Here is a 72,089-nt window from a genome sequence, read left to right on the forward strand (position 1 = left end):
GGTTATATTCTTGAATAAAAGCGCACGTGTTTATTTGATATTTGAACTAAAGTCTTCACACATTATACACTTCACGTCACTATTAGTATAACATGGAGTTTCTGCTCTAGGTATGTATTCAGCATTTCTCACATTTCCATTCATCCTACACTTCCCCAGATCTTTGTAGACATGGAACACTCATGAAATGCATGGATTCCCAATAACGATATGCTGTATTATTTATCCTCTACAACTCCAGGCACCTCACACATAGAGAAAGAGAATTCAGCTCCGTCAAGGTAGGTAGGTGATGGGACAGCAGGCGGCCTCAGTCCTGCTGAGCTGTTGTGGTACAAAGAAGTGTCCAATGAGCCACAGCAGCTTGTGGAGAGTTTGCTTCTGGAAGCACGGGGTGACATTCCTGCAGATCACCTCCACAAGCTGACAGTTCAAAGGTCTGTGAGGCTGAAATTGCAGCAAACGGAGGATTCTTGGATGAAAGAGAAGTCTGAAGCACACAATCGTTATTTCAAGCAGAAATCTTCATTTCGAACCTCGTCAAGGTATTGGTAGGCTTCCCATTCATTTTGCAACTTATTTGAAAAGTCAAATTGTGAGTCTTTCATGGTTAGGGTGAAGTTTTCTGATGGACTCCAAACAGTTGCGTGCAGCCCTTTACATGATGTATTAAACATTTAAAATGGCGGTAACTCCCGATGACAACACTCCGTCCAGCTGTCTGTCCATGTCCTCAGTGCAACAAGAGAAGGCTTGGTTAATGTCCTTTGTGTCAGGTTGCCTGGATTTACATTTATACACTCAGATGTTTTTATCCAAAGCGACTTCCAAAGAAGGTCAACATAAGTGAGGAAATGACAGTGTGAAGGACCCTTTGGAAACAACAAGTGTGACAGCACAAGGGTACAGAACTGATGGAGTGAAGAGCTGTAGACCAAACAGACAACACCGGACTTGTTCATCCGTCCTGAGCTACGAAGAGCCTCTCAAAGCCATTACTGCCTCTCCTGGTTTCCCTTCAAAATGGAGGACCCTCCTCCCTCAGTGAACCCTGACATCACTTCCTCCCCTATTTAATTAAATGATCATTATTATTATTACAATTATTAAATTATTATTATTCAAATTATTTAATTACATTTTTAAATTATTAAAATTTACATTAAATTAAATTGTTATTAAAATCATTTAAATTATTTGAGTTTGAAAAAAATAATTAAAATTAAATTAAATAATTATTAAATTACATTAAATTCAAATTTAATTATATTTTTAATTAAATTATTAGAGTTTGAAAAAATATTATTAAAATTATTATTATTAAAATTATTAAATTAAATTATTTAACTAAATTATTATTATTTGAGTTTGATTGGCTCCAGCAGACCCTGTGACCCTGTGTTCGGATTCAGCAGGTTGGAAAATGGATGGATGCATTTGAGTTTTAAAAAAAATTGTCATTATTATTATTCAAATTGTTATTATTATTGAAATCATTTAATTAAATTTAATGAAATCATTTCAATAATAATAATGATAATGTAATTAAATGATTTCAATAATACCGTCTTTTTCCGAAAATAAGACACTGTCTTACTTTCTTTTTTGGTCCAAAATACGCACTAGGGCTTATTTTCGGGGGAGGACAAAAATAAAAGTATATTTATATATTTTTATTTAATATTTATTTATTTTACACAGAATACAGAAATTAAAATTTATTCAATTACAGTCATGTCATCTTCTTCTGGAACATCGTCATAAATCAAATTCTGAATTCTGTTCTGATTTTCCTCCAAATCCATTTCCTGTTGAATCATTGGCCCGAATCTCTCATGTCTTGCAATATAGCTATCGTTAAATGAATACTTCTTGTCTAAGTAGCCTGTTCGTAGTGCATTGGAAACACAACTATCAGTTATTTTGTCCCATGAATTTTGTACCCAATTCACAACTTCCTGTAAGCCTGGTTTTACAAAATTACCTCGATGATTTCTCACCATTCTGTTTTCAATATATTCATTGATTTCCATCCGCAAATGATCCTTGAATGGCTTGTTTATTGCAATGTCAAGTGTCTGGAGGTAACCAGTCATTCCTGCCGGAACCATTATTTGATCAATCTTCCTCTCAGCAAGAAAGTTTTTCATGTCTTTAGCGCGGTGAGTACTGGCTGAATCCCAAACTAGTAAACCTCTATTTCGACCCCTCAACAGTGGTGGCAGCATAAAATCAACCCACTTTCTTATAACTGCTTGGGTGCACCAGGCTTTTTCACTTTCAATGACATAAATTCCTGAAACGCGTTGAATCTGGTCTTTTTTACCTTTAGTGATTAAAAATGGCGATACTTTCTTGCCATCTAGACGAATCGCCAAAATACAGGTAACACGTGCACTATCGTAACCGGTAGAAGGAACGTAAATTGACGAGGAAGCCTTGTGGTGAACCGTCGTTTGAGCTCCTTGGCCTAGGAATACCGCGGTCTCATCCATAGCAATCATGTTGGAGAGTTGGTATTTCGAAAAATCGATGCCATCAACAAAAAGCTTAAACGCAAGTGCACGTTTAACAACTTCATTGTCTTCCAGCTTAAACATTGTTGTTGATCTCCTTAGAGACAGTTCATGTCGTTGAAGAAAGTTGTCCAGCCAGTGTGACGATGCTTTAAATTCTTCTGTGGATATATCAAATTCAATTGCCGTTTCAAGGGCAAATTTTTGAATATCAGCCCTGCGCACAACCAAAGCCATTGCTCTCCTGTCGGCAATCCATTCCCAGATGCATTCTTCCAACTCAGAAAATAACGGCTGCCGACCTGATCCAACTCTGCGTTTTTTCTCATTTCCTTGGTCCACCAGTTGACACAGGTTATCGTAGTCTGCACGCCATTTACGAACCATACGGAGATCCAGCATCTTCTCTTTACAAAAGGCTACAAGATTTACACCCCTGGAGTCTTCCACAATTCCCTTTTTGTACTCGACGGAATAGCTCTTTCGTTTTGTACCGGTACTCATTTTAACTGCGGTTAAAAATTATTCACTTTATAAAAAATAAAATGAAATAATCAGACTTACAAGACTGAAATGAACAAACGTTGTATCTGCACTGTCGCTCAATGTAGACTGCTGCCTTAACGAACAATTATTTATAGTGTGCGCCAAAGACGCGTTCCGTCGCATTCCGCATATGCATGCCCCCCTCCCCACCTCATTCGACCATACTCTGCGATACGCGCGACGCAGTACAACACAGCAGAGCAGAGCGGACACAATATTTATGTATTCATGCTGCCTTATGTTGTATTTTTAAGATAAATTCCAAGAATTAATTTGAAACGAACTGTAGAGGTAAACAATGAATTTCTCGGAATATTTTATTTCAAACATTTCTCTGAAATACGAGTATTAGGGAAGCTAAACATACTTAATACATCAACAGCATTTTTTAACGAATTCTTTTTTTCACATTATTTTAACTAGGGCTTATTTTCGGGGGATGTCTTAATTTCGGAAAAAGACGGTAATAATAATAATTATTTGAGTTTGAATAACATGATTTGAGTTCCCGTTGCCCTTCTCTCAGCTCAGACCAGTCTGGCCAGTGTCCCCTGGAAGAGTTGAATTTTGAACCCTGGTCCATTGTGCACCCAGCATGTGCCCAAGTCTCATATCCTGCTGAGCTTATGCTTACAAGCTGATGCTGTTATTTTCTTATTCACTAGGACAAATGCATTTTTTGTTATTTTATATCACCCTTAAGACAGAATGTTCTCTTTTATGGTATAGTCATTGTTCTATTGTTATGCACCGTTTCCTGTCGATAGTCAACTTAGGAAACATGCGGTTCAGAACATAAAAATGAACGAGCACCCTGGTGTAGTTTTAACCCTCCAGAAAAGTTGCGCGCTCTTAAGGACTATAAGTCAGCCTGGTGAACGGGGCAGGTTGTAATTATTTAAAGTGCCAACATTTGTCACGTCCCGTTAGCAACTGAGTGTAACCAATCACGTTCACAGTTTTCTGATTATGTAATGAATTCCTCTTTTGAGTAGTGACCTGGATGTTGCTGTGTGTGGAAATCCCAACAGAACAGCAGTTTGTGACTCACTCAGACCTGCCCATCTGGCACCCCCAACCATGACTTCAGTCCCCTTTACTCCCCACTCTGACGCTCAGCAGGTCACATTGACAAGTTCTACAGGCCGCAGTGCACTGAGTTGCTGCCCTGTGATTGGCTGATTAGATATTTGCGTTAATGAGCAGATGAACAGCTGTACCTAATAAAGTGGCAATCATGCCTGCTACTCTAAAACCACTACAGGCCATCAAGTCGGAGTCCAGTGCTTCTCTCTGTCACATAGGCCCAATCTTTTGGTTGACAGGTGTTACAATTCTTCTTCTTTACTTCTTACTTCAAGGTGGTCCAAGTTCTTCATCATCAAGTCCAGCTGGATGGTCAAGGAGAACGAGCTTCTCTGAAACGCCTGTATCTCCTCACCCTTTTCCCTGTTTTGTCCTCTTCCTTCTGGTTTTCTGACCCTTCAGAGCATCCACTATTGAGTACGTTGTGGCAGTCATTGTCGAATTTCTATTTCCATCTGAGCCCCCCCCTGTTCCAGGTCCTGGGTCTTTAAGGCAGGGAGGTCTATGAATAAAAGCCTCAGCTCCTCTCTCAGCTGTGATTTCTATTAGAAATGCCACACAGCCGTGTGTTGTCCATCCATTGTTTCTATTCCGAGTTCATGAGAGATGCTCAGCGTGGATTTTTCCAGTTTTCACATGAGCTTCATTTTCCTTTTTGTTGCTGAAATTCAACAAGCTATGAAAACCGAGGTATGGGAAATCTACACTACTCAAAAAAATTAAAGGAACCCTTTTGAATCCGAGTATAGCATCAAGTCAGTGACACTTGTGGGCCATTGATCTGGTCAGTGAAGCAGCAGAGGGGCAACACTGAGATGGCCCCCCAAACAGGAATGAATGGTTTAACAGGTGGAGGGAGCCCACTGACATTTTTCCCCTCCTCATCTGTTTTGCCACTCGTTTTGCATTTGGCTATGGTCAGTGTCACTACTGGTGGCATGAGGCCATACCTGGACCCTACAGAGCTGGCACAGGTAGTCCAACTTCTCCAGGATGGCAGACACATCAATACATGGCATTGCCAGAAGCTTTGCTTTGTCTCTCAGCACAGTCTCAAGGGCATGGAGACAGGCAGTTACTCCAGAAGAGCTGGACAGGACCCCTCGTTGAAGGTCCTTAACCCATCAGTAGGACTGGAGGAACAGAATGAGCACTGGCAGAGCCTACAAAATGACCTCCAGCAGGCAGGCAGGCCACTGGTGTGAATGTCTCTGACCAAACAATCAGAAAACAGACTTCATGAGGGTGGCCTGAGGGCCCGACGTCCTCTAGTGGGCACCGTGGAGCTTGATTGCCATTTGCCATAGAATACCAGAACTGGCGCCCTGTGCTTTTCACAGATGAGAGCAGGTTCACCCCGAGCACATGTGACAGACGTGAAAGGGTCTAGGGTCTGGAGAAACCGTGGAGAACATTCTGCTGCCTGTCACTTCGTTCAGCATGACCAGTGTGGTGGGGGGGTCAGTGATGGTCAGTCTGGGGAGGCATATCTATGGAGGGACAGGCTAGACAATGGCACTACAGGACCGCCATTAGGTATTGGGATGAAATCCTTGGACCCATTGTCAGACCCTATGCTGGTTCCTCCTGGTGCACGACCATGCCTGGTGTCACGTGGCGAGAGGATTAAGGAATTGATACCATTGACTGCCTGCCCCCCCCCCCCCCAGGAGTAAAGATTCCTATGTCTCATTGCAGTGTAGTGTTGAAGGTGTGAAACGTTTGCTCTTACAGAAAGAGCTCCCTGTTTTGTTTTGAGCTGCCAGTCAACGATGAGGTGATGTTTTTGTAGCCCAAACCTCAGAATAACCTGAAGATCATTCCATGGATTCACTAAGAAACACGTTGGTTCCAAAAACTCAACTATTTTACAAAGTGATCGTAGGTGTTGTTGGTTCATTATTCCTATTCCTCTAGGGTTGCCATCAACTGATGTCATGTGTGGTTCCTATTCTGTGCTAATTGCAGGTCTGCTATTAATTTGGTAGAAACAAAAAATTCTGCTTCAGAATTCATTAATGCTGTAATTACATGATATATCATTAATTAAAAAAGAACAAATTGGTATTAGTGGGCTCCTTTCAAAAACGTTAGGGGGGGTGCGATTAAAACTGATGAAAACTCAGGTCGCAAATACTTAAAGGTTGAGAAACGCTGGCCCAGGACACCATCCATCATCTCATTAGGATGTGGGCTGGCATTGGGGTTGGGGGGGGGGGGGGGGGGGGGTGGGGCATACAAACTACTGAGTACAATTTGGAGTTGTGCAATGAGATTTTGGAAAAATGGACTTGCCTGCCTGCCCCATCATTTGTTCCCTTTCATTTTCGGCGTGTCCCTCTGTCGGTTGATCATTTTCATTTCCATCCTTTCGTTCTTCATACATCACCATACCAGTAGAGATGGCCAGCAGGAGTTTTTTTTTCCCCCATTGAGATCTGAGGTGTTCTCAAAAGTGGACCTTTAATTTTTTGAACAGTTTTTTGCTGACCGTCGCTAATGGCTCGATGAAGCCTGTGAGATTAGACGTGTTGTGTTCAGAGAGCAGTTTGATATGTTAGGGCAGATTAAAAAGTGACGAGACCGTCCCTGTTTCTGTGTCATGGAGGTAGACGTGGGAATGCTGTGCAGGTGTTTATGAACGGCTTACACTGATTTGTTGGCCCGCTGTGTTCGTCAGCATTCCGTCGCACCAAATGGAAGCATCTCATACGCGTTGTCATGGTGGATGAAGATGTTCATGTGAGAGTGCGGCAGAGGTGTGGGATTGGATTTTTCATTAAGCTTTGGAGAGCGGTAACGAAACTCCTGAAGTGTTACGGCAGGCATACAGGGATGAAACGATTGGCCGTACTGCTGTATGTCAGTGGTCGAAGCACTTTAATGTGGGCAAAACCCAAATGAAAGACGAAACACGTTCGGGGAGGTCATCCACCACATTTATGGATGTCAACACCACCAAGACTAACGAACTGTTCCAAAAAGACAGAATGTCTACTTTGACACCATCTGAAATCGGCTCAGAGTGCACTGGAAACACTCGCCATATTGCCCAGATTTAGCAACATGTGATTTCTGGGCATTCTAAATGCTGAAACAAATAAAAGGTAAAGTACCACTTCTGGTTAATGGAAATAGCACAAAAGTTATTAAAAAATGTTTTGTTCAAATTATCGTATTTGTAATAATAATAATAATAATAGTTCATTACATTTATATAGTGCTTTACCCAGTACTCAAAGTTGCACATACACACACACACAGACACACACATCATTTCAAAAATGGTATTTTCAGACTCGGGGAGGTCTAAAACGTTGAGAATCATCAAAATCTTGAAATGGAATTTTTGGAGGATTACGATACTTTCCTTATGCTTAAAATACGAGAAAGTCAGGGAGGTCTAAAATGTCAAGTTCATCAAAGTATCAAAGTGGAATTTTTGGAGGATTCCGATACTTTCCCTATACGAGAAAGTCAGGGAGGTCTAAAACATCGAGATTCAATAAAAATCTCGACATCGAATCTTTGGACGATTCCAATACTTTCCCTATACGAGAAAGTCAGGGAGGTCTAAAACATCGAGATTCAATAAAAATCTCGACATCGAATTTTTGGACGATTCCAATACTTTCCCCTATACAAGAAAGTCAGGAAGGTCTAAACCATCAAGATTCAATAAAAATCTCTACATCGAATCTTTGGATGATTCCAATACTTTCCCTATGCTTCAAATACGAGAAAATCCGGGAGGTCTAAAACGTCGAGATTCAATAAAAATCTTGAAATGGAATTTTTGGAGGATTACGATACTTTCCTTATGCTTAAAATATGAGAAAGTCAGGGAGGTCTAAAATGTCAAGTTCATCAAAGTATCAAAGTGGAATTTTTGGAGGATTCCAATACTTTCCCTATACGAGAAAGTCAAGGAGGTCTAAAACATCGAGATTCACCAAAATCTCGACATTGAATTTTTGGACGATTCCAATACTTTCCCTATACGAGAAAGTCAGGGAGGTCTAAAACATCGAGATTCAATAAAAATCTCGACAACGAATTTTTGGAGGATTCCAATACTTTCCCCTATACGAGAAAGTCAGGAAAGTCTAAACCATCAAGATTCAATAAAAATCTCTAAATCGAATCTTTGGATGATTCCAATACTTTCCCTATGCTTCAAATACGAGAAAATCCGGGAGGTCTAAAACGTCGAGATTCAATAAAAATCTTGAAATGGAATTTTTGAGGATTACGATACTTTCCTTATGCTTAAAATACGAGAAAGTCAGGGAGGTCTAAAATGTCAAGTTCATCAAAGTATCACAGTGGAATTTTTGGAGGATTCCAATACTTTCCCTATATGAGAAAGTCAGGGAGGTCTAAAACATCGAGATTCAATAAAAATCTCGACATCGAATTTTTGGATGATTCCAATACTTTCCCTATGCTTCAAATACGAGAAAATCCGGGAGGTCTAAAACATCGAGATTCAATAAAAATCTCAACATCGAATCTTTGGACGATTGCAATACTTTCCTCCCCATGCTTCGAATACGAGAAAGTCAGGGAGGTCTAAAACATCGAGATTCACCAAAATCTCGACATTGAATTTTTGGAGGATTCCAATACTTTCCCCTATACGAGAAAGTCAGGAAGGTCTAAACCATCAAGATTCAATAAAAATCTCTACATCGAATCTTTGGATGATTCCAATACTTTCCCTATGCTTCAAATATGAGAAAATCCGGGAGGTCTAAAACGTCAAGATTCAATAAAAATCTCGATATCGAATCTTTGGATGATTCCAATACTTTCCCTATACTTCATATACGAGAAAGTAAAAAACAAGTACAATATGCGGAAAGACGTTCTTCTTAAATGACAGTGAAAAACGTCACGGACACGTCGCTAAAAGTGATGTCTGCGACTTGTCTTTGAATTGATTATTGAAAGGTCGCAAGAAATGTATTCAGCATGAAGAATGCTACTACGAAAAAGAAAAATGTTCTGATCCGATTCTGACTGAAAAGTTTCGTTCATTTTTCAATCAGCCCTCACATTTGAGAATCGACCACCGCTGAGGAAATTTCTCTTCTGGCTGGTAATTGTTTTCTGATTGAGTTGTGATTGATATTTTTAGTTTCCTGTTGTTCCTTAGCCTGACTGCAGATGATTTGATGTTTTCATCAATGCCACCCCACCTGAGGTCTCTCCTCGGTGAGAAGTACCGACTGTGCACCTGGAAGCACTGTGGGTGTCCCTGGTCTTCTCCCCCCGACCCAGCACTTCCGGGTGTGGCAGAAGTGCTGAGGACCATGGCTCTCCAGACATCGGGGCACCCCCTGGCCCCTATAGGGTTGAGCTTCTAAGCTCTGTTCCTGTGATCCCCAAAGCCACCAGGGTGGTCGCCCCCTCGTGGTCTGGAGGAGGCGTTATCCCTCCTCTGGTCCTTCTGGGCATCCTGGCTGGGAGCCACGGCCAGCCGCTTGCCACACACTTTTGGTAGTATCCAAGTATGAGCGAAATAAATGAGCCTATCCAAATGGAATGTGAATAAGACCCCAATATGATGACCTCCATTGCAGAAAACATTGTGGGGTCAGCAGATTCAGTCGTTTTATTAAAGGGGGTTAGGGAATGTTACTGTGGTGGGTTGGCGCCCTGCCTGGGATTGGTTCCTGCCTTACACCCTGTCTTGGGCTGGGATTGGCTCCAGCTGACCCCCGTGACCCTGTGTCCGGATTCAGCAGGTTAGAAAATGGATGGATGGGGGGATGTTAATGAAATTTAGTCCTGCAGAGCGGGACAGACTTTTTTTGATTTGATATACTTTATTAATCCCTGAGGGGATGACGGGTGCTGAGCAGGCTGCTGCCAATCATGGAGAATCCACTGCATCCACTGAACAGGATCATCTCCAGACAGAGGAGCAGCTTCAGCGACAGACTGCTGTCACCGTCCTGCTCACTGACAGACTGAGAAGATCGTTCCTCCGCCACACTATGCGACTCTTCAATTCCACCCGGGGGGTAAACGTTAACATTATTCAAAGTTATTGTCTGTCTGTATACCTGCATTGTTACCACTCTTTAATTTAATATTGTTATTATCAGTATGCTGCTGCTGGAGTATGGGAATTTCCCCTTGGGATTAATAAAGTATCTAAGTAATAAGGTTTATTTCTTTGAGCACCCGGTGCAGCCGGAGGTTTGCCATTACTTCTGTGCTGCGAGGTTTATTAAGGGCCGAGGGTGAGAGCTCCCCCATATAGAAGGGAACTGTACGTAAAGTAAGGCATTCTTGGCTGATAAATGGCCTACAGTCAAGGATGCTGAGCCTCTAAATGTTTGAATTTCCCCTTGGGGATTAATAAAGTATCTATCGTCTTTGCTCTTATTATTGTGTGGAGCTTTGACAACAGTGGTGTATGGCCGGGAGGCCTCCACGCTGGAGGGAACATATCCAGAGCGTTACCTCCCCCGGAGTGCTAGGTGACAGCCCCCCGTGGGTTGCAGCGGTGCCTTGGACTCCTGCAGGGTTCCATGGGAGCTGGAGTCAGATACAGCCCTGATGGGGTCCATAGGCACGGAAACGGGGGCAGGCATTTCCCACGAGGGAAAGGAAAAAAAAAGTGTGCGTGCCTTGGACTTGTGTCGGGTTTGGGCGGTGGTCCACACTACACATATGTGAAGTAATAAATTGGGGTCCAAACAGAGACAATCTAGGCCAGTTAAGTAGTGGAGTGGCTGCTGACCAGATAGAACATTCTACTTTCAGTTCATAAATGGTCCCAATTTTAATCAGTACAGTAAGAAGTCAACTTCACGGCTCATATAAGTGTCATTACACTCCTAACCAGGGGTTGGCGCTGTTGCCGAATCCCTTTTCTCTTCCTCCCTCTCCTGAAGTAATGCTTGGCGATTGCATCTCTACTGACATCACCTAACTCACGTCTTTCTGTTTTCCCTGTTTTCTGCCACCATCTTAATAATAATAATTCTTTGCATTTACATAGCGCTTTTCTCACTACTCAAAGCACTCAGCAATTACAGGTTAAGGGGCCAACAGAGCAGAGTTCCTTTTGGCTTTTACGGGATTTGAACCGACAACCTTCCTATTGCCAGTGCAGATCCCTAACTTCAGAGCCACCACAATCTTAGAGCCAGTGGAAGATTGACTCACGCCTGAAAAGATGAAAACTTAACTTTTTGCTGCATTTTCCAATCTGCCAGTTATATGGGGGATCACCACGGTGTCCCATCTCTTTATCCATTTCGGTTTCCTGTAATTACAGCATTAATGAACTCGGAAGCAGAATTTTTTTGTTTCTACCACATTAATAGCAGACCTGCAATTAGCACAGAATAGGAACCACACATAATATCAGTTGATGGCAACCCAAGAGGAATAGGAATAATGAACCAACAACACCTACGATCACTTTGTAAAATAGTTGAGTTTTTGGAACCAACGTGTTTCTTAGTGAACCCATGGAAAGATCTTCAGGTTATTCTGAGGTTTGGGCTACGAAAACATCACCTCATCGTTGACTGGCAGCTCAAAACAAAACAGGGAGTTCTTTCCGTAAGAGTAAACGTTTCACACCTTCAATGCTACACTGCGATGAGACAGAGGAATCTTTACCTTCTTATTATCTCAATTTGAATAAACTAAAGATCTACACAACATCCCCCCTCACGTAGACCATAAGACTGTGCACTTCATTGACTCTCCGGCACACGTTAACCCAGCATTTCTCAACCTTTAAGTATTTGCGACCCGAGTTTTCTAACAGTTTTAATCGCGCCCCCCTACTGTTTTTTTGAAAGGAGCCCACTGATACCAGTTTGTTCTTTTTTAATTAATGATATATCATAGATGCATATTTTATTATACCTACTTAATTTTTATCAACATTTATCTAACTATATTTTTCTAGTATCAGAATGTAGTTTAAGTTAATTTGTTTTGGTTTCAATAGATGTATTTTTCATATTTTCGATTCTTGTTTTCTTTTTTTCACATCTTTGGCCCCCCCAGTTTGAGAACCACTGCATTAACCCAAAAGAGAAACGTGCATCCTTTGTCGTACAGAAAGTCCTGCCATGGCCGGAAATATCCAGGAAGTTTTAGAGACGGGCCTACTTCAACTGTCCAATCATCCTCTGGGGGCGGGGCTTATCTTTGTGGAGGGTTGTGCCTACGAGTGACTTACAGGCACTTAAATCAGATCACAATAACAAAACATTTATGACGAGCCATTTTTGCAGTCTTGAATTTAGTGAACGGGTCTGCTATTTTTTTTTTTTTTACCAAGTTGGAGGTTAATGGATGTGGTGGTGAGAGGACATGGAGGTGACGTATAGGAAAAGTATTCTGATCTGTTGGACAGTGTGATAGACAGCCAGCAACTCAATCCGGCCGGGACGTCCCTGCACTGGTAGAGTGGAGGAAGGCAGCCTTTCCAGGACGCTAGGTGGCAGCTCCCCTGGACAGTAGCTGTGCCCCAGATTCCCTCAGGGCATCCTGGGACATGGAGTCCATTTTCTCAGCCCTGTTGGGTTGCTGTGTGGGTGCTGCCGGGGGGGGGGGGGGGGGGACTCCTATTTTTCCTACAACCCGGAAGTACTTTGGAGTCAGGAGGACGGAAGCCCATGGTACTTCCAGGCTACTTGAGAACTGATGATGTGGCGTTTGACCCGGAAGAAGAGGAGGAGCACTTCCGGGTCAAGGAATATATAAAGGACTGTTCAAGACCTAACAAGCGTAGCTGCTGGCAGTGGAGGAGTATTGTATTATTGATTATTTGTATTGGTGAATTGTGGTGCTTTGTCCACTCATGATGGCTTCTTTGACTGTCACGGTCACACCTCTTGTCCTCATGTTGAACTCTGGCGACTACAGACTCCAAAAGGGTAGAAGCAAGCCAAGGTATCTTATGAAGTCATGAAACCCACCTGAGAAATCACAAAACACCCAAACATTATGGTGCCCTGAAACAGGGTGGGGGACCATGAAAGGTCTGCAAGCCCCCTTCAATGAAAGTCTGCAGTGTACACTTCAATCACGATGTCTGAAGTGTTTGATTTAATTATAATAATTCTTTACATTTATATAGCGCTTTTCTCACTACTCAAAGCACTCTCCACACAGGGCTTAATTTGACTCACGGGAAACCTCACCCGGCCCGGACACGGAGAGGATTGATTGATTGGATAGCTCTTTCTCGATTCTGTGGATGGGGGTGCATGACCGCTCTTAGTTGGTGGAGCGATTTGTCTGGTTAATTCCGATAACGAACGAGACTCCCTCCTGCTAAATAGTTACATGACCCCATAGCGGTCGGCATCCAACTTCTTAGAGGGACAAGTGGCTTTCAGCCACGTGAGATTGAGTGATAACAGGTCTGTGATGATTTGTTGTCATTTCAAACTGTGGAGCAGAGGGGGAGATCAAAGAGGAATGGGGCTTCGTGCCAAACATTATGGAGGGCACCGTATATGCAGTACTTCACTGGAGAAGACCACCCCGAAATCTGTTATTTGAACACAAGACATTCAGTGCTGTAATAATCAAATCACATTTAATCAAGCGGACATACAGATAACAATGCATCAGTATTTTAGAATACAGAAATAAAAACAAATTCAAAAGAAATTGCTAATAAAACTAAAAACCACACAGATCTACAAAAACAAGCCTGTGCTGGGGGTGATGCACTTTACATACAGCAGATTACTTTCTAAAGTAACAAAACACAAAACTTAATTTATTGAAGTAAGAGATACTTGTGTTGCTTAAAAATAATTAAAGCACAAGAGTACACGGTAACTACCAAAGCAGCGTAAAAGTAACGCACTGCTTACAAAGAATTCCATTTTCTAATAATCAACCATGTCACATTTTTAGTTACTTTTGTTTCTAAGTATGGAGTAAATGAATCAAATTACCTTTAAAAGTAAAAATTCCTCAACCCTGGGAAGGGCCAGCAATGTTGTCCCTCTTGACCGTCACTTCATAGGATGACAACTCTTTACCTGAAGACGCTGGACTGTTGCCATCACCTACTGTACCCGAGTGTCAAGGCAGAGGATGGGGTGAACTTTCTGATCGGCCCGTGCCCAGAATGAGTGACTTTTTCGGACTCTGTTCCCACTATAAGAGTCGGTTTGCCTTGAGGAGAGATCTTACACACATGAAGGTGACCTGAACTTTACTCCTTCACCTGGCGATTTCAGGACCTTCTCCTCCTTCATACAGTTTGATATTTTTTCTCTCGTTTCCTGCATGGATTACTTTTTAGCTCTGAAAACCACTCCGGTCAGAAAAATGCTTGCCACGTTCAGAGCAGTACTATGGCTTGACCCGTTTTTGATTTCTCCAAAACCCTCACTCGTTAATCTGGATCGGCCTGAAAGTTTCTCTTTATTGTTCCTGTTGCTCTCAGCACAAACAGGTAGAATTTCCATTTCTCATCCCACATTTGACAAATCTCAGATTGCATTTCTTGGTAATTTATTTTTTTGCATTTCCAGTCTTAGAATGGAGTAGTCACAAGGAACTGATACTTCTATTATCGGGACTTCCTTAAACGGTTTCTCTTTGATTACTAAATCTGTTTTCCTGGCATCTATTTTCCTCTCAACTAGTGTTGGTGTGTCCTACGTCACAATCAACTGCTCGTGCCGCACTCCGGTTTCTGCATTTTATTTGCAACATTCCATGATGGCTTTCTTCAGTAGTAGCTGGTCTTTAGTTCCATTGGACGTTCTTTTGTTGCCTTTTTATTCTACTGCCATTAAGGTACTCTGGTCTGGGTGTGAATAAATTCTGCATCTTTTGCTGTAAATAGTTTAGGTGGTAATATTTATTTTTTGAATATTTAATTGGTCAGATTTTGGGAGTAGGGAAGCTGTCCCTGTTTTAAAGACACGTTGGTGTTATCTCAGGTGTCTGCAGTATTGTACTTTTGCAGTTGGTCAAATCCTAAAAATTCCGTACAGAGTCTGGACCAGGTGCCGTCAAGTTAGCAGCAGTTCTTATCTCTTCCACTTCCCTCCATTTCTTTTGCATAGATGATTTTAGTTTCCATCTGTCGTTTGGTGATCCAGTTTCTTTGATGATTGGGTTCTTGATCATCTTTACAAATTTTTCTCCAAAATTCTTTTTTTTTTTTGTTGTTGGTTTTTCCCCTCTGGAGGTCAAGTTACTTTTAGGGAGTTCTCCTCACTTAACATTCTATAAAACTTGGTGTTTTCTTCTCTTCTGTCTGAACCATTTGATTGTTCAGGAGACTACTCTCATCATTGAATTGTTTGTCATGGTCAGAACTGCCAGGAGGCTTCTCTCCTGTGTGAACTCTTTGATGAATCTGAAGACTACGCTTGTAACAAAATTGTTTGCCACATTCAGAACAACAATAGGGCTTCTCTCCTGTGTGAAGTCCTTGGTGAACCTGAAGACTACGCTCGTAACAAAATCGTTTGCCACATTCAGAACAAGAATAGGGATTCTCTCCTGTGTGAATTCTTTGGTGAGCCTCAAGAGAACTTCTTTTGGTAAACCGTTTGTCACACACATTACAGCAATGCGGCTTCTCCCCTGTGTGAATTCTTGTGTGGCACTTGAGCTGGGCTTTTTGTGAAAACACTTTGCCACAGTCAGAACAACAATATGGCTTCTCTCCTGTGTGAATTCTTTGGTGAACTTGAAGACCACTTTTGTTTGTAAACTGTTTGCCACAATCAGAACAGCAATACGGCTTCTCTCCTGTGTGAATTCTTTGGTGAATAAGATAATGACTCTTGCAAGAGAATCCCTGGCCACATTCAGAACAACAATATTTCCAGTCTCTTGTGTGAATTCCTTGGTGAATCTTAAGACTACGCTTGTGACAAAATTGTTTGCCACATTCAGAACAACAATAGGGCTTCTCTCCTGTGTGAATTCTTGTGTGGCTCTTAAGTTGGTCTTCTTGTGAAAATAATTTGCCACAGTCAGAACAACTATATGACTTTATTCCTGTGTGAATTTTTTGGTGGATAAGAAGACGACTCTTGCAATAGAATCGCTTGCCACATTCAGAACAACAATATTGCCACTCTCCTGTGTGAATTCCTTGGTGAATCTGAAGACTACGCTTGTAACAAAATTGTTTGCCACATTCAGAACAACAATAGGGCTTCTCTCCTGTGTGAATTCCTTGGTGAACCTGAAGACTACGTTCGTAACAAAATTGTTTGCCACATTCAGAACAACAATAGGGATTCTCACCTGTGTGAATTCTTTGGTGAGCCTCAAGAGAACTTCTTTTGGTAAACCGTTTGTCACACTCATTACAGCAATGCAGCTTCTCTCCTGTGTGAATTCGTGTGTGGTTCTTAAGGAGGTATAATCGTGAAAACAATTTGCCACATTCAGGACAACAAAAGGACTTCTCACCTGTGTGAATTCTTTGGTGAGCCTCAAGAGACCTTTTTTTGGTAAACTGTTTGTCACACTCATTACAGCAATGCAGCTTTTCCCCTGTGTGAATTCGTGTGTGGTTCTTAAGGAGGTATAATCGTGAAAACAATTTGCCACATTCAGGACAACAATAGGGCTTCTCACCTGTGTGAATTCTCTGGTGGTTACGAAGACGACTCTTGTCATAGAATCTCTTGCCACATTCAGAACAACAATATAGCCGTTCTCCTGTGTGAATTCTTGTGTGGCTCTTTAGATGGCCTATTTGTGAAAACAATTTGCCACAATCGGAACAAGAATAGGGCTTCTCTCCTGTGTGAATTCTTTTGTGGCTCTCAAGATGGTCTTTTTGTAAATAATGTTTGCCACATTCAGAACAGCGATAAGGCGTCTCCCCAGTGTGAAGTCTTGTGTGGACCCGAAGATGACTCTTGTCGTAGAATTGTTTGCCACATTCAGAACAACAATATGGCTTCTCTCCTGTGTGAATTCTTTGGTGAACTTGAAGACTACTTTTTTGCGTAAACCGTTTGTCACAATCAGAACAGGAATACGGCTTCTCCCCCGTGTGAATTCTTGCATGTTTCTGAAGGATGTATAATTGTAAAAACGATTTGCCACATTCAGAACAGGAATACGGCATCTCTCCACTGTGAATGCGTTTGTGGATCTGAAGACTATACTTATGACTGTATTTTTTGCCACATTCAGAACAGCAATATGGCATCTCTCCACTGTGAATGCGTTTGTGGATCTGAAGACTAGAATTGTGAAGGTATCGTTTGCCACATTCAGAACATCCATATGGCTTCTCCCCAGTGTGAACCTTTCGACGGTTCTGAAGACTACTCTTGTCACTATCAGAACTGCAATGCGGCTTGTTGTCTGCGTGAATTTTTTGGTGAACCTGAAGACTACTTTTTTTTGTAAAGCGTTTGTCACAATCAGAACAGCAATATGGCTTCTCCCCCGTGTGAATCCTTGCGTGGTTCTTAAGGGTGCACAATTGTGAAAATGATTTGCCACAATCAGAACAGCAAAATGGCTTCACTCCACTGTGAATGCGTTTGTGGATGTAAAGATTAGACTGGTAAATGAATTGTTTGCCACATTCAGAACAGCGATATGGCATCGCTCCTCTGTGAATGCGTTTGTGGATGTAAAGATTAGACTTGTGAAGGTACCGTTTGCCACATTCAGAACAACCATATGGCTTCTCGCCAGTTTGATTTCTAATGTGGCTCTGAAGATTACTCATCTTATAGAATTGTTTGTCACATTCAGAATAGCTGTGAGATTTGCCTCCTGTATGTAAAAAACAAAAGAAAAAAAATTAGTATCAATAATAGGGTAATGGATTAAGTCATAATGTTAAATAAACGTGGAAAAAACACCAAACTTTTTCTTGTAACTTCTGTATTACAACTACTGTAGAAAAGAAGTTGAAATAGTAGACGTGATAGACACAATTGAAATAGTAATGGACACATTTTGTTAACTACTTTACAGAACTGTATTGTATTGTCATACTATTAAAATATGAATTAAAATTATATATGTTTTTGCTTAAAAAGTGATAAATCTCTAGTTATCATGATAGAGTTACATTTATAAATCAGAGTGCCCCTTTAATAAACAGAATTTCCCCCAACATTTTTGCACATTTGACAAACTACTGGACTGTAAAATGAGCATGAAAATTACTTATTCAAATCACAAAAGTAAAAACGAGGAATGAACAGAGGCATATTCATGCACAGGCCTACAAGAGGTGCAATGAGAGAAAAACTTAAAAGATGAGAAAAGATGGGATGAGAGCAGTTATTTGTGTCTGCACTGGAGCCAATACCCATCCCTTTTGTAACGATGGTGGAAAAATAAACAGACAAGAGAAATATGGTACAAAAAGAGATATACAGTCATATGAAAAAGTTTATGAACCCTTCTCAATTCTTTGGATTTTTGTTTCTCATTGGCTGAACTTCCTTTTAATATCTGACATGCCTTATGGTAACAGTAGGATTTCACCAGTGACATTACGTTTATTGGATTAACAGAAAATATGCAATATGCATCATAACAAACATGCAGGCTGAGAGGGGGTCCCAAACTTTTTCATATGACTGTATATATTTAAAAAGCTTTAAATGATAACTTCCATTCACATAATACAATGTACAGGGGTGCACAAAAGTAGGTTTACACTTGTGAGTTTGCTAGAATAATCATAACCTGCATGTTTTTTTTTTCCATACAAACAATTGTAAAGCTACTTTTTGCCCACCCCTCAGAGGGTAATGTCAACTCGGAGAAAGAGAGTCATGTAGCTGGGAAAGATGGGCAAAAGTAGGTTTACATCTGCCTCACATCCTACCATGACCCTCTGCTCCTGAGAAATTTTTCCAGCCCCTGTTGCAAACTACATGACCCTCTGCCTCCCAGCTGGCATGACCCGTTGCCCTCCCTGGTTACATGAACTCTGTTACTCCATTGGGCCCCATACCAGTCCTGCCTCTTTAAAGTTACATGACCCCCCCACACACACACACACCTTTTTGACTATTAAGCCCCACCACCACCTTTAATTCAGACTTCAGGGTCTTCACAGCCCTGGGCCAGAGGCAAATGGGCATTTGGTCATGTACCCACCAGGCCAGTTGTGTGAGCCAAGTCCCCGGGCCATCTACTGGGCATGAGGTGGAATTTTGGAGAGAAAGGGACAAAAGCTTAGCTCGAGGGCGGACCTTCAGTAGATCGCAGCGAGGGAGCTGCTCTGCTATATATGACACCTCGACCCAGAATCAGGTCATCTATGAATGATTTAGCACCGAGTTCCCCATCAACATGCGGAGCAGAAGTGGAGGAGAGAGCAGCTGCTCATCCAGGCTACTCCGCGGCCCCAACTTGAACAGCCCCCCCTTCGGCAGGGAGCAGCCTCAGGCTATCCATAGCCCTCCAAGAGTCTGAGGCGCTAGGGTATTGTTACATGTAGGAGGGATTCTGACTTGGAGGGATTCAGCCATAATCCCACAGATGGTATCTTCACACATACACCAAATCTCTAAACCTGTGGTTCCTATCTACTGAGCAAGATTGCTATTACAACAACACCATCATCAGTAGGATCAAACTAACTTGTCTCACGACGGTCTAAACCCAGCTCACATTCCCTATTAGTGGGTGAACAATCCAACGCTTGGTGCATTCTGCTTCACAATGATAGGAAGAGCCGACATCGAAGTATCAAACAGCGACGTCGCTATGAACGCTTGGCTGCCACAAGCTAGTTATACCTGTGGTGACTATTCTGACACCTCCTGCTTGAAACCCAAAATGCAAGAAGGATCATGAGGCCCCACTTTCATGGTCTGTACTCATACTGAAAATCAAGATCAAGCGAGCTTTGGCCCTTCTTCTCCATGGGAGGTTTCTGGCCGCCCCGAGCTCGACTTAGGACACCTTTGTTACGGTGGGACAGGTGTACGGCCCCAGTCAAATGCTCCACCTGCCACTATCTCTGAAGCGGGTCACGCCTGGGTGCCAGAAGGGAGAGCTCCCCCGTCCACCTCACCAGGTGAATGAAAAAATGGTAAGAGTAGTGGTATTTCACCAGCGGCCTCTCATGTCTCTTCACAGTGACAAACTAGAGTCAAGCTCAACAGGGTCTTGTTTCCGCACTTACTCTGAAAAGCCTGTTCCCTTGGCTAAGGTTTTGCTAGACAGTAGGTAGAGACAATGGGAATCCTCACAGGTGGTGCAGTGGTAGTGCTGCTGCTTTGCAGTAAGGAGATTGTGGGTTCGCTTCCCAGGTCCTCCCTGTGTGGAGAGCGCTTTGAGTAGTGAGAAAAGCGCTACATAAATGTAAAGAATTAAAAGAAAAAGAATTAGTTCATCCATTCTTATGTGTCACTTGTTAGATGACGAGGCATTTGGCTAGTTAAGAGCCCACCATCAGGCCTATTCAGAGTTTTAATGTTGCTCCTCAGGTCGGCTTTCTAGCACATCCACCTTGTCTGAATCATCATCCAAGTGATGCATTGCATGTGTTCTTACGGCCAAGACGGTAAACCACTGGCTTGTTATGACCTTGAGAGTCATAGTTGTTCTCGCGGTTTGCCCGTGCTTCATTGAACTTCCTCACTAAGGAAGAGCAACTGGACAGAAATCCCATTGTGTCAACACCACTCTCCGGCCCTCGCAATGCTTTGTTGCAATTAAACAGTCGGATTACCCTGGTTCCGCACCAGTTTTAAGCCAGTTGCTAGGTGCCAGCCGACGCCATGCACTGGCCCCCAGCCTCCGCCCCCAACGAGGAGATAGGTAGGGCGTCAGAGGCAGGCCAACATGCAACACAGTTAGGGCAATCCATGGGAAGGGCTCAACGTGCATCCAGAGGCCTCATTGTCACCACTGGGGGGACACCCCAGGACCTTGTCCAGTCACGGCTCGTGCCCAGCCCCACATTGTACCCCAGCTCGAATGACCCAAGCCTTAGAGCCAATCCTTATCTCCCCGAACTTACGGATCCGGCTTGCCTACTTCCCTTACCTATATTGTTCTAACATGCCAGAGGCTGTTAACCTTGGAGACCTGCTGTGGATATGGGTATGGCCTGGCGAGAGATTTACACCCTCTCCCCTGAACTTTCAAGGACATGTGAGGGATCTCCGGATGCTGGAAATGCAACATTTTCCAAGGTGTGGGCCTCTATCAAGATGAACCCATTCCAGGGCTCATATGAATATTTGCTACTACCACCAAGATCTGTACCTGTGACGGCCCTCGTACTCATCGCGGGTAATCCCTCGCAGCCACCAATGCATGGCCAGGTATGGGCCCGACGCTCATTACAATTACAGGGTCACGAACAGACCTGCATTGCTATTTTTTGTCACTACCTCCCCAAGTTGGGAGTGGGTATTCTGCATGCCTACTGACTTCCTTGGATGTGGTGGTAGCCACAGACATATATAGGTAGACGCCGCATTCACTGTGTTGCCCAGTCGACACAATACGTCAGTGCGTCCGCCATGTTGCGAGTGGCAAAAGTACCATTTAAACTAATACAGGTAGACGTGGAAACCAGGTTTTCTGATGAAAAAACAATAACGTTTAAAACAGTATCATTTACATACAACAAATTTTGGCAGATCGTTTAAATGCAATTATTTATATCCTTTTATACACTAATAATGGCAATTATTAAATAATAATAATCATTATTAAATAATTCCTCCCATATAAGTAACATTTCTCGGACTGCAATTGTCCATCTCCAAAACATTTTTAGACTTTGTCCTGTTCTTATGCAACACGGTACTGAAGTATTGGTTAATGCCCGAGTCACCTCACGTATAGATTACTGTAATGCTATTCTATCTGACATCCCACAAAAACGTATCCATCGCTTACAACTTCTCCAAAATTCTGCTGCCAGGATAATAACCTACTGTTCTAAATCCACTGAACATATTACACCGATTCTCTCTCAACTTCACTGGCTCCCTGTTAACTACCGATTACAATACTAAATACCGCTCTTAACATTTAAAGCTTTCCACAACCTCACTGATCTCCTCCAGACTTGCACTCCTCTCGCTCACTCAGATCCTCATCTGCAGCTCGACTTTCTGTACCACACATCAGACTCAGTGCTATGGGAGCTCGAGCGTCTCTCTTTGTGCTCCTCAACTCAGGAATTCTCTTCCCTCTCACATTCGTCAGCTCAATTCAATAACACATTTTAAAACTGCCCTCAAAACTTATCTTTTCAAACTGGCATACCAATTGTGAATTTTGCACCGTTACTGCCAGTTATCTTTGTCTGTCTTTCTTTTAACAGTGAAATGATCCACTCAATGACAAAAATAAACAATTTTATTGTATACAAATTGGCTTAATTTCTGAAAACATTTCACTCATTCCTCTCTCAATCTCTCTCTCACACACACACACACACAATGTGGTTACTTAAATATATACAGAATAGGATCTAAAATCCATGAAACAGAACTGTCTTCCATAGCTTTTTCCATGTGTTGCCAGTCTGTAATTTGAGAGTATTCACTCTGGCAATATGGTGCAGCCTTAGTTTGCGGAAGACAGACACGACCAAAGACATGAGCATATAATGATGGCTGTCAATTTCAAACTGTGTTTCCTCAATGTGCTCCTTGAGAAAAAACACATCATCTGAACCAATCTCAGCCTGAACAAACTGATTGATCAAAGATACACTGACAGCTTGTCCTAATGTCGACTGTCAGATAACACGCTCAGCTACTTTGACCACCTTGACTGGACCCTCAGAAGGAATCATCAAACCTCCTTTGTTTTTTAATGTGAGGGAGTGGTAGCTTTGATCATATGATGCCGGTACAGCATCTGTTACCAAACTAGCACGGCACACGTCACAGGACAGCTTTCTCAAAATCCCGTCTAAGGGCTACCTGACCTCCCACTGCTTCCTGAGGTGGATTTCTTTGGGAAACCTTCAAAGTCTGAGCAATGTTAACAGCTAACAACAATCTACAGAGTTAGTGACTAAATACGTTTAACCAAAACATTGTTTGGAGGCTCACTTGAGCACATTAATGTGTAGCTTTGCTAGCTTAACCTGGCGTAGCTAAAGATTATAAAACGGGATTTTCTAATGGTCAAATATAACCAAAACAATTGTTCAGTCTTACCTATGAAATGTAATCCCTGTGATGTGGTTTGGAGCGTACAGCGGTCTGTACAATCCCAAGCAGCACATGCGTGTGGCATCTTTATCCATTACTTCACTCCACAGCAGTGCCACTCGCAATATGGCAGTGACGATGACGTACGATGCTGCTGGTCATGAGGCATCTAGTATTTCTGTCTATGGTGGTAGCCATTATTCAGGGTCTCTCTCCGGAATTGAACTATGATTCCTCATTACCCATGGTCACCATAGTGGACACAGAAAGTACCATCGACAGTTGATAGAGCAGACATTCGAATGAGTTGCGCATGATCAGCACGAGGTTCTCTAGAGTCACCAAAGGTGATCGGGAGTTGGGTCCCGTGTGGGTTTTTGGTCTGATATATGCACACATCCTCCCTGGGGTGGGAGTCGGCGCTCATTTGCATGTATTAGATATAGAATAACCCGATACAGTTGTGCTTGAAAATTTGTGAACCCTTTAGAATATTTCTGCATAAATAGGACCTAAAACATCATCAGATTTTTACTCAAGTCCTAAAACTAGATAAAGAGAAACCAGTTAAACAAATGAGACAAAAATATTATACGTGGTCATTTATTTATTGAGGAAAATGATCGAATATTACATATTTGTGAGTGGCAAACGTATGTGAACCTCTAGGATTAGCAGTTAGTTTGAAAGTGAAATTTGAGTCCGGTGGGATGACAATCAGGTGTGAGTGGGCACCCTGTGTTATTTAAAGAACAGGATCTATCAAAGTCTGCTCTTCACAACACATGTTTGTGGAAGTGTATCATGGCATGAACAAAGGAGATTTCTGAGGACCTCAGAAAAAGAGTTGTTGATGCTCATCAGGCTGGGAAAGGTTACAAAACCATCTCTAAAGAGTTTGGACTCCACCGATCCACAGTCAGACAGACGGTGTACAAATGGAGAAAATTCAAGACCATTGTTACCCTCCCCAGGAGTGGTCGACCAACAAAGATCACTCCAAGAGCAAGGCGTGTAATAGTCGGCGAGGTCACAAAGGACCCCAGGGGAACTTCCAAGCAACTGAAGGTCACATTGGCTAATGTTCATGTTCATGAGTCCACCATCAGGAGAACACTCAACAACAATGGTGTGCATGGCAGGGTTGCAAGGAGAAAGCCATTGCTCTCCAAAAAAAACATTGCTGCTCATCTGCAGTTTGCTAAAGATCACGTGGACAAACCAGAAGACTATTGGAAGAATGTTTTGTGGACGGATGAGACCAAAATAGAACTTTTTGGTTTAAATGAAAAGCATTCTGTTTGGAGAAAGGAAAACACTGCATTCCAGCATAAGACCCTTATCCCATCTGTGACACATGGTGGTGGTAGTATCATGGTTTGGGCCTGTTTTGCTGCATCTGGGCCAGGATGGCTTGCCTTCATTGATGGAAAAAATGAATTCTGAATTATATCAGAGAATCCTAAAGGAAAATGTCAGGACATCTGTCAATGAACTGAATCTCAAGAGAAGGTGGGTCATGCAGCAAGACAAACGACCCTAAGCACACAAGTCGTTCTACCAAAGAATGGTTAAAGAAGAATAAAGTGAATGTTTTGGAATGGCCAAGTCAAAGTCCTGACCTTAATCCAATCGAAATGTTGTGGAAGGACCTGAAGCGAGCAGCTAATGTGAGGAAACCCACCAACATCCCAGAGTTGAAGCTGTTCTGTACGGAGGAATGGGCTCAAATTCAGGACTGATCAACAGTTACCGGAAATGTTTAGCTGCAGTTATTGCTGCAAAGGGGGGTCACACCAGTTCCTGAAAGCAAAGATTCACATACTTTTGCCAATCACATATATGTAATATTCAATCATTTTCCTTAATAAATAAATAACCAAGTATAATATTTTTGTCTCATTTGTTTAACTGGTTTCTCTTTATCTATTTTTAGGACTTGAGTGAAAATCTGATGATGTTTTAGGTCATATTTATGCAGAAATCTAGAAAATTCTAAAGGGTTCACAAACTTTCAAGCACAACTGTATCGAGTAATGTGGAGCGATCAAAGGGATCATAACTGATGTAATGAGCCATTTGCAGTTTCACTGTCACATCCATGTGCACTTAGACATGCATGGCTTAATCTTTGAGACAAGTACACGCTACTAGCAGGATCAACCAGGCAGACCTGTAGGTGGCTGGAACGCACCTCTACCTGATGGTGGTCTGGCTGGGATGTCTCGAGGTTGCCGTCATCCATCGTCGTCGGACAGCCCAGGTGGAAGGTTTCCGAGACCAGGCTTGTTGCTAGGAAAGGCAGCCCCCAGGCTCTCCGCAGGGAGAGGGCAGGATCTGCGCTCTCATCTCTGGGAGCAAGAGAAATCGTGTCTCCGGGGGCACCCGGGCCCGTGCAGGCAGAAGGGGTTCAGTTGACCCTCTCCCCAAGGCCGAGACCATTGGAGCATGGGAGAAATACCCACTGATCAGGGGACTGATTAGTCTTGCCCTCACGGAGAGGTAGGGACACCTTACCACCCCGGAAGATGGAGATGTGGAGGCTCACACAACTTTGTCCAAATGGTGGGAGGAACCATGGGGCCTAAACCACTGGCCTGTGCAAAGACCTCCCTCGGAAGATCGGACTCTCTACCATGGGGCCTAAACCACTGGCCTGTGCAAAGACCTCCCTCATCGGACTCTGGCTGGTGGGGGTTGAGAGGGGGTGCCCACGTCCCTCCGCGGAGCTGCCCATCATGACCCCAGATTTCACCGGGCTACTTGGCTCTCCCACAGGCATGGCCAGCCTGGCCTCTGCCCCTCCATAGCTCTGGCAGCTGCCCGAGGGAAGCACTGAAAACTTTTTTAAGTTCTGATCCTGAAGGTGCCTTCGGGAGAGGTGCTGAGAACGATGCAGAATTTGCCCGGCCTCCCTAGTTCTCGGCTGGGCTGTTCATGGCCCCTTAGGACTTCTGCTCTGCGTCCCAGGACGCCTGATGGCAATGAAACTAGTAATATGCAGAAACATAACATCTGCGATCAGACTTCAGAAAAAGGTGCTGGGGTACCCTTCTGACTTAGCAGACCAAGGTGAGCCAAAGGGCCTGCCGGCGCTCCCTTAGAAAAACGATTTAGACATAGAGCCATGTAGCTATTTTACATGACCCCATGTCTGCTTTCTGTATCTTAACATGCTGAGGCACACTGTTTGACCACAATTACAGAGACCACATAATAATGAAGATGACTTCTTTCAACAAGACGGAGCTCCACCACAGTATGCAGTAAAAGCGCGCGAGTTTCTTGATGAACAAATTACCCAACAGGTGGACAGGTCGACGAGGGCCAGTGGAATGGCCAGCACGACCACCAGACCTCACTCCAATTGAATTCTTCTGGGGTGTTGTCAAAGAGAACATCTTTTCATGACAACCACGTAATGTGGATGATGATTGGCTCCATAAGAGAAGCAGGAAATTGATGACAATACAGAACTCCGAGTGTAGCAAGTAGACTACCAGAATGTGTAAATAATCAAGGCCAACAATTTGAGCACTTACGAGATTGTACCTAATGGGAACTGTGCCACTGTGACATTATTTTCAGTTAACAAAGTTGATAAAGCTACGGTGTTAATAAAACTATGGGAATAATCATAACCCTGCAGGTCTTTTTCCATACGAACTGTAAACCTACTTTTGCCGACCCCCGTCAAGGGGATTTGTGAACCTGGAGAAAGAGGGTCATGTAGCTGGGACAGGTGGGCAAAATTAGGTTTACATCTGCCTCACATCCTATATGACCCTCTGCTCCTGAGGGGACTTACAAATTTTTCCAGACCCTGTTGCAAACAACATGACCCTACGCCTCCCAGCCAGCATGACCCTTTGTCTGCTCTGGGTACATCATCTCTGCCACTCCATTGGGCTCCATACCACTCCTCCCTCTTAAGTTACATGACCCTGTCTTTTTCCAGTATTAGGCCCCCGCCACCATTAAATCAGAGTTTAGGGTTCTCACGGCCCTGGGCCACTGGCGAATGGACATCTGGTCACATACTCCGCTGATGCAGGACGCACATGCAAAGTCCACGGTCGTCTTCTGGGCATGCGAGAGAAGATAGAGACAGAGAGGGGAGGGTTTTGGGGGTTAGGGAAGGAAGACAAAAATTTGGCTTGAGGGCTGACTTTCAATAGATCGCAGCGAGGGAGCTGCTCTGCCACGTACGACACACCCCGGGCACCGGGTTCTGCACGAACGTGCAGTGCGAAAGAGGAAGAGGGAGTGGTTGCTCCCCAGCCCCATCCTGAACAGCCCTCTGCATCCTTTTGCCCCTTAGGGTTAGGACTGGCCTCCAGCTATCCATGGCCCACCGAAGCCCTGTGGCGCTAGGGTATCATCACGTTTAGGAGGGATTCGGACTTAAGAGGCATTCAGTCATAATCCCGCAGATGGTAGCTTTGTACCATTGGCTCCTCAGCCAAGCACATACACTAAATGTCTGAACCTGTGGTTCCTCTCGTACGGAGTAGGATTGCTATTGTGACAACACCATCATCTGTAGGGTAAAACTAACCTGTCTCACGATGGTCTAAACCCAGCTCATATTCCCCATTACTGGGTGAACAATTCAACGTTTGCTAAATTCTGCATCACAATGATGCGTTGCTATGAATGCTTGGCCACCACAAGCCAGTTATCACTGTGGTAACTTTTCTGACACCTTCTGCTTGAAACCCAAAAAGCCAGAAGGATCAGGAAGGCTCCACTTTCCTGGTCAAGAGGTAGCAAGCATTTGCCCCTCTGCTCCACTAGCTCGATCCCAAGATCCAACTACGAGCTCTTTAACTGCAGCAACTTTAATATACACTATTGGAGCTGGAATTACTGTGGCTTACCCTCCAATGGATCCTCGTGCAAGGATTTAAAGACTGTGAATTCCAATTACACGGCTTTGAAAGAGTTCTGCATTGTTATTTTTCATCACTACCCCCCTGAGCTGGGAGTGGGTAATTTGAGTTCCTGCTGCCTTCCTTGGATGCGGCAGCCGTTTCTCAGGTTCCTTCTCAGGAATTGAAGCTGTGGTCACCATGGTGGGCACAGAAAACACCACCAACAGTTGATAGGGCAGATATTTAAATTAGTTGAAACTTCTACAGGGGCGGCATGCAATCAGCCCAAGGTTATCTAGAATCACCAAAGTTGGCCGGGCACGGAAGCCTGGATGGGTTTTTGTTCTGATAAATACACATATTACCCCTTGGGTGGGAGTCAACATTCATTTGCACGTATTAGCTCTAGAACTACCATAGTTATCCAAGTAACGTACAGCAATCAAAAGGGACCATAACTGATGTGAGGAGTCATTCACACTTTCACCGTCGCTTCCATTTGCACTTGGACATACATGGCTTAATCTTTGAGACAAAAATGTTAACTTGCAGAATGAACAAGGTAAGGCCGGTGAGGCAGTCAGAACGTGCCTCCAACGGACGCTGGTGGGGCCGACGTGGGTCCAGCTGGATGCTTCCTTACCCCTCAGAGGCCACTGTCACCCATCATCGAACCTCCCAGGCAGGAGGTCCTGAGACCAGACATGCTGCGAGGTCAGGAACAGGCCGCCAATGGAAAGTCATCCTGGAAAGGCAGTGCCCAGGTGCCCTGCAGGGAGGGAGTGGGATCCACGACTTCTCATCATCGGATGCCAGAGAAATCATGCCTCCTGGGAGCCTGGGCAGGACGGATGTATAGGCCAACCCCCTCCCCGCACCCAGAGACCACATAGGCATAGGACTAATCGCCATGAGAGGAAAATGCCCACTGGTTGGGGGGGCTGATTGGTCTTGTCCGCACAGAGGACGGAGGCCTGCATGACTTTGTGTGAAGGTTGGGAGGAACCATGGAGCCTGAAGCATCAGCCTACGCCAGGCTCAGTGTGCCTATTGATCATGGTTGGTTTGCCCTCTATCACAACAAGCTACTCCTGGATGCCAGCAGCCCAGGCCCTGTGGCAGCCCAGAGGTCCACGTACACTGTCCGAAGGGTGGGAGGAACCTAAGGGCCTGAAGCACTACCCTGAGCTGACATGCCCGAGGCCTGTGTGCCCATTGATCTTGTCAGCAGGTCGATCAGTCTCCCCGACCACCAGCTCTAGGCGACAGTGTCCGCCACCATCCCCTGCGAAAACATCCTTCCGGCCTGTGCCCTGGAGATCCCTGCCTGCCCAACGACTTTGCCCCCACCCAGAAAGATGGAAGAGTTGGGCAGTAGAAGGAGAGGTCCAACAAATGAGAGAGAAAAAAAAAAAAAACTAAGTCCCTCTGTGTCGTAACTTAGCATGAAATTTAGATCTTCCTCCGGCCAACCCTGTCTCTGTATGCTGGGCCTACACCAGGAGACAGGCCTGGGGGCAACCTCCTTCTATGGGAATTCCCATTCATTTGGGACGTGTTACCAAAAATCTCTAGGAGACTATCATTCAGACCAGGGGCATAGGAAGGGTACTGAGCTAACACTGATGAAGTGAAGTACCCCTGTGGGCAGCTGCCAGCAGTCCCTCTCTGGAATTGAGGCTTTTTGCAAAGGGCTCAACAGAGTGTAATTGCAGACTGCAGTACCTATGAGGTCAGTCACGTAATGCCCCAATATCACGAAACGCCCTCAACATCAGTCACGTAAAAACCATCACATTACACTGTGTTTAACATTAGGGCACAATTACACTATGGTTAAGATTAGGGTTGTAAGAGGGTTATCCGAGTCAAAGGGTGTTTTGTGACTGATGTTGTGGGCATTACCTGATCTATATTATAGGTATTGCAAGCTGCAGCTAGACCCTTCTCGAAGGGCTGGGGGTCATCTGGCTGGCACCTCTCAACAGCGGGACCTTCCTGCCAACGATGGAGCACCAGATGGCCGCCGGGGGTTGGTTTTGCTCTCTCCAGGCCTGCAGGGACCACGTTGCAAGGGATAGGGTCATCAGAGGTAACAGACCGACCTGGATTTTGCCCAGCCACGGCGGGGCTGGCCTCGGTCCCTCCGGAGCTCTGGTTGCCACCCGCCGAAGACAGAGGAAATTTTTCTAAGTCCAGATCCCAAAAGCACCTTCAGGAGGGGTGCTGGGCCAAGGCAGAGTTTGCCTGGGTTCCCCCCATTCTCCCCCGGGCACGGCTAGTCCAGCCTTGCCCCCTCCGGAGCTCTGGTGGCTGCCCAAGGGAAGCACAGAAAATTTTCCTAAGTCCTGACCCTGATGGTGCTTTTGGGAGGTGTGCTGGACCAAGGCAGAGTTTGCCCAGGCCCCCCGGTACCCTCCCCAGACACGGCTAGGCCATCCGCGGCCCCTTGGGATTTTCGCTCCAGAACACCTGATGGCAGTGAAACTAGTAATATGCAGAAACATATCAGCGACAACCAGACTTCCAAGAAGCATACTAGGGTGCTCTTCAGACCAAGGTGAGCCAAAGGCCTGCTGCTAGGGCCCTCCAGCGCTCCCATACAGGAACCGCCGGAACAGCATTTAGACAGAGGGTCATGTAGTTATCTTACATGACCGGTTTGGATTTTAACTGATTCCCCCCTGCATGCCTGGACTTAGAAAATTCTGTCACCTTCCAGCTTTTTCAAATGAGCCCCTGCCTGCTTTTTCTACATGACCCAGCAGCAGAACTAGTAACACGCAGGAACATATCAGCTGGGAACAGATTTAAGGCTGCTATGGCACTCTTCAGATTTAGCAGAGCAGGGTGTGGCAAATGTTTGCCACCAGGACCCTTGATGACTCCCTTAGAAGAACCAGTGGAATGAGGTTAGGGACAGAAATTTCTAAGGTTGCAGATCTGCTCAAGCCTCTCATTTCTCTCATGGGCGAGGGCTGATTGGAGGCCGGCAGGGGATCCTCAGTCTCCAGTCTCAGGTTTGGACTAGCCTCAGTGCTAGGAGAATGGAGGTGCATGTGCCCGCACAAGGTGTTCTCAGCTTAAATAGTTAAAACATGTTAGACATCATATACAGAGGAAACGGCAAAGGTTCGAGAACCCTGCATGAAGAATGAACATTAAACAATTTGAATAAAGGAGACAAAGTGTACAGCATGCGATTTTCTGCTTTAACCAATTAGTGAAGCTTTAATAATAATAATAATAATAATAATTCTTACATTTATATAGCGCTTTTCTCAGTACTCAAAGCGCTATCCACACAGGGAGGAACTGGGAAGCGAACCCACAATCTTCCACAGGGGGCAGCACTACCACTGCGCCACCTGTGTGTGCAAGAAGGGGTGCACCTTTTCTGCAGTGAGTATGTCTTCTGCTAATCTGGTAGCTGTGGGGATCTCCATATTTGCAAACAGAAATAAAAAGATGACAAGCTTTCTCCTGCCTGGTTCTTTGAGGTATTTCTTATTCTTCTTGCTATTTCGTATCCTTACGATTTTTCGTTTAGGCGACGATGGCTGGTAATTTAACCAACGGCCAACGAAAGTGGATATTTAAACAATACTGGAAGACAGAGAATGCCGAAAGCGTTTGACAAAAATGGGTTGAACCATTTCACACGCCTCCACCAAGTAGACAAACAATTTACAGAATACACAGTAAATTCAACAAAACTGGGTCCATCTGTAATGCTCCAAAAAGTGGTGGACTGGTGAGTGTCTACCACCAGGAAGATGACTTTTTAGTGATTCTGGCATTTACAGAATGCCCCAGAAAATTAAAAAGAGCTTTGTTTGAGTTGAGCACTTCCCGTAGATCATTCCGTCATCTAATGCAACGTTTATGTTTGAAAACGGATTGGCCAAGATTGATTCATGGGTTATTAGAAGTTGATCTAGATCGCCGTTTACAATTCTGCAATGTGGTTATGAATGAAGACAGACAAGGCAATGGCATCATTGATAAATTTAAACTTTCTGGTGCTGTAAATCACCACAACTGTGTCTGCTATTGCGCAGAAAATACCCACATAACAACGGAACGACGGTTGAATCAGCCAGGGGTTACAGTTTGTGTTTTCTAATTTGACAAAAGGACAGGAGACCATCAGCCCATCAAGCTCGTTTGTTTGTCTCAATATCTCATCAGAACACTTCTTAAAGAGAAGTCAAGAGGACCTTAGAATAAAAGAGGAGATGCATAAAGCTGGTAAAGCTGACATTTTGAAAGGAACTGGGTGTTTAGACCAAATGAAGAAAATTCAGCACTGGAGTGGACGTCCCGTAAAGATCACCAAAAAAAGCAAAGAGGTGAAACCGAAAAGACCTGCTGAAATTTCTTAAACATGACAAAGTGTCTGTTTACGTGTCCACTAACATGAAAACATGCAAAACTTCTTTAAGGTGGAACACCACCAAGGAGATTGCTACTCATCTCAGAAATGTAAGAGACCACCTGGATATGCAAACAACTCACGACAATCAGATCAATGAGAAAGGAATGTAGAAACCCCATTTTGTGTTATGGTGTAGCTCAGGCTTATTATTTGCTTATTTAGTGCTTTAATGTTTTTCAAAAGTTATTTGAGACTTTAACTCAAGTAATATAATTTCATGTTTTGTTTATATTCTGTTGTTTATTTATTATCCTGTGTTGATGTGTAAATCCCTTGGTGTTCAATGGGTACAACCCTGAGTGGTATGGGCACCCTCATGTCACTGGTGAAGGACCACCCCTCAACATTTACATTTCACTACACAGAGGAGGTGCTACAATGGTCTTTGACATTTGATGACAGCTTTATTGTATCTAAGCTAGCACACCGCTTTGGGCCTGTTGCATGCCTTAGCCTGCATGTGAAGCTGGGGTCAGGTTAACTGGGGTGAGATCAATCTTTAAGTAGGCTAGTGAATTTCCTGTTCTGGTTTGTGCATGTTTCGTTTGTTTTCCACTGTGTTGGTGTTGCCAGTTCATAATGGTTTGGAAGTAAAAGAGCACTGCATACCAACAACACTTCATGGTGGGGGAAGCAGCATGGATCGGGCTTGATTTGCTTCTTCAGGGCCTGGACAGCTTGTGATCACCAAATGTACACTGAAAGTAAAATCTTTTCAAAAAAACCTGATAAAAGGTGGTCAAGGTAATGGAAGGTGAATGTCTGAAACAAGACGGTATGCTGAAGAAAAGGAAGAAATCAAGGACAGAAAAGGCTCAAGCAGATGGAAACTCAATCCACTGGACTAATTCCCTTCATTATTGTAAAGACTTCACTCAGGTCTCCTCTTAAACTTTTTTTGCTTAAACTGTATTGGCTCAGCTCTTTAAATCTTTACTCATAACTCACACCCTGTAGCCCTGGAATCAGCCTAGTTGCTCTTCTCTGGACCTTCTCTAGTGCTGCTATGTCCTTTTTGTAGCCTGGAGACCAAAACTCACACAGGACACCAGATGAGGCCTCACCAGGGTGTTATAAAGCTTGAGCAGAACCTCCTGTGACTTGTAATCCACACATCAAGGCGCTACATAAACTCACATTCTGTTAGCCATCTTAATGGCTTCTAAACACTGTCTGGCAGTTGATAGCATAGAGCCCACTGCGACTTCCGTCTCATAAGGTCCACGTTTGATTTTAGACCTCCCATTGTGTATTAAACTAACATTTTTTACTTCCTACACAAAATAACTTACATTTATTTACATTCAGTTTCATTTGCCCAAGCCTGTCTGCTGTCCAAGTCCTTCTGTGATGAGTCAACAAATTCCAGATTATTTGCTAATCGACCTACCTTGGTATCTTCTGAAAACTTGACTAGTTTGTTACTTATATTCCAATCGATCTATCTATATATAGATATCTATCTCTATATATCTATCTTTCTATATCTCTCTCTATTTATATTATATATATATATATATATATCTACACACACACACACAGTGCATCTGGAAAGTATTCCCAGCGCTTCATCACTTTTTCCACATTTTGTTATGTTACAGCCTTATTCCAAAATGGATTAAATTCATGTTTTTCCTCAGAATTCTACACACAACACCCCATAATGACAACGTGAAAAAAGTTTACTTGAGATTTTTGCAAATTTATTAAAAATCAAAAACCTGAGAAATCCCATGTCCATAAGTATTCACAGCCTTTGCTCAATACTTTGTCGATGCCCCTTTGGCAGCAATTCCAGCCTCAAGTCTTGTTGACTATGATGCCACAAGCTTGGCACACCTATCCTTGGCCAGTGTCGCCCATTCCTCTTTGCAGCACCTCTCAAGCTCCATCAGGTTGGATGGGAAGCGTCGGTGCACAGCCATTTTAAGATCTCTCCAGAGATGTCCAATCGGATTCAAGTCTGGGCTCTGGCTAGGCCACTTAAGGACATTCACAGAGTTGTCCTGAAGCCACTCCTTTGATATCTTGGCTGTGTGCTTAGGGTCGTTGTCCTGCTGAAAGATGAACCGTCGCCCCAGTCTGAGGTCAAGAGCGCTCTGGAGCAGGTTTTCATCCAGGATGTCTCTGTACTTTGCTGCAGTCATCTTTCCCTTTATCCTGACTAGTCTCCCAGTCCCTGCCGCTGAAAAACATCCCCACAGCATGATGCTGCCACTACCATGCTTCACTGTAGGGATGGTGCCTGGTTTCCTCCAAACGTGACGCCTGGCATTCACACCAAAGAGTTCAATCTTTGTCTCATCAGACCAGAGAATTTTCTCTCTCTTGGTCTGAGAGTCCTTCAGGTGCCTTTTGGCAAACTCCAGGCAGGCTGCCATGTGCCTTTTACTAAGGAGTGGCTTCCGTCTGGCCACTCTACCATACAGGCCTGATTGGTGGATTGCTGCAGAGATGGTTGTCCTTCTGGAAGGTTCTCCTCTCTCCACAGAGGACTTCTGGAGCTCTGACAGAGTGACCATCGGGTTCTTGGTCACCTCCCTGACTAAGGCCCTTCTCCCCCGATTGCTCAGTTTAGATGGCCGGCCAGCTCTAGGAAGAGTCCTGGTGGTTTCGAACTTCTTCCACTTACGGATGATGGAGGCCACTGTGCTCATTGGGACCTTCAAAGCAGCAGAAATGTTTCTGTAACCTTCTCCAGATTTGTGCCTCGAGACAATCCTGTCTCGGAGGTCTACAGACAATTACTTTGACTTCATGCTTGGTTTGTGGTCTGACATGAACTGTCAACTGTGGGACCTTCTATAGACAGGTGTGTGCCTTGCCAAATCATGTCCAGTCAACTGAATTTACCACAGGTGGACTCCAATGAAGCTACAGAAACATCTCAAGGATGATCAGGGGAAACAGGATGCACCTGAGCTCAATTTTGAGCTTCATGGCAAAGGCTAAATACTTACAGTGGTGTGAAAAACTATTTGCCCCCTTCCTGATTTCTTATTCTTTTGCATGTTTGTCACACAAAATGTTTCTGATCATCAAACACATTTAACCATTAGTCAAATATAACACAAGTAAACACAAAATGCAGTTTTTAAATGATGGTTTTTATTATTTAGGGAGAAAAAAAATCCAAACCTACATGGCCCTGTGTGAAAAAGTAATTGCCCCCTTGTTAAAAAATAACCTGTGGTGTATCACACCTGAGTTCAATTTCCGTAGCCACCCCCAGGCCTGATTACTGCCACACCTGTTTCAATCAAGAAATCACTTAAATAGGAGCTGCCTGACACAGAGAAGTAGACCAAAAGCACCTCAAAAGCTAGACATCATGCCAAGATCCAAAGAAATTCAGGAACAAATGAGAACAGAAGTAATTGAGATCTATCAGTCTGGTAAAGGTTATAAAGCCATTTCTAAAGCTTTGGGACTCCAGCGAACCACAGTGAGAGCCATTATCCACAAATGGCAAAAACATGGAACAGTGGTGAACCTTCCCAGGAGTGGCCGGCCGACCAAAATTACCCCAAGAGCGCAGAGACGACTCATCCGAGAGGTCACAAAAGACCCCAGGACAACGTCTAAAGAACTGCAGGCCTCACTTGCCTCAATTAAGGTCAGTGTTCACGACTCCACCATAAGAAAGAGACTGGGCAAAAACGGCCTGCATGGCAGATTTCCAAGACGCAAACCACTGTTAAGCAAAAAGAACATTAGGGCTCATCTCAATTTTGCTAAGAAACATCTCAATGATTGCCAAGACTTTTGGGAAAATACCTTGTGGACTGATGAGTCAAAAGTTGAACTTTTTGGAAGGCAAATGTCCCGTTACATCTGGTGTAAAAGGAACACAGCATTTCAGAAAAAGAACATCATACCAACAGTAAAATATGGTGGTGGTAGTGTGATGTTCTGGGGTTGTTTTGCTGCTTCAGGACCTGGAAGGCTTGCTGTGATAGATGGAACCATGAATTCTACTGTCTACCAAAAAATCCTGAAGGAGAATGTCCGGCCATCTGTTCGTCAACTCAAGCTGAAGCGATCTTGGGTGCTGCAACAGGACAATGACCCAAAACACACCAGCAAATCCACCTCTGAATGGCTGAAGAAAAACAAAATGAAGACTTTGGAGTGGCCTAGTCAAAGTCCTGACCTAAATCCAATTGAGATGCTATGGCATGACCTTAAAAAGGCGGTTCATGCTAGAAAACCCTCAAATAAAGCTGAATTACAACAATTTTGCAAAGATGAGTGGGCCAAAATTCCTCCAGAGCGCTGTAAAAGACTCATTGCAAGTTATTGCAAACGCTTGATTGCAGTTATTGCTGCTAAGGGTGGCCCAACCAGTTATTAGGTTCAGGGGGCAATTACTTTTTCACAAAGGGGCATGTAGGTTTGTTTTTTTTTTCTCCCTAAATAATAAAAACCACCATTTACAAACTGCATTTTGTGTTTACTTGTGTTATATTTGACTAATGGTTAAATGTGTTTGATGATCAGAAACATTTTGTGTGACAAACATGCAAAAGAATAAGAAATCAGGAAGGGGGCAAATATTTTTTCACACCACTGTATGTACATGGGATTTCACAATTTTTTTCATTTTTAATAAATTTGCAAAAATCTCAAGTCAACTTTTTTCAAATTGTCATTATGGGGTGTTGTGTGTAGAATTCTGAGGAAAAAAATGAATTTAATCCATTTTGGAATAAGGCTGTAACACAACAAAATGTGGAAAAAGTGATGCACTGTGTGTGTGTATATAATATAAAATAAATAAATAAATAAAAAAGTAGCAGTAGCCCTAGCATCGACCATTGTGGGAACACCACTCTTAACATCTGCTAGGCGGAGTGGTGGCTCTGAGGCTAGGGAGCTGCACTGGCAATCGGAAGGTTGCCGGTTCGAATCCCGTAAATGCCAATATGGTCTCTGCTCTGTTGGGCCCTTAAGCAAGGCCCTTAACCTGCAATTGCTAAGCGCTTTGAGTAGTGAGAAAAGCGCTATATAAATGCAAAAAATTATTAAAAATTATTAAAAAAAAAAAAAAAAATTATTAATTCTGATGAGGTTCCTCACACCATCACCCTCTGCTTCCTATGTGGATTGATGAGCTTGTCTGTTTTGGGGATGTAATTGAAGATCAGAACACATTCTTAGAAGGGATTAATGCAGAAATCCTAGGATTTCGAAAGGGTTTACTAACTTTCTTGCAATTTTACTATTGTGGAACACTCTTTACAGAGGACAGGGTTAGAGTGTTTCCATAAAATGACAAGTATAATGACAGAACAGCAAATTGCTAAACCTTATAACGTCATGGATGAGCTTTCAAACACAATAAAATATGTCAACTTCGCTCCATTGTTAAGTTTCACTTAAAAGGACAAGACTGCCCTTGCAGGACCACAACACCCAACCTTATTCCTCACTTTTTTCCTTTTTCACTTACCTTTTCTAGTCTTCTTTGTAGGTGGTGGCTGATGTTCCTGAGTCTTAAGAGATGAAATGTCTTCAGACCCCTCCATGTCAGACTGGAATGACTCAGACTTCACATTGACAGAAGACTCCGGGGGTGAAGAGTGTCCACTCTGAGAGAAGACTAACCCGGTCACTGCATCATTTTCACATCCATGATGAAGGTCTTCTTCCTTGACACCCTTCACATTTGTCTGGATGTCAGTCATACTGCTGACACACGTCTCTTCAGCCTCTTCTTTAATGCCCACGGACCCCAGTTCAATGTCCTCCTCCTTAATGCCCAGGCTCTCCTGTTTAAGATCTTCTTCCATAACATTTATGCTCCTGCTCTCCATGATATTCGTGTGAGCCTCACACGGCTCCTCTTTCACATCCATCTAGACGTAACAGTAACAAAGTGGTCTTTTCTATCTGTGGAAAGAATAGGATTTAATTCCATTATTAATACTGCACTATTAAGAGCTAAAAACATTAGATTTTCACTTTACTGTATTTATTGTATTTGGTCTTGTCCTTTGTCGGAGTTGGAAGTGGGGGGCTCTGTTACAACAGTGTTATTTCAACCATTTTTTTTTTTAATATATCATTTTGAGATATCCTGTATTTATTCATCCTGAGGGGATTTAATAATATTACACTCAAGTACAAATAATGATGAGTAGCAAACAAAGGGCTCAGAAGTAAAAGGATAAGGCAACAAAAGCCTTATCAAACTTTAAACCGGCCTCTAGTTCACGGTATGGCCTCCCAGAGACTGACCTCGAACAGACAGGTGAAGGTACAGACTTGCCACAAAAGCATCAGTTCCGGGAGCGAAACAGCGAGTGAGGCAGGCAAGGAGTATTCGTCAATTCCAGGAGGACCACTGGTGCCGAGTGTGGCCTTTTCATCCCCACTGTCAACTTCAGCTAATTCCCCCCACAATATCTCCTACTGGACTCACAACTCTGTCTTACGGAGATTGGAGAAGATTGAAATACAATATCCCAGCACTCTCGGGGGGGACATAAATGATATAAGGCGAGATACAAAGAACAACAAAAGAGAAATAAAGAATGACATAAAGGTCCTAAATGAGAAAAATGGGAAACTGCATCAGGATATAAAAGACCTGGAGCAACATTTAAGTATTATGCTTACTACAACCATTACAGAAATGCTACAAAAACATCAATGAAAAAATACAAGTAAGTTAGAGAGTAAAAATAAACATGTTAAGCAAACGTTTACAACCAATATGGAAACGGTTTAACAATCTGCTTCTGCCGTGGATGAAAAAGCAACGGCTGCAAAGTCAGAATGCAAAGTGCTCATGGATAAACCGACGGCACTGGAAGAAGGAAATAGAAGGAACAACATCAGAATTGAAGGTCTTCCTAAAAACTGGAAAAGACCAAACCCAGTGAAATTCATAGCTAAACAACTACTCTCTAAAATAACTGGAGAGGACTTTAAAAGTCGGACTTGCAATATACGTGGATCGAATGCCTCCAAACCAAAAAGCCTAAGTGTCCGTTTCGAGAAACTACAGGCCAAACAAAATCATGTCTCTTCTCAGGAAGAAAGAATTTTCCCCAGATTTTTATTTTTTTCCCTGCAACCATGCGCCACATTCTACTGCATTAAACAGCGCCAACATAGAACTGAAAGCAGATACAGCCTCTTGTACCCTGCCAAACTAAAAGTGGTCACTGTAGACCAGTTTTACATTTTTAGTTCTCCAGATTAAGCAGATAAACAGCTGAGAAAACACATCCCAACTTTCATTTGAAACACGCGATCATCAGTTACACTGTGTTCTGGCAAGGCAAAGAAGAATCCATTTGAAGCTGCTGTTGCCCCGGCAACATATAAACAGTCTTCCACACAGTCGTTGATCGCACTTCGGGACGCTCTTCGGTGTGTTGTCCAGTTGGGGGAGGTCCCAAGAGAGTTTAGAAACCTTACATTTTCTTGAATGAGTGGCACACTAACAGGAATGTTTCTTGAACAAGCATCACTGAACCACATAAAAACGGCTATTTCAACGTCTTCAAATGCAGCAGTTTGCATACATTTGCAACCCGAGATTTTTGTTCTAGACCTGGGGACCTGGGTTCGCTTCCCGGGTCCTCCCTGCGTGGAGTTTGCATGTTCTCCCCGTGTTTGCGTGGATTTCCTCCGGGCGCTCCGCATTCCTCCCACAGTCCAAAGACATGCAGGTTAGGTGGATTGGCGATTCTAAATTGGCCCTAGTGTGTGCTTGGTGTTTGTGTGTGTCCTGCGGTGGGTTGAACCCTGTCCAGGATTGGTTCCTGCCTTGTGCCCTGTTGGCTGGGATTGGCTCCAGCAGACCCCCGTGACCCTGTGTTTGGATTCAGCGGGTTGGAAAATGGATGGATGGATGGATTTTTATTCTTTTTTTGCTCAGTCTTTCAAGAAAGTTGACAGTGTCGATGGCGAAATTCCATATTCACTGGCAACGTCTTTTTTCTTTTTGGCAGGATCGAGACCCGCAAAAATTTCAACTTTGTTTTCTAATGTGGACTGTTGTCAGTTTTTCGTGTCTGCCATTTCTATAGGAGGGTGACAATGAGTTAAATTCCAATGGATGTTTTCCAAATGTTGACATGCAATAAGCAAAAGGTATCACTGAAAACCACCGAAAACAGCAAAAAAACAGTACGAGGAAAGTTCGAAGAAGAAAAATTTTATTTATTTATTTATTTTTTTATTTTTATTTTTTTACAGTGTTTCTGTTTGGGGATCGTTGAGCACAACTGAGCTGTGACCACAGAACTAACTGCTCTGTGGATGACTCATTCAGGCATTTCAAGGTCTTTTGGGCACTTCATTGTAATGAAACTATCTGCTGAATGTATTTCGTAGTAACGAGATTTCTATAGACTCATAGTGTCAAATGGGGAAACTGTCGGGACCATAAAAATACTTCGTTGTAATGAAAATTTTATAACAAAGATATTCATTGTAATTGAATTTTACCTATATTTTATATATAAATTTAATTTTATATTTCACTTTAAGTTTGGCCATCACTCCCCACTCTCCCTTTTTAAATTAAACTGCAATTATTACAATATTATTTCATTAATTTTAATTAATAGGCCACTTTCAATTAATGGGCCACTTACAGCTACAATACATCTTAGGTAATTGGCTACCTAAAAATAATCCGCTATTATTTAAGCCTCACTTATTATATTAAAATTTCTCTTTCATTAATTACAGGCACATCTTGGCTACCACATTATTACAAGCTATTGTCTTTTGGTTAAACTTTAAGTAACCAGCCTTTTAGTGTTTTTTTTATTGCAGGTTTTCTTTTGTCTTTAACATCATACTCTTCATCTATTATATTTGGACTGTTTAAGCTTATATCATTAGCCCATTGTATCTTCACAAGATCTCTCAGTGTTAACTTTCTTCACAACTCTGCTGGGGGTTCATTTTGCTCTAGACATGCTCCTTCTCTTGGTATGTCAGAAGATCGGGATGTTTGCGAAGTGTGGCTTGCCTCACTTGCGGAAGCACTAATTTTTTTTTGGGGGGGTGGGTAGGGGGGCTAGGGAGTGGAGAGAAAGAGAGCAATGCTATTTCTACTGCATCCCTTATACTCGAATAGCCATTTGTGACAACATAATATGCTCAATAGTCGAATCACTTAGCAATAATATGAAATCTATGTCAAAGCTATCGTATGTACCTAAACCTAAGACTACAAAATGTCAACAAAAGTTAAATATTTTCATGACCAAACAGTGAACTTCGTGAGCTGGAATGTCAACGGTCTCAATCATGAATTAAAGAGAAAGTGCTCTTGCACTTAACAAGTCTAAAGGCCAAGATAACATTTTTACAGGAGACTCGCTAATTAAGCAAGGACCAGTTTCAAGGAGAGTGGTCTGGCCAAATTTTTCACTCTGGGTATACAAAGAAAATCAGGGGTGTGGGAAACGCAATCCATGCAGAACTATCCCATTTGTACTGTCAGATGCAATATCTGATTCTGAGGGGGCGATATGTCATATTGACGGGTAATTCATCTAATACTAAACTGATTTTGATTAATATCTATGTACGTAAATCGGTTGATGAGATTTCTTCCAAAATGTAATTGCATATATCTCTAATGTGAACACTCACAAAATTATAATGGCCAGAGAGTTTGTGTTTTAAATCCAGACCTGGATAGATCCTCAGATACAAGAGAGATAAAATCTAATACTGCAAAGACAATTACACAGTTTGTAATGGATCATAACTTATCAGACCCATGAAGGTTCTTAACTCTTTTAGGGCGGATGTCGACTTTAGTCGACAGGAGGGGTTGAAGGCGAATGTCGACAAAAGTTGACATCCAGGGATAGGGGGCGACAATCAGCTGTTAATGGCGACAGATCTCACTGTCACGTCACAGGCATTCCCTCTGTGCTTGGAGGAATGCTAGACTCGTTGACTTGGCAAATAAACATTGCGTGTGCGTGAGTTGTGAAATGTAAACAATGGCAAGATGGCACCGACATGTGAAAAGGCAGCGAAGCAAGTGCAGAAAAGAAAACACTCGGCAGACAATGTTTTGCGCATTATCGCGGAGTCGGACTCTTGATTTTTCAGAATCTGATTTTATTGGCAGTGATCAGGAGATCGAGCAAGAGAGTAAGAAGCCGGTATCAGCTGATCAGGCACCAGCCGATGCCGCGCCAGCGGATCTGCTGCCAGTTGAGTGCCTTCGCGCAGCCGATGCATCTACGGCAAGGTTCGCATGGGATAAATACACAGACATTGATCCGTTGAGAGCCGATCTGGCTACCGGAGTTTACAAGACGGCATGGCTTGCTGTTGGACACGACAGATCACCAGCTGCTGTACTTCAGGCTGCTCTCTCCTGATGCTGCTTTTCAGCTACTGTCAGACGAGACAAACAGGTAGGCAGAGATTTTTTTTGAATTGCGGGCTGCGTTTGCATCGCATTCTCGTTTTTCAAAGTGGAAACCCACAACGAAAGACGAGATGAAGCGCGCTGTGGCATTACAAATAGAGATGGGACAGAACTGGTGATATAACTTCAGGGAGCATTGGTCCAAACGTGTTTTGTCCCCTGGTGGCTTAGGTACGTGCTGCTGCAAAGTTTTATTCACTTCTGTAATAAACAGAAGCAAATCCCATGGGGTGAGCCAGGCTATAATGCCATACATAAAGTTCATAAAGTTTCAGAAGATGAAAAGAGGTGACAATACGGTTTTCATGCAGGCAGAAAACTTGGTGGCAGTGGCATGGCACGATGGCAAATGGGTGACTTGTCTCTCTACAGTACACACTAACAATATATGTGAGAAAGTGCAGCAACAGACAATTGAAAAATAGGCACCAAAGCAACACGTATGGTAAGGAGTGCAATGTGGCAATGACTGAAATTGGCTGCTTTGAGCGAGATCAGACTTTGCTGTGCAAAATGTATGTGATATGTATGTGAAATCATAGAGTATGCAGGCTCATACAACATGCAAGACAGTAACATTTGTGAAAAGTCAATATTTTTTGTTGATTTGATATGTTAAACAATTGCTTTGTGTTCTTTTTTAAAAAAATGTTAGTTTTTGGAAAAATATTCAGCCCTGGGAGAAAAGAAACAAAAAAAAAAAAATTAGCCCTAAAAGAGTTAAATCCTAACCTTCTGAAAAAATTGCTCAAAAAATTATTTCCTCACAGACAATTTTTTACCCAGTATCAAATCTTGTAAGTACGACACTATTGTTATCTCTGACCAAGCCTCATTGATAATAGAGCTAAAATCACTATGCCCCACATATTCGTCTCGCAGCTGGGGTTTAATTTTATATATAAATGTCTGTGTGTGGAATTGTGTGTGTGTGTCCGGCCTGGAAGTGAGCGGTGGAGTCGGGCTAAGGGCTCTGCTTCCAAAGAAACAGAAAACTCGTTTAGCCACTAATAATACAAGCGAGGCCAGCACATCAGCAAAACAAAATCTCAGAAGAAAGACAAAGTCACTTAACCGCTAACACTGGCAAAACAGTATCCCTTTTACTTTTCCTCCACCGCTAATGCACAAGCAAGGCGAGCATGTCAGCAAAACGAAACCTCCTAGGAGATATATGCCCAGAGTAGTTCCTTTCAATTACCTGACATCTCTACATTTCAATTTTTTTCCTGACAATTTCAATAGATTTTAGGACCCTGGGTTTTTTACAACACAGGCTTACACAGCTAGTATATATATTTACCTATTATATCTAACACCCCAGAGATCCTATTATCTTTAGATGCAGAAAATCCATTTAACAACTACTTTATACTAGTCCAGAAGCCTCCATTCATATTAACAACATTATTTCAGAAAACTTCAAACTAGAATGTGGTACTTGACAAGGACGCCCCTTATCACCTTTGCAATCACCACTGAACCATTGGCTGTATACTTTAAAAAGCATCAGAGATAAAAGGTATTCTCAGGAAGGACTTGACCATAAAATATCACTATATGCAAACGATATGATACTGCATACGTCAGACCCACAAAACTCCGTGCCAGCAGTCCTAAAAGTATTTGCAGATTTTCAAAAGATCTATGGATTTAAATAAATTAAAGATAGATAGATAGATAGATAGATAGATAGATAGATAGATAGATAGATAGATAGATAGATAGATAGATAGATAGATAGATAGATAGATAGATAGATAGATAGATAGATAGATAGATAGATAGATAGATAGATAGATAGATAGATAGAATACTTTATTAATCCCAAGGGGAAATTCACATACTCCAGCAGCAAAAAATATTAAAGAGTAATAAAAAATGCAGGTAAAAAACAGACAATAACTTGAATAATGTTCAACGTTTACCCCCTCTGGTGGAATTGAAGAGTCGCATAGTTTGGGGGAGGAATGATCTTCTCAGTCTGTCAGTGGAGCAGGACAGTGACAGCAGTCTGTCGCTGAAACTGCTCCTCTGTCTGGAGATGACACTGTTTAATGGATGCAGTGGATTCTCCATAATTGATAGGAGCCTGCTGAGTGCCCGTTGCTCTGCTACGGATGTCAAACCGTCCAGCTCTATGCCAACAATAGAGCCTGCTTTCCTCACCAGTTTGTCCAGGCTTGAGGCATCCTTCTTCTTAATGCTGCCTCCCCAGCACACCACTGTGTAGAAGAGGGCACTCGCCACAACCATCTGATAGAACATCTGCAGCATCTTACTGCAGATGTTGAAGGATGCCAATCTTCTAAGGAAGTACAGGCGGCTCTGTCCTTTCTTGCACAGAGAATCAGTATTGGCAGTCCAGTCCAATTTATCGTCCAGCTGCACTCCCAGGTATTTATAGGTCTGCACCCTCTGCACACAGTCACCTCTGATGATCACGGGGTCCATGAGGGGCCTGGGTCTCCTAAAATCCACCACCAGTTCCTTGGTTTTGCTGGTGTTCAGTTGTAGGTGGTTTAAGTCGCACCATTTAACAAAGTCCTTGATGAGGTTTCTATACTCCTCCTCCTGCCCACTCCTGATGCAGCCCACGATAGCAGTGTCGTCAGCAAACTTTTGCATGTGGCAGGATTCCGAGTTATATTGGAAGTCCGATGTATATAGGCTGAACAGGACCGGAGAAAGTACAGTCCCCTGCGGCGCTCCTGTGTTGCTGACCACAATGTGGTCTTAGTAGATCCGTTTATATATCTAGGAATAAATATTACAAGTAAACATAAAGCTCTTTTTCCAACAAAATTTTGCCGTCTACATGAAAACAAAACAAAACGAAGATGTGACTAGATGGTATACTCTCCACATTACATTAGCAAGGAGAATCAACATTGTTAAGATGGCTGTCCTTCCAATGCTGATCTTCTTATTTCAGAGCATCCCCATACACTAACAATTTTTATTTATTTATTTATTTATTTATTTTTTAAATTTGATTCAAATCATACCATCCTTTATTTAGAATTTGCAAAAATCCACACATCCAAAGTGCGACTCTACAACGACCTAAATCAGAAGGCGGCATGGCACTACCTAACTTTCAATTTTATTACTGGGCAGGAAATATACAAGCTATATAGAAAGACCTGGACAATGACATAAAAATCGATAAATACCCACAAGCCTGGTCTGCAACAGAAATAAAATCTTGCAGTACTTTATATATCCCCTCCTCTGTGCCCCAGCTAATAGAAACTACTGTCATTACACTAATAATCCAATTACCCTTCATTCTCTCATAATATGGAGCCAATGTAGGAAGTACTTTAAGACAGAAATGCTTTTATCTGTTGTACCTTCACATAACAACCACATTTTTCCACCTTCTCAAGCGTATACACTATTTAAGGTCTGTAAAATGTCTGGGGTTAAAACACTTGGAGACTTGTACATAGATAATGTCTTTGCATCCTACAAACAATTACGCTTCAAATACAACTTCTCAAACACAATTCCTCCACTACTTTCAAGCTAGAAAATGTGTGTTGTGGGGTTCAAAATCTGTACATTTTGGTTTATATTTTTATTATATTTTGCTCAAGACACGACAACAGAAGAACTAACTTCAGGACACATCAAAGCACATCCTCTTCCTAGTTGTACCTCACTTCTAAAACAGCTAATCAAGCAAAAGAAGAAGACACGACGATGCCTCAGGCTATCAATTACTTTATAACCTGAGAAAGGATGGACATCTGGGGCAACAAGTAGATAAACTGGTTTACAGCCTGGAAAAGGAAGACATGACAGTAGGTACTAAGCAACATCAAAAAAGAAGTTTTACTGTTTGGGAAAACGGATGAGTGAATCTATTCATCATATTGACAGCTAGCCCATCAGAATACTAACAATCACATCTTGCAAAACCCCCCAGGTAGAATTTTATAATAAATATGCCCTGTCTAAAGAGCAACATAGGAGGGAGGAAGAAGGCACGAAGATGTCAAGAGAAGAGAACATAGCGACATCAGAAGAGGGTGCCGGCAATGTGCGACCGTTTCCATCTGATCATCAGAAAATCATCTCATGAACAACGAGTGCTAGATCACAATCTGCCTGTGACATTCATCCTTGTCATCTAACTTTTCATAAGTTTATTCTAAAGACTATATATATCCAGACTTTACTATCAGTCCTATTTTCTATTATTCTTTGTTCTACTGCTATTATTATTATTCCTGTAATAAAAAAGTGTTGAACCGATCCTTTAAGTGAGAATTTGATTTGTTTCCCAATTTCAAGTGGCATAGAACATCGGTTACCCATGAATTAGTATGGGGTGGAAACCTTCCAGTTGAGCACGATAATTCTATGTGTTAATAGTGTAGTAAAGGAAATTTCAGTTTGTTTGTCCTTCTCCACTTTCAGGCCATCTGAGAGTCCACCAAACACAGCTGTTAGTGGATTAGGGGGGACTGGGACACCAAGGCTGTCTGATAGGCATGCAAAGGTTTTTGTCCAAAATGCTGTTAGTTTGGTGAATGCATTTACAGGTTGATTCTTGCCCTGGAAACATTTTGGATAATTTTAAACACTATAAAGGCGCTCGATAATAGATTTTAAGTTGAATGACTGAATGCTTTGCACATATGGAGCGCGAGTAGAGTCTGTGCATTGGTGTCTTGCACTCCTTTTTTGAAGTATTAAGTGACAGATCCTTTCCCCAATGTACTCTTTGAAAGGAAGAGTCTTTAAATTATTTTTAGAAATTGTAGAGATAACTGTTATTCCGAGTCTTCAAGACTGGCCAATACTTCTTCTGGAATTGAACAAGATGGAAGGTGAGGAAAATTGGGCAGGTTCTGTTTACCAAAGTGTGTTATCGTGATAAAAATATGACAGGATCTAGTCAATGACATTTTAGAATCAAATTAGCTTCAAATTCGGGGAAAAGGATACCCATCTTTTCTTGCTCAGCTCTAGTTTCGGCAGCTAGCTCGAATTTTGCTTTGGTCCGATTTATTAAATTTGACTTGACTGTATGGAATGGTATTTGTTTCTATTTAAAATCAATAAAAAGATTTTCATTTACAACACCCTCTCCCAGTTAAGGTTTATAACATCTCAGACAGTTCATAGCAATTTGACAGCAACTCTTCACATCATTCTAGGATCAGTGGTAGCCAGAGATAGAAAATTTGTGGAGGAGGAGGTTTGGAAAATGTGCTGCAGAGATAATCCATGGAGTGAAGTGTGGATGGAACAATAGGAAGAAGGTATAAGAAGTACTGTGTGATTAAAGAATTAGGTGAAGGATAAAGGTGAGGTTTATAAGACAATGCTTAAGAGCAGCCATGATAGATGGAACTGAGACATGACGAGTAAAGGGAGCACAGTTGTCAAGTCAAGTAGGGGAGCGTGCACTGTTACAGTGCGTTGCCACACCCACTACACAACGAAACAACTCAGGATCCCGATTTGCAACCCGCCCAGGCAGACACACGGTCCAGTCCCACCCTCCGGAAATGACCCTCTATCGGCCGCAGTTAGGTGTTACATGGGCGACCCATTGGTCTGGTCCAGCCACTCGGGACCCCAGCAATGAGGATCTTACCAGCTGGATCACCCTCTGGGAAACGCGCCACATGGCCGTAGTGCCGTAACTGATGCTCCCTCACAATGCAGGTAATGTGCCTCATTCAGGACTCCATGAACAACTGTTCATTGGACACAAAGTCAAACCAACGGTACCCAAGGATTTTCCGGAGAGACACAGTACCAAAGGAGTCCAGTCTTCGTCTCAGGTCACTGGATAGCGTCCATGTCTCGCAACCATATAGCAAGACAGGAAGCACCAGGACTCTAAAGACTTGGACCTTCGTCCTTTTGCATAGATATCGGGAGCGCCACACACCCCTTTCCAGCGACCTCATGACCCCCCATGCTCTCCCAATCCGTCTACTGACTTCATAGGAAGAGTCACCAGAGACACTAATGTCACTGCCAAGGTAAGTAAACCTCTCAAAAAGGTCAACACACTTTCCGCAAACAGACACACTGTTGATGGTTGTGCCCAAGAGGTCATTAAAGGCCTGGATCTTGGTTTTTATCCAGAACACTCACAAGCCAAGACACTCCGACTCCTCACTCAGTCTCTCGAGCGCCCCAATTTCAGCCTCCATTGACTCTGCGAAGATCAAAGCATCATCAGCAAAGTCAAGATCCATGAACCTTTCTTCACCAACAGATGCCCCACAGCCATTGGACCCAATGACTTTGCCCAACACCCAGTCCATACAAGCATCAAACAGAGTAGGAGCAGAACACACCGCTGATGAACCCCAGAATCAACTGGGAAAAACGCAGAGGTCCTGCCTCCACTCTTCACAGCACTCACAGTACCACTGTACAAGCCAGCCATGATATCCAGCAACCTCGAGGGGATCCCGTGAATCCTCAGGATGTCCCACAGGCCAGCTCGATCAACTGAATCGAACGCTTTGCGAAAATCGACAAAGGCTGCAAAGAAACTCTGCCGATATTCGTGTTTGTGCTCCATGAGCACCCTCAGTGCCAGGATGCGGTCAATGGTAGACTTCTTAGGCATAAAACCAGACTGTTCCGGTCACTGGTAGGTGAGCAAGTGATCACAGATCCTATTGAGGATGACCCTAGCAAGGACCTTACCCGGCACCGAAGGCAGTGTTATCCCCCTGTAGTTGCTGCAATCCAGGCGATCACTCTTCCCTTTCCAGATAGGAACGACAAGTCCAGTTTTCCAGTCATTTGGGATGATGCCAGTCTCCCAAATGGAAGCAAAGATTGGAGCACAGTTGGATATGGTAGAAATGAAAATATGGTGATGGAGGTGTGGAGTTACCAAATAACTACAGAAGAAGAAATGAGACAGAGGGACAACAAAAGTGGGAGAAATATCTAAGCACAGGAAAGTAAGCCGAAGTAGTATGGACATGTGATGAGGAGAGACAAGGAACATGTGGGCAAAAGAAAGATGGGAATGGAAGTACAGGGGAAGAGAAAACAAGGGACACCAAAGTGGAGGTGGGTGAATAAATTAAAAGAAAATGACTGGGGAGAAGGTGCTGGACCAAGCTGTATAATCGACCCCACATAGTAGAAAAAGATAATGAAGGTCCAATGAAGACAGGGTGGACACACAGGCACAAACGAGGGACTTTAGGGCAACGCCAACCCATGTAACTTGCTTGTCTTTGACCTGTGTGAGGTAACGCACATGGACACCGGGAGAACATGCACACTACATGAAAGGTCCAGTAAACACCTGAAAGAGGATAGAGGAAGCCTGCACTGCATTATGTGTAAGGGTGGTTGTGGTGGGGGTTAATGATAGCAACTCCAACATCCCCCAAACAATGTCATACGTAAATATCGTGTTAATCAAGTGCACCAAGGATTTTAGCATAAAGCAAAGCATTTCAAACACTAGTCATTTAGTACTTAGACTCAAAGATGGATGGATCTTTATCAGTCCAAAGGGGAAATTTCTCTTTATTGAGTGTAGTACTAGGGTGTTGTACCGTGTTAGCCATTATGGATGTAGTGAGAAGTCAAGCAAAGTGACCCCTTTTATTGGCTAACTAAAAGAGATTACAATATGGAAGCATTCAAAGCAACTCAGGCCCCTTCTTCAGGCAGACATGTAATCAAATCAATATGTTCAGAGTGTCCGAATGTTTAACAGTTCTGGATATGGCACAGTATTACTTGATCGACACAACAAGGCATTCCTTTAAGTAGTGCAAAGGATTCGTAGCGAACTACAACAAACTAATCCAGCACTGAACTGCAGGGAAAAGAAAAACGGGGATCAACCCCAGTTTACTTTGGTCATTTATAAGTTTACATACAGTACATACTCATGTACTTTACACCAGGAATTGTGATTTTTCAGTTAAATTGTTGGCAAAGTAGGCTAAATTAACTTTCCCTCACTCAGCAAGCCACTTAATCAGCAAATTACTCTGTGGACTGACAGACAAACCGAACCAGCAATCAGCGTTTTCCTTTTGTCTTGCCACGGTACCTACACTTTTAGTTGTTACCACCCTTCCGATTGTGAGCACGTCATCAGTAATTTCGTGCACAGTGAGAAAGAAATATTTAGAATTAAGGTGCTTCAGTCTTTCCAAATAATAAAGTGCTAATAAAACTATAAGAAACGTCACTTGTGTATTAATAAATAAGGATGTATTAAGCTAACTGAACAAATGTAATCTAATACAGACACTAAGCTGTAAGAGTGTACTCCTGTAAGACAAATCTACTAAACTAACTTTTAGGGTAGCTTTTGAAATTGTATAACCAATTATTATGTGCGATGATCATTATGTGCGAAATTTAAGCTATAATAAGATTCTTAAATTCTTAAATTGTAACTGCCACATAGCCGTTGAGGTGTTGTAACCTTGATGGTGCAGATGAATAGAGATGTGAGCATTGTCTAAAATCACCAAGTTGCATACACCCTATAACCGTTAGGGAAAACTTGCTGTAGCTGGACTTATGTACGTGCAAGCTAGCAGAAGTGTATTTCCTAAAACTGTGAAAATGTCAACAAATCTTTATCTGTAAAAAACAGTGTTTTTCTGCATGTACAAATTTAGGATGTGGATAGGGGCTATAGCAATCCATGTAATAACCTCAAGATGAACTGCTATGTTTTTTTCTGATTCTTTAAGGAAGTCTCTCTTTTCCTGCTGCAGGCTGGCTGACGGTTTGTAGCACACTGGAACGTGACAGGGTCTGCAGCCTGCTTCTTCTCACCAAGAATAAAAGAAATTGATTTTTATTTTATATTGGTGTCTGTTTCCTTGTCGTTCCCGATTTTCAGCATCCACAACGGCACCACATTTAATTCAGCGCGTAACCTTATTTAATCATGTGTGTCACCTCATTTAACAGTGCACGCCGCATTTTTGTGTGCGCCACATCTTTCAGTTTTTTGCCACTTGCCTTTGGGGGCCACTGTGAATTCTGCTGTGGCTAGAACACAAGGTCTGGCTTAAAAAGCACTTGCCAGACTCTCTTATTGCCAAATAAAAAGTCTCCAGAATACAACTTTCATGTATTATCTGATTAGATGATCGATACGAGACCATGCTAACAACGTCTCTCGGAGTAACAAGCTGGACACTCAAGTTCAAGCAATGAACCATAAATCAAAAAATGTATTGCTGTTGTCAGAATCTCAAAATAACAAGATTCAAGTTTATCAGCTGTATCTTGTGGAATTAGCCATTGCACCCAAGAACACGGCAGGATAGTTTAATAATTAACACAGCAGTAAACTTGTATTAAATAGAAGCACCTCCCTGTATTGTGACCTTGGCATGATGGAGGCCTTGTGTGCCTCAGTCTTCCTTAACACTCCATTGTCTGGAGATTTGTGCTCCTGACAGACCAGTTTGCCATGAATAACGCAAGGGGAAGGCACCAAACAAAGAACAGCCCATTATTGACCCCCACAAATAATCTCATTAAATGAAAGTGGATCTTGCCCAGAAAAGGAATGCCAATCCTGACAGTGGTGTTTCACCTAAGAGTGGCACACAGCGGTGACCCCCACAGCCTGTTTGGGTTCTGCACGATAAAGTTACATGTAGCAGTTGCAAAATGTGACTTAGCTTCTACCTCACCACCGTGCTCCAGTGCAAAACAAACACAAATAGAAGTTATTGGGGTATAGGAAGGAAACCAGAGTACCTGTACAGGGCAGGAGCCAGCTATAGACCACCATAGGGTACACTCACATTCAAGTCCACCACTGCACCAAGACAAGTTAGATTTGCCAGGCCACTAAACCTGAGCATCTTTAGAGAAGTGGAGAAAATTAGAATAAAAGAGCAGACATGGACACTGAAGAGAGTCTTAAAAAACAGGCTGACATTCAAATTCATTCTGACAGAACTGTGAGGCAGTAACACAAATCTCTATTAACGTCTCTAATACTCACTAACAGAAATTACTGGTTTGGCTTTAGAACTGAAACATGGGAGTCTGTCATATTTGATAAAGGTTAAAAGAAAAAAAAAAATAACATCCTTATAAATTGCCCATTCATGCAATTCATGGATGTTAAAATGCAACATCTGGTGCTGCCACAAACAGCTGCCTGCAACAGCGGCTTCCATGTTTGTTCATATGTCTTAGTTGCTGGTTGCTACATGTTTACTGGAGAACTTGGATAACCAAAGTAGTGAGGAAGGTTTGACTCCCCTACCTGTGACAGCAACTGTCGGACCTGCACCCTTTGTCTCCCAGAGTGCCTGATCTAATTGCTGGGCTGCCAGCAGAGCTACAGAGTGGACGCTGAGGGAAAGAGAGCAGGCGTCTGACTCCACAACAAGACAAGAAGCACAGACCATAGCTGTCTTCTGTCATCATGGGCAATGTAAGATCAAATGCTGGTCAGGAGCCAAAGGGAATACAAACTCAGCAGCCCCATGTGCTTCCCTGACACAGGATTTTGTTGAACACCTATGTTGTGATGTAACATTTTGCATATAACTTGATAAATATTTTGTATGTCTTTATTTGTAATTTAGGCAAAGCAATGGAATTTAGTGTTACATTAGTGAAAAGCATTCATGTTTACTTTGAATTTTACGACAGAGATGGGGGAAGGAGATGTGCCTTAAATCAGTTTGGAGAGTGTTAATATATGATTTCGTGGGATGGCAGGTGTTAAGATTGTCTTTGCTCCATTGGTCTGAAGCATGGCTGTTTGGAATTAGCTTCTATCAGAAGCTTTTAAGTACCATGATGTCCTATTGGCTGTAGGGGTTGGACAGAGAATCTATAAATGTACTTGCTCAACCTCACACTGTCTCTCTTACTAACCTCTGAAGATGAAGTATCATCTCTCTTACTAACCTCTGATGATGAAGACCAAACTGATGAACTGAAAGGACAACACAATGGAGACCACAGCTCGGCAGCCATATTGAGACAGGCATACGGCCTGTTCTGAAGAAAGCCGAGTACCAATGATGCCTTAGAGACATTTTAAATAACTACAAGTCTGTGTGCCGCCTGAACTACCATTTGATCAGGTTGTATGGTTGCCAATATTCAAATGTACTTTGCATATTGTTATTTATGAATATTATCAATAATACATTATTTAATGTGTAACTTAACTCCTGCTTGTGTTTTCACTACACCTAATTGTCTTTAGATATAGAAGGGAAGGTGGGGATACGTTATATTGTATAATATCGTATAAACAGTGGTAAGTCTGTGGGATTTGAGGCTTTCTGACAGAGGCTACATCAGATAGATAGATAGATAGATAGATAGATAGATAGATAGATAGATAGATAGATAGATAGATAGATAGATAGATAGATAGATAGATAGATAGATAGATAGATAGATAGATAGATAGATAGATAGATAGATAGATAGATAGATAGATAGATAGATAGATAGATAGATAGATAGATAGATAGATAGATAGATAGATAGATAGATAGATAGATAGATAGATAGAATATACTATATGACAGACAGATCCCAAGGGGAAATTCACAAATAGGGGAAAGAACAGCAATACATTACTCTACCAAGACAAAACAACATAACAGAAACATTTTCCAGGTTATAGTAAGAATTGACAAAATGTTGACATGAAGTGTACAATGTGTGAAGACTGAACTCCGAATATCAAATAAACACTTTCACAAAAGATACACATATAACAAAACAAGTGCGCTTTTATTCAAGACTATAACCAAAGAAAAAGAAAATCAGGTCAGGGTACAACGCTGACATGACCGTTTGGCTGGTGCACAGGTAAGAACTGCCATCTCATAATCAAGAGGTCGTGGGTTCGATTCCCAGTCCTTCCTAGATTTACCATGTTGAGTAGTGACCTGCTCTTATTCTTACAATTACAGAATAAAAACATACATTTGATTTGAGTCCAACAAGCCGGTGTAAATTTACGATACTTGTAAAAGTTGGTGTTTCTTTCATTCAGTTTTATTCTCTGTCACATTCACGCTTGCCCCGATCTGACACTGCTGTTTTCAAATAAAGACGTGCTATAACAGAGGGGAGCTCAGATGAGGAACGAGGTTTCTATAGTGGAGAAAGAGAACAGAAGCCCTCCCCGAAAAGAAACGTCCACTCAGAAATAAGAACAACGCAGCTGCACCGTGCATAAAAGTGAAAGATGGCACTGTTTGCATGCAGCAGCAGGTGAATCTGCCACACATGTCCCCCAACAAAACAGCAAGGCCTACAGAGCTCACCAAGGTATCGTGTACAGTTCCGTTTGTGATTACGTTTTTTTTGATGGTCTTTAAATGAAAAACGTGTATGTTACTTATATAAACACCACATGGAACGTTACCTACCTATATTTATTTACTTATCTTACAACAGCATGAAGTCAAAGTAGACAGCAGAGCTTCCTGTGTTTGATCGACACAGGCACGCTGAAAAAAGTACATGTGCAATGCCACTCCTTATTTAGGAAAGCATCCCAGGTGTCCCACGGGACAAAGACTTTCCGAGAATAAGGTCATAAAGCCGTCTCTGGACAAAGGCAGAAGTGTAACAGACAACTCCTTCACAGTGCTTTCGCTGGCTAAGGATCTGCGCTGATATGTGAAGGTTGCTGGTTTGAATCCCTGTCACTGCCAAAAGAGATCCTACTCTGTTGGGCCCTTGAGCAATGCCTTTAACCTGTAATTGCTCCAGGGGTGCTGTACAATGGCTGACCCTGCGCTCTGACCCCAAGGGGTATGTGTAAACTAACAAATTCCTAATACAAGAAATTGTATAAGGCGAAATAAAGAACAAAAAACAAAACTCTGCTTGGCACCATCAATAAAGTGCGATGGTAGCTTCCACCCGGAGCTATAGACACAGTACGTAAGCAATGGTACCGAGAATGCAGTCAGATGATTTCTTTTTGGGCACATACACCGTGAGCATGGCAGTGCCAGATCTAAACACTAGCATGGAGAGTCGCTCGCGTACTGAAGTGACTTTAGCTGCAGATGGAAGCGGTCGTCTCACTTTACGTAACTGATCTTTTCCTGAATAAGGCGTGGCATTGCACATGTACTGTGTCAGCGTGCCCGTGTCGATCAAACACAAGAAGCTCTGCAGTCTACTTCTGACTGTACGCTGTAGGAAGAAAAGTAAATAAATCAAGGTAAAGAACATTCAATCTGGCTTTTATATAAGTAATATATAAATGTTTTCCATGTAAAGACCATCACAAAACAATCACAAACTGGACTTTGCACGATACCTTGGCGAGCTCTGTAAGCCGTGCTGTTTCGTTGAAGGACAGGCGTGGGGCAGACTGACTGGCAGGATGACTCCCGCCCTTTTGCTGCATCCAAATGGTGCCATCTTTCACCTTTACGCCTGGTGCAGCGACATAGTACAGTGCCCCTGGAGCAATTACAGGTTAAGGGTCTTGCTCAAGGGCCCAGCAGAGTAGGCAGTGACAGGGATTCGAACCGGCAACCTTCTGGATACCAGCGCAGATCCTTATCCTCAGAGCCACCACTCCGCCCTCGTTGATATTTGGACTTCACTCTTCACACATTATAACTACATGTCAACCTTTTATCATTGGTACTATAGCACGAAAAAAGCTTCTGTTTTAGCTATGTGTTCAACATTTCTTGCATTTCCTGTCATCCTGTATTTTCCCAGATCGTTATAGAAACAGAACACACATTAAATGCATTTATTCCAAATAACGATATATTATTTACCCAATACAATTCCAGGCACCTCACACCAAAATAAAGAGAGTGGAGCTGGGAGAACTTCAGCTGTGTCGGTGGCTGGCTGGGATAGCTGATAACCACATTTACAAAACAAAGACACTGATGGAGAGATGCGGGGGAATTTAAAGTGTAAAACATGCAAAGTAAGCGAATAAGAGCAGAGCTAATGTACTGAAGCAGGTTCAACAGGTTTGACTCATTCTTGCCAGTCCAGGCCTCCCCTAACATTGCAGGCCTCTGTGTGCTCTGCAACTCAACATCAGTAAAACAGAAGAGCTGCTGGTGGACTTCAGACACGCCAAAGAGCCTCCGAGACCAGTCGCCATACAGGAGGAGTAAACAGAAGTGTGCAGAGCTACAAGTACCTGGGGGTCGACATGAACAACAAACTGAACTGGTCTGAAAACACAGTGGCGCAGGTTAAGAAGGGCCACAGCACACCGAACATCCTAAAGAGACTCCGGTCTTTCGATATATAAAGCAAGTTGATTCTCGGTGCTTTAAAGTAACAATGGGACTCGACCACGTGAAGTGAATCGGAGAGACAGAAACAACAATTAAAACTATCAGCTCGTGGGAGGCCACAGGGGGATTCACTCGAGCAAAGTTAGCCACAAGGCTGAAGAACACGAACGCGCCGCGGGGCCTCTCACTCAAATCGCGTGCGGTACGTCTGAGTGATGTAAATTAAAACTCACACATCCATAAAGTGCGCCCCCCAAACCCGTGCACTTACGGTCTGTCTGTCGCCCAGTGATAAGGTACTTTCGATTCTCGATGAAACTCCTGCCTCATTCCACAACAACCTTCCTCTGAAGCGCCTGTCGCTACAATGCGGCGGTGCTTCAGCCGTCGTCGCCCTGGATGACGTCAGCCGGACGCTACCATTACTACACGTGACGGTTTTCTAAAAACTTTAAAGCGAAATTAAAACGTCGGGTATGCGCCCTGAAACTTAACAGACGTTCTATCAAATCACGCCATCTTTCGAGGAGGTCAGTCTAGGGTTACTATGCACGTTCACAACGTTTTGATGACGAATACTTAGTGATGGGCGGACCACCAAACGCCTTGTACTTTATTCGCATGCGTGGAGGAGCTTCCAACCGCGTGAGCGCGCAGGTCTCTCATCGCGCGTTCACAGCATGGAAACACAAATTCTTAAAGGAGCAGCCGAGAATTTCCCGTGCCACGTTAATGACAGTGGAAACAGAACTGGCGACGGTCATTTAGTCGTTCAATAAAAATACCGCAAATGTTAAAGGGAAACTTTTCAAGCTGATCGCTTTGTGTGTGTGTGTGTGTGTGTGTGTGTGTGTGTGTGTGTATGTTGAATCAGGCGCGATAGGACTGATTATAAGCAGGCCACATCTTGCACCAAACAACATTTGTAAAACTAAATCCATCCATCCATTATCCAACCCGCTATATCCTAACTACAGGGTCACGGGGGTCTGCTGGAGCCAATCCCAGCCATCACAGGCGCAAGGCCGGAAACAAACCACGGTTAGGGCGCCAGCCCACCGCAGCAAAACTAAATCAATTGAGAAAATGCATTAATACATAAAATACATATATACATGTAAAGCCTGTGTTGTCCACGATTTGGCTTACTGCCCTGCGCTCTCGTGTCTCCCTGTCGATATTCTTTTGATCGCCGCTGCATTCTAACCACGCCCACTTCGTGACGCACCTTTGTTATGAATTGTGCGGCGTCTCGTCGCTGAACGAAACAAGTTTGAAGTACAAAGCATCGAGAAGAGGCGCTCAGATTCTTGTGCTAAAATAATAAAACAACTGCTTTCCCCCCTAAAATATCCTAAAATATTATGACCATTCATTTTTCTATTTATCTATCTATCTATCTATCATATAGTGTTTTGCACTCTATCTATTATATAGTGTTTTTCACATCTGTCTATTATATAGCGCCTTTCACTCTGTCTATTATATAGCACCTTTCACTCTATTATATAGTGTCTTTCACTCTATCTATATCTATCTATCATAGAGTGCCTTTCATATTTAGAGTATCTATTTTTTATATAGCGCCTTTCATATCTATCTATCTATCTATCTATCTGTCTATCTATCTAACAAGCTCTGTTAATAATTATGAATACATGAAAGTAGGTTTGTGGAATCCCAATGGCTTCCTGATTTTAAAAGGTCTCTCCCTTCATCCAGTAACCACAGGCTCGGTTCAGGTTTTCTTGACTTGTCAGTATCCCGTTAGGTAGCCTAGTATTCATTAAAACTTTGTTAATTCCGCATGTTATGTGCCTTTTCAAAGCCTAAAGAACCCACTTCAAATACAAAGAGCCCTTTCCAGAAAGAAATGGTTCTTTGTCAATCAATGGTTCTATAAGGAACCACACAATCCAGTAAAGTACCATTATTATTATTTTAAGAGTGCCCAGTCCTACTAGTAAGTCTTTTATAAGATATTTCATTCTTCTTTGTACACAAGGTGTAATGCTGGGAAGGTCTGAAAATTTAAAGTCCATCTTATGAGAAGGATTTAGGAGTCGTAGTGGACTCTAAGCTATCAACTGGCAGACAGTGTTCAGAAGCCATTAATAAGTCTAACAGAATGTCAGGTTATATAGCGCCTTGATGTGTGGAGTACAAGTCACAGGAGGTTCTGCTCAAGCTTTATAACACACTGGTGAGGCTTTGTCTGGAGTCTTGGGTGCAGTTTGGGTCTCCAGACTACAAAAAGGACATAACAGCACTAGAGAAGGTCCAGAGAAGAGCGACTAGGCTGATTCAGGGCTACAGGGGATGACTTATGAGGAAAAATTAAAAGAGCTGAGCCTTTACAGGACATGAAGAGTAGACCTGATTGAAGTGTTTAAAATTATGAAGGAAATTAGTCCAGTGGATCAAGACTGTGACTTTAAAATGAGTTCATCAAGAACACGGGGGCACAATTGGAAACTTGTTAAGGGTCAATGTCGCACCAACGTTAGGACGTTTTGCTTCACAAAGAGAACCACAGAGGCACGGAATAAGTGACCAAGTAGTGTGGTGGACAGGAGGACCTTAGGAACCTTCAGAACTCGACTTGATGTTATTTTAGAAGAATTCAGCAGATGGGACTGACAAGCTTTGTTAAGCTGAATGGCCTGTTCTCGTCTGGATTGTTCTGATGTTGCTGTGCTGTGTGACGTCCTGCCAAAGCTGCAGCAGATTGTCTGTGTGGACTCTTCAACTGTATGGAGTGGCGTAAATGTTTGAGTAGCAGGTTGTGTGATAATCACATTCCCTCATTTCATTTTCATTTCCATTAGTGCTCGACATGAGTGTTTCATTGTTACTATGAAGTATTCATGAGCTGGATATGGAAGTTGAAGCTGTTTATAGCAAGAGCTGCGTTCACGAGTTTCATGGCACATAATTGCTTTTTAAAATCTTCTTCTGTAGCTATTCTCATTTTTACTGTATATGGGGTCACTATTTTTCACTAGACTTTTCCAATATGGTTTCGCTGTGATTTTTTATGACCAGCGCTCTATCGACACATGCTATCCATGGACCAGTGCTCTTTAGGGTTACTGCACATGCTCACAACACGGTTACACCACGTTTGTTAACATGTCGATAGAATCACGCTGCCTGAGTTTATAACGGTGATGTTGGACATTTTGCGTGGAGTTTTTGTTCATTTTATGCTTGAAGGAGTCTATGAACCGTTTGTGAGCTGACATTCAGTGGTTTCACAATTTGTGAAATGTTTTTTTTCTCGCATCTATGATTACATGCTGTTATTCATAACATCCTTCAAATAACTGATTTGCTGCATGCATACAACTTTATTGCTTTCTAGCTGTGTTCATTGAGGGTTTCTAAAATTGTTATAAATACAGCGATGAGGCGTGTGCAAGAAATCCTAATTGTGACGGTGCGGGTCCTGCTCCACACTCCCTCTTCCCTTTTGAGAGCTCTTGAACCCAACACCGTCAGTAATGTAATCCGGATGAGCTGGTCTGATGGGGACAAATCTAACTGAGCAAAGGGATGGTGCATAAAGGTGCAAAGTGCTTTTATTGAAAATAAAAAATCAAAACCAGTGTCCAAATAAAGTGCAGTGCTCAAAAACGTCAATAAATAATCCATTAAAACAGGGTGAACAAAAGTGGAGGTTAAAATACTCGAAATAAATAAATCCTTTAAAACGAGTTTAAAAATTAAGGAGAAGGCGTCTCTGTTAAAAACCCGGTGCCTTCACCATTCTTCTGACGGCTCCACTGCTTACCCCTCTCGTGCCGGGCAGTAGAGGAGTCGATTCTTTCAGCAGGGGCAGCTGACTTAAAAACTGGTCCGGTAGCTTTCTGTCCCTTGGCTGGCTACGACAGACCAAGACTCGGGTAACCCAAAGATCAGGGCGCTCACGCTGGGACTTTCGCTCCCAAACCTCCACGACTCCCGCTGCCGTCCTCGATCCTGGTCACTAAAATGTAATATTATTATTATTACTACTGCTCCTCTGAATAACTCAGGAGTGACTCAAGCCATCCGTCCCCGAGTGTCGCTCAAAGACCCCGCCAGGGCTCTCTTCCCAGCTGCCTGCATCCAACAGCGAGCGAGCGCGCGTGCGCTCTCTCTCTCTCTCTCTCTCTCTCTCTCTCTCTCTCTCTCTCTCTCTCTCTCTCTCTCGCTGTACGTCTTTTCTTTCTTTTTCTCTCCCTCCACACTCGCGCTTCTCCTACTTATAATGGAGACGTAGCACAAGTAGTGGCGATTAGCAGCATCAATTACGGACACGGGCGGTTCCTTACCTGTGCACTTCAATGCGGAAACGCTCCGTTCACACTACCACGCCCCCTTCTTAAGCCGCGAGTGCGACGATTATTTATTTAAAAATAGCAAACAGCCGCGGACCTCACTTTACCACAACAACGCAACTCTCTCCTTTGCACACAGTTAGTTTCCTTCGTATTTTTGTGGGGATTTCTTTTCGCTGTTAAAGTTGCTGTACGGTACCACAGAGCTACGAGTTTGTGCTACAGTAGTACAGTTCAATAAAGCAGGACGAATCGACAACAACTCCAAATGCCTTTTTTCATGCCAATCCTGCTTATCTTAATCTTACTTTCAACTTTTTCTACAGACCTCCAGAGATCCACTCCATTGAGGAGGATGTTGCTTTATATTGTGTCAGTGACCATAGCTAAGATCAGGGTTGACGGAGAACTATCTGACTAAAGTTCAGAAAAGCCAAGCAAAATGACACCTTTTATTGGCTAACTAAAAAGATTACAATATGCAAGCTTTTGAGGCAACTCAGGCCCCTTCTTCAGGCAAGATTTAAAGATGTAAAGTTGAGTAAACCAGGTGACAAAAACCCGCAATCCAATTGGCTGTCCAGTGGAGCTCCACAATCGCAGACCTCTGCATCTAAACCCATTGTCACTAGCTCAGGGGTGTCAAACTCCAGGGGCCTCGTGTATAAACGGTGCGTACGCACAGAAATGTTGCGTAAAAATGTTTCCACGTTCAAATCGCGATGTATAAAACCTAAACTTGGCGTAAAGCCACGCACATTTTCACACTAGCTCAATCCCTGGTGTACGCAAGTTCTCCGCTCGGTTTTGCAGACTGGCGGCACCCAGCGTCAAAGCAGTGCTACTGTTCCTTGAATTGTTGAATTATAATTATGCAGTCCAGTTTTCATATATGGGCCCTTCTGATCTCAACTTAATTATTAAGAATTGAATATTTAAGAGTTGATTAACTGAAAGGCCATCGACCTTAACAGCTTAGGATTAGACCGTGAGAATGAAGGGAGGCGCAATCAGGTGATGCTTATCACCAGATGGCAAATATGTCTTTCCAGCAAAAATATTGTTATGAGAAGGTTTATCGGGAAGAAGACTATTATGGGGATGTCTTCAGGGGCAAGAATATTGTTATGAGAAGGTCTGGAACATCAGGGGCCTCATGAATAAATGGTGCGTATGCACAAAAACGTTGCGTAAACCCATTTCCACACTCAAATCGCGATGTATAAAAACTAAACTTGGTGTAAAGCCACGCACATTTTCACACTGGCTCAATCCCTGGTGTACGCAAGTTCTCCGCTCAGTTTTTCAGACTGGCGGCACCCAGCGTCAAAGCAGTGCTACTGTTCCTGTGTGGTTATCCTTTCTTGGATCCACATCCACAATGGCGGCTTTATCAAATACACTGAAATTAATCGCATATCGTTCATTAATTTAAGGCACCTGATTCTAATCAACCTGTAACAATATGATGGTGCACAGAATGGCCAAACTATTCCACTGCCATGGCTGCTTTAGCGTTGCTAGAGGACCTCACAAATGGAAGGATTAGAAGAGAGCGCGTATTCCGAGATCATAGTGATTTCTTGGCCCATGATGATGACTGGCTACTAAGTCAGTTTAGATTTCCCAGAGCTCTCCTCTTGGTGCTGTGTGCTGAGCTGGCAGACTTTGAGGACTTGTGCTCTACCTGCTCCTTTGCAAGTTCTGTCCACTCTCAGGTTTTTAGCCACAGGAGCTTTTCAGCGTGAACTGGCTGACCGATCCGGTATTTCTCAGTCATCACTGAGTCGTGCCATGCCAGCTGTATGGGATGGTATTATCCGTTTGTCAAGAAGATATCAGATTTCTGTACACTACGGTTGAACAGGCAAACATCAAAGCTCAATTTGCAGCAATGTCCGGTTTTCCCAATGCAATCGGAGCGGTCGACTGCACACACATTGCTATAAAGGCACCTTCACAGAATGAATTTGTTTATGTGAATAGAAAGCATTTTCACTCTATTAATGTGCAAATCATCAGTGATGTGAAAATGTGCCTCAGTAATGTTGTTGTGAGATGGCCTGGCTCAGCTCATGATTCATTCATCCTGAGTGTTGGGAACAAACTTGAAAATGGTGCTGTGCACGATGGCTGGCTTCTCGGTAAGATAAGACATTTATTACCTTTTTGGTCACAGTTGTACATTACTTGTACGATGTAACCATATAACACGATTATTCAGGCGACAGTGGGTACCCGCTGAAGACGTGGCTCCTCAACCCACTGACTGAACAAGAGCGACGTTATACTGACCTCCACTCTCGGGCTCGGGCGGTGGTAGAACGTACTATAGGGCAGTTTAAGGGCCGTTGGCGCTTCCTGGGTAAGACTGGTGGAGTGCTGCTCTATAGTCCACAGAAAGTGTGTCGCATTGTGCAAGCATGTAGCATTCTACATAATGTGGCACTCATTTGTAACTTGCCCGTACCTGAAGATATGCGGTATGATGAACCTGACCCTGGACTTCCAAATGATCAGCCACACCGGACAGCATTACAATGTCAAATGAATGTAATTACCAGAATGTAAAAACAGGTAAGCAGATGCATCATTTATTTTTTCGCTAATGTCATACAATACAGCCTTGATATTTAAAAGTTCATTGGCTACATCTCTCACCGCATCCACCAATGCCTTTTGAGATTCTAGGACTGCATCAGTCAGCACACGGCCAGATGATCGCCCACCAGTTTCCGAGGCAGGGGTGTGCGAGCAGCCAGCGCCCGAAGATGTTGTCGGCACGGAAGCCGCACCATTGTCACCCGGAACCATGTCCTCCTCATTTGGGTCAGCTTTTGTACTATTGTCTAGAAGTAAATAAACAGTAATTAATACCTGATTGTTTGTCTTATTACTCATGCAAATTATTTACATGAGTATGGATCATGGTAATCAAAAAAGAAATAAAAACTCACCGGCGCCTGCGGTGATGTCAGAATCTCCCTCACCCGCAGGTAAAATGCCGACAATGAGTGTGTCGCCAATAATTGCTGCAATTCGTTGCTCAAACGGTGTGAGCTCCGGGAGTTCAGTACCTCCTCCAGTGGAGCTAACATGCAGACGATGGGCTGTGACTCTCCTTTTCACGGCAACTTTGATGACTGACCACTTCTTTTTTAATTCGATTTTCTGCTCCAGCACTCTTGACTGCGTCCGCCATGCTATGCCACTCCATCAATTTCCTTTTGTTGCTAATGCCACTTCCTAAGTTGCCAAAATAAAACATTTTTCCTGGCCTCTATTTCAGCTAGCAGGACCTCCATTTCACATTTGCTGAAGTGTTTTGTTTTTTCACATGCTTTCGCCATTGTCTTGCTGAAGTGCTGAAGGTAAGGGGCTATTTATATTGATTTGCATATTCAAAGAGGTGTAATTCTGGGAGGAGTTGGGGTGGGGCTGTAGGCGCGTGCGTTAATTTCCACGCTGAGCGGGATTTATGTAGCGGAAGTTGGCGAACGCACAGATTCCTGCATCTGGATTTTTCTGTGCGTACGCACATTTCGGCTTTTGTGCTTACGTCATGTTATAGTGCGAATTCTACGCACACGCCGTTATGCATAAGACCCTAGGCCTGGAGGGCTGCAGTGGCTGCAGGTTTTCATTCTCACCCTTTTCCTAATCAGTGACCTGTTTTCACTGCTAATTAACTTTTTCCCCCATCACTTTAATAGCCCTGTTAGAAGAGTTCAGACCTCTGAATTGATTCCTTTCTTCATTAAATGACAGCCAAGCAGAAATGAGATGTGAAACGAGCTAACAGAGGCTTCAAACCCAACCACTTTCTTAATGAGAAGCCAATTCTTGCTGTTAATTAAACCCGTTATTTAATTCCACAGCTTGTTGCTGCTCTCATTCTGCCACAGCAGACATTTTGAAAACTGTTTTTTCTCTGTTCTTTCTAAGAGCGCCGTCAAAACGTTTTGGTGACCTGAGAGATCAACCTTACCAAGACCATCATCACCTCTCTTTAATTTCAGATATTGTGTGATGGGCACAGGGGAGCTGGCCGTGTGGTGGCTTGTTTTGTGTCTCATTATTGTTTGGCTGCTAATTAAAGAAAACGAAACCACTATGGGGCTCGAGTCAAGTTAATTAAAAGAAGTAACCTGCAGCAAAAACTGGTCACTAATTAAGACGATGGTAAGAATGAAAGCCTACAGCCACTGCAGCACTCGAGGCCTGGAGTTCACTACCCCTGGTGTAGGATGTTGGAGCGAGTTTTGCCAGAAGAGCATTTTATTAATCAGTGCAGGTGCCTATCCTAAGAATTGCCTCAGCCCATAACTTGTCTACACATCATGGAGTGATGAGATTTGAATAGCCCTGTTTTTAAGGATTCACTCCTATCAATTGATCCTTTTCTTCATAAAATGGCAGCCAAAAAGAAATGACACGTGAAACAAGCCAACAGATGACCGGCAAAACTGAGGCTTCAGACTCCAACCAATTACTTAACAAGAAGCGGATCCTTGCTGTTAATTACACCCCTTATTTAATTCCAGGATGTACTGCTGTTCTCATTCCGCCACAGCAGACATTCCTAAAACTATTGATTATCTGTTTTTGCTAAGAACACCGTCAAATTGTTTTGGTGGCCTGAGAGATCAACCTTATCAAGACATTCACCTTTCTTTATTTCCAGATATTGTGTGATGGCACAGGGGAGCTGGTTGTGTGGCAGCTCATTTTGTGTCTCGTTACTGTTTGGCTGCTAAATAAGGAAAAAGAAATAACTAAGGGGCCAGAGTCAAGTTAATTCAACTGAAGGCAAAAGAAGTTAATGAGCAGCAAATTAATTAAGAAGAAGGTTAAAATGAAAACCTGCAACCCTCCAGGACTGGAGTTCCACACCCGTGCACTAGCTGATCCATGTGGCCCGCCCGCATGCGTATTGAAAGCCTACTTCTCTGTTTTACACAAGTGTGAACAATTTATGGGGTGTGTGATATCATAACCGTGCTGAAGTGACACACTGCACATGTGCTTAATGAAGAAAAAAAAAATCCATTTTATGGCACGGCCCGAACTGAACTGAGCGCACCGATCCACTGGTCACAGGGCTGTATCTTCAGTTCAGTTCCACATTAGTTGGCCATAATGAGAATATTATGGAAATACAGTGCATCCGGAAAGTATTCACAGCGCATCACTTTTTCCACATTTTGTTATGTCACAGCCTTATTCCAAAATGGATTAAATTCATTTTTTTCCTTAGAATTCTAAACACAACACCCCATAATGACAACGTGAAAAAAGTTTACTTGACGTTTTTTCAAATTTATTAAAAATAAAAAAACTGAAAAAATCCCATGTGCATAAGTATTCACAGCCTTTGCTCAATACTTTTTCGATGCACCTTTGGCAGCAATTCCAGCCTCAAATCTTGTTGAATATGATGCCACAAGCTTGGCACACCTATCCTTGGCCAGTTTGGCCCATTCCTCTTTGCAGCACCTCTCAAGCTCCATCAGGTTGGATGGGAAGCGTCGGTGCACAGCCATTTTAAGATCTCTCCAGAGATGTTCAATCGGATTCAAGTCTGGGCTCTGGCTGGGCCACTCAAGGACATTCACAGAGTTGTCCTGAAGCCACTCCTTTGATATCTTGGCTGTGTGCTTAGGGTCGTTGTCCTGCTGAAAGATGAACCGTCGCCCCAGTCTGAGATCAAGAGCGCTCTGGAGCAGGTTTTCATCCAGGATGTCTCTGTACATTGCTGCAGTCATCTTTCCTTTTATCCTGACTAGTCTCCCAGTCCCCACAGCATGATGCTGCCACCACCATGCTTCACTGTAGGGATGGTATTGGCCTGGTGATGAGCGGTGCCTGGTTTCCTCCAAACGTGACGCCTGGCATTCACACCAAAGAGTTCAATCTTTGTCTCATCAGACCAGAGAATTTTCTTTCTCATGGTCTGAGAGTCCTTCAGGTGCCTTTTGGCAAACTCCAGGCGGGCTGCCATGTGCCTTTTACTAAGGAATGGCTTCCATCTGGCCACTCTACCATACAGGCCTGATTGGTGGATTGCTGCAGAGATGGTTGTCCTTCTGGAAGGTTCTCCTCTCTCCACAGAGGACCTCTGGAGCTCTGACAGAGTGACCATTGGGTTCTTGGTCGCCTCCCTGACTAAGGCCCTTCTCCCCTGATCGCTCAGTTTAAATGGCCAGCCAGCTCTAGGAAGAGTCCTGGTGGTGTCGAACTTCTTCCACTTACGGATGATGGAGGCCACTGTGCTCATTGGGACCTTCAAAGCAGCAGAAATTTTTCTGTAACCTTCCCCAGATTTGTGCCTCGAGACAATCCTGTCTTGGAGATCTACAGACAATTCCTTTGACTTCATGCTTGGTTTGTGCTCTGACATGAACGGTCAACTGTGGGACCTTCTATAGACAGGTGTGTGCCTTTCCAAATCATGTCCAGTCAACTGAATTTACCACAGGTGGACTCCAATGAAGCTGCAGAAACATCTCAAGGATGATCAGGGGAAACAGGAGGCACCTGAGTTTGATTTTGAGCTTCATGGCAAAGGCTGTGAATACTTATGCACATGTGCTTTCTCAATGTTTTTATTTTTAATACATTTGCAAAAACCTCAAGTAAACTTTTTTCACGTTGTCATTATGGGGTGTTGTGTGTGGAATTCTGAGGAAAAAAAATGAATTTAATCCATTTTGGAATAAGGCTGTAACATAACAAAATGTGGAAAAAGTGATGAAGCGCTGGGAATACTTTCTGGATGCTCTGTACGTTGTTGTTCTGAGGAGGTCTTTGTAGGCCGTGTCTTCAGGGCTGGATTAAGCCTGTTATTTTTCTCATTTTCATTACACAACAAAGCAAATTTACATTTAAGAAAGGATATGAAAATAAAACAGGGATCGTGCTGGATTTCAGAACTTAAAAGATTTTGGTGGCCCCATATAAATCGAATTCAAAATATAAACAATAATAAACCATGACATGAAATATTTTTTGAAATGAAAGAAAACTTCTATTAAGATGGAAAATAATGTTTATTTTTGTATGCTTCCACTTTATTTATATTTGAAAAGTTTTCTCGTACTTTTCTCTACTGTTGAGAATTCTGATCAAGGATCAATGCGCTGCATTATTAATTTTGTGTTCTTAGCTATGAAGAGTTTAGGCGTGAAACAACTTTAACAGGACACCGTTTATTTTGTTAGAGAGGCCTCTTGGCTGCCTTTCCTTCTTACTTGCTTTGTTTTTTGAGATTCTGTGAGTCGAGCTGTGAGGCGAGGTCATCATGATCTCTGACGAAGCTGGCAGGCAGATTTTGTTTTGAGACGGCAGGAGCCGAGCTTCTTACTGATAGAAGACCAAACAAACTGCGTGCAGGGCCTTTGCCTGTGTGAGTAAAGGGTAAGCTCTTAAGCTAGCATATAAAACATATCCATCCATCCATTGTCTCCTGCTTATCCGAGGTCGGGTCGCGGGGGCAGCAGCTTGAGCAGAGATGCCCAGACTTCCCTCTCCCCGGCCACTTCTTCTAGCTCTTCCGGGAGAATCCCAAGGCGTTCCCAGGCCAGCCGGGAGACATAGTCCCTCCAGCGTGTCCTGGGTCTTCCCCGGGGCCTCCTCCCGGTTGGACGTGCCCGGAACACCTCACCAGGGAGGCGTCCAGGAGGCATCCTGATCAGATGCCCGAGCCACCTCATCTGACTCCTCTCGATGCGGAGGAGCAGCGGCTCTACTCTGAGCCCCTCCCGGATGACTGAGCTTCTCACCCTATCTTTAAGGGAAAGCCCAGACACCCTGCGGAGGAAACTCATTTCAGCCGCTTGTATTCGCGATCTCGTTCTTTCGGTCACTACCCATAGCTCATGACCATAGGTGAGGGTAGGAACATAGATCGACTGGTAAATTGAGAGCTTCGCCTTGCGGCTCAGCTCCTTTTTCACCACGACAGACCGATGCAATGCCCGCATTACTGCGGATGCCACACCGATCCGCCTGTCGATCTCACGCTCCATTCTTCCCTCACTCGTGAACAAGAACCCGAGATACTTGAACTCCTCCACTTGGGGCAGGATCTCGCTACCAACCCTGAGAGGGCACTCCACCCTTTTCCGGCTGAGGACCATGGTCTCGGATTTGGAGGTGCTGATTCTCATCCCAGCCGCTTCACACTCGGCTGCGAACCGATCCAGAGAGAGCTGAAGATCATGGCCTGATGAAGCAAACAGGACAACATCATCTGCAAAAAGCAGTGACCCAATCCTGAGCCCACCAAACTGGACCCCCTCAACACCCTGGCTGCACCTAGAAATTCTGTCCATAAAAGATATGAACAGAATCGGTGACAAAGGGCAGCCCTGGCGGAGTCCAACTCTCACTGGAAACGGGTTCGACTTACTGCCGGCAATGCGGACCAAGCTCTGGCACAGATCGTACAGGGACTGAACAGCCCTTATCAGGGGGGCCGGTACCCCATACTCTCGGAGTACCCCCCACAGGATTCCCTGAGGGACACGGTCGAATGCCTTTTCTAAGTCCACAAAACACATGTAGACTGGTTGGGCAAACTCCCATGCACCCTCCAGGACCCTGCTAAGGGTATAGAGCTGGTCCACTGTTCCGCGACCAGGACTAAAACCACACTGTTCCTCCTGAATCCGAGGCTCGACTATCCGACGGACCCTCCTCTCCAGGACCCCTGAATAGACTTTTCCAGGGAGGCTGAGGAGTGTGATCCCTCTGTAGCTGGAACACACCCTCCGATCCCCCTTCTTAAAGAGGGGGACCACCACCCCGGTCTGCCAATCCAGAGGCACTGTCCCTGATGTCCATGCGATGTTGCAGAGGCGTGTCAGCCAAGACAGTCCTACAACATCCAGAGCCTTGAGGAACTCCGGGCGTATCTCATCCACCCCCCGGGGCCCTACCACCAAGGAGTTTTTTGACCACCTCGGTGACCTCAGTCCCAGAGATGGGGGAGCCCACCTCTGAGTCCCCAGGCTCTGCTTCCTCATTGGAAGGCATGGCAATGGGATTGAGGAGGTCTTCGAAGTACTCCCCCCACCGACCCACAACGTCCCGAGTCGAGGTCAGCAGCGCACCATCCCCTCCATATACAGTGTTGACACTGCACTGCTTCCCCTTCCTGAGACGCCGGATGGTGGACCAGAATCTCCTCGAAGCCGTCCGAAAGTCGTTCTCCATGGCCTCCCCAAACTCCTCCCACGCCCGAGTTTTTGCCTCAGCAACCACCAAAGCCGCATTCCGCTTGGCCTGCCGGTACCTATCAGCTGCCTCCGGGGTCCCACAGGACAAAAGGGTCCCGTAGGACTCCTTCTTCAGCTTGACGGCATCCTTCACCGCCGGTGTCCACCAGCGGGTTCGGGGATTGCCGCCACGACAGGCACCGACCACCTTACGGCCACAGCTCCGGTCAGCTGCCTCAACAATAGAGGCACGGAACATGGCCCATTCAGACTCAATGTCCCCCACCTCCCTCGGGATGTGGTCGAAGTTCTGCCGGAGGTGGGAGTTGAAGCTACTTCTGACAGGGGGCTCTGCCAGACGTTCCCAGCAGACCCTCACAACACGTTTGGGCCTACCACGCCTGACCGGCATCCTCCCCCACCATCGAAGCCAACTCACCACCAGGTGGTGATCAGTTGACAGCTCCGCCCCTCTCTTCACCCGAGTGTCCAAGACATGTGGCCGCAAGTCCGACGACACGACCACAAAGTCAATCATCGAACTGAGGCCTAGGGTGTCCTGGTGCCAAGTGCACATATGAACACCCCCTATGCTTGAACATGGTGTTCGTTATGGACAATCCGTGACGAGCACAGAAGTCCAATAACAAAACACCGCTCGGGTTCAGATCAGGGGGGCCATTCCTCCCAATCACGCCCTTCCAGGTCTCACTGTCATTGCCCACGTGAGCATTGAAGTCTCCCAGCAGAACGAGGGAGTCCCCAGAAGGTATGCCCTCTAGCACCCCCTCCAGGGACTCCAAAAAGGGTGGGTACTCCGAACTGCTGTTCGGTGCATACGCACAAACAACAGTTAGGACCCGTCCCCCCACCCGAAGGCGAAGGGAGGCTACTCTCTCGTCCACCGGGGTAAACCCCAATGTACAGGCTCCAAGTTGGGGGGCAATAAGTATACCCACACCTGCTTGGCGCCTCTCACCGGGGGCAACTCCAGAGTGGTAGAGAGTCCAGCCCCTCTCAAGGAGATTGGTTCCAGAGTCCAAGCTGTACATCGAGGTGAGTCCGACTATATCTAGCCGGAACCTCTCAACTTCGCGCACTAGCTCAGGCTCCTTCCCCTTCAGAAAGGTGACATTCCACATCCCAAGAGCCAGTTTCTGTAGCCGAGGATCGGACCACCAAGGTCCCCGCCTTCGGCCACCACCCAACTCACACTGCACCCGACCTCCTTGGCCCCTCCCATAGGTGGTGAGCCCATGG

General features: G+C 43.5%; 1 protein-coding gene across 6 annotated transcripts; it reads right to left on the reverse strand.

The window, feature by feature from the left end:
- Window positions 1–15,339: 15,339 nt before the first annotated feature.
- LOC114669339 (oocyte zinc finger protein XlCOF6-like) lies at window positions 15,340–57,844 on the reverse strand. 6 transcript variants are annotated; one of them, XM_051921727.1, is made up of 4 exons: window positions 57,557–57,844; window positions 38,061–38,500; window positions 16,422–17,918; window positions 15,340–15,665 (listed from the first exon to the last, which is right to left on the reverse strand). In XM_051921727.1, exons 2-4 carry the CDS (start codon window positions 38,464–38,466, stop codon window positions 15,379–15,381), a joined length of 2,190 nt encoding a protein of 729 aa, XP_051777687.1. In that variant the 5' UTR covers window positions 38,467–38,500; window positions 57,557–57,844; the 3' UTR covers window positions 15,340–15,378. The 6 variants fall into 6 exon arrangements, with proteins under 6 accessions (XP_051777687.1, XP_051777686.1, XP_051777684.1 ...); XM_051921726.1 differs by having other exon boundaries at window positions 15,340–16,085; window positions 57,557–57,843; XM_051921724.1 differs by having other exon boundaries at window positions 15,340–16,337; window positions 57,557–57,843.
- Window positions 57,845–72,089: the final 14,245 nt, after the last annotated feature.

This window comes from Erpetoichthys calabaricus (assembly GCF_900747795.2).
Source record: "Erpetoichthys calabaricus chromosome 1 unlocalized genomic scaffold, fErpCal1.3 SUPER_1_unloc_22, whole genome shotgun sequence".
NCBI lineage: Eukaryota > Metazoa > Chordata > Cladistia > Polypteriformes > Polypteridae > Erpetoichthys > Erpetoichthys calabaricus.

What these genes read in the sequence shown, in the direction of transcription:
- LOC114669339 (XM_028825559.2), bottom strand. Translation starts at nt 38,466, where the DNA reads ATGGATGTGAAAGAGGAGCCGTGTGAGGCTCACACGAATATCATGGAG. An exon ending in TACAAAGAAGACTAGAAAAG is followed by an intron (nt 17,919 to 38,060) that starts GTAAGTGAAAAA and finishes TTTTACATACAG; the next exon opens with GAGGCAAATCTCACAGCTAT.